General features: G+C 38.4%; 1 protein-coding gene across 2 annotated transcripts; it reads left to right on the top strand.

Moving 5' to 3' along the window:
- Window positions 1–32,938: 32,938 nt before the first annotated feature.
- Window positions 32,939–65,319, top strand: LOC131146839 (uncharacterized). 2 transcript variants are annotated; one of them, XM_058096643.1, is made up of 3 exons: window positions 32,939–33,210; window positions 33,413–33,785; window positions 64,348–65,319. In XM_058096643.1, the coding sequence occupies exons 2-3, from the start codon at window positions 33,458–33,460 to the stop codon at window positions 65,070–65,072; spliced, it is 1,053 nt and encodes a 350-aa protein (XP_057952626.1). In that variant the 5' UTR covers window positions 32,939–33,210; window positions 33,413–33,457; the 3' UTR covers window positions 65,073–65,319. The 2 variants fall into 2 exon arrangements, with proteins under 2 accessions (XP_057952626.1, XP_057952625.1); XM_058096642.1 differs by having other exon boundaries at window positions 32,979–33,785.
- The last annotated feature ends 6,770 nt before the right edge of the window (window positions 65,320–72,089 follow it).

Genomic DNA, 72,089 nt, shown 5'->3' with positions numbered 1-72,089 from the left:
TGGATTCAAATCTTGGTGGTTAGTGAATTATTTTTATATTGCTTTAACCCCTGAATGTAAACAGTTTGTCCAAATTATGTGCAATAGGGAGTTCTTCAGCAAGGAACCCGATGAGGCTCTATCATTCTTTGATTATTTAGCTGAAAGTTCCCAATAATAGAACACACGATATAATCGGGCACCAATGACAGCTCAACCTCTTAGAGCTATTAGTGGTGGTGGTAGATACAAGGTCAAAGAGGAAACTAGTTTACAGGCTCTTGTTGTTGCGTTTACAGGCTCTTGTTGTTGCGTTGTCTAAGAAATTAGAGGTTATGGAATTAGAGAAAGTGAAAGCTGCAAAATCAGTGGAGGAATTCTTTATCTGTGAGACCCCAGACCATAGAATTCAGGATTGTCCATTGCTGCCAGTATGGCAGGAGAGTAGATATGATCATGTGCAATCAACAAATTGGGTCAACAAATCCCAAAATCAACCATTCTCAAACACTTTTAATCTGGGATGAAGGAATCACCCGAACCTCTCATTGAGGAATGATCAATCTGGTCCATCTTCCTCATGGTATCAGCAAGTCCCTCAAACTTATGCACCACCTTCGCACCCGCTATATCATCTAGTTGCTGCCCTTCTACAATAGTTGCAGTATCAGGCGCAACAAATCTCTCAGAGCTACGCACCACCAGGATTTCAACCTACTTTAGCTCCTATTCCATCAAAGAAATCTTCTGATGATGGCATGGCACAAATAGCGAACATTCTTCAACAATTCATGTAGAACAACAATCAGACCATAAATGAGCTACGAGGCACTATTAATAAGTTGAGTATACAGGTGAAAGCTTTAGAAAAAGGAGAATTTTCAGCATAGCCTCAGCCTAATTCTCAAGTATATCAACAGCAACAGCAACCGGTGCATAATGTTTCTTTTGAGTCAGCTAAGGTCATCATTACTTTGAGGAGCGAAAAATAAGTTTCCCATCCTGAAATTCCCATTGATCAACAAACAGTTGCTCTAACACTTGAAGTGGCAACTGAGATAGATGAGGGAAAAGAAAAATCAGATGACGTGGGCTCAAATTCAAAGAAGTCATATAATAAGGAAGATGATATTGTTAAAGAGTATCAACTTGTGGTACCCTATCCTCAGAGGTTGACGTCTGGTCAGAAGAATAAGTATCACACTGAGATTCAGGAAATCTTCAAACAAGTGAAGATCAACATTCCACTTTTGGATGCCATGTAGCAAGTTCCTGTATATGCAAAATTTCTGAGAGACCCATGCACAGTGAAAAGAAAACTAAACATGAAGAAGAAGACTTTCTTGACTAAGCAAGTTAGGGCATTGATATCGAGGCAGACTCCTTAGAAACTCAGATACCCTGGTTCTCCCACTATTTCTATCATGATTGGTGAATCTCGTATCGAGAGAGCTTCACTTGATTTGGGCAATAGTGTGAACTTGCTCCCATATTCGATATATGAGCAGCTGGGTTTAGGTGAGCTGAAGAAAACATCTATGATGCTATAGTTGGCAGACAGATCCGTAAAAGCTCCATGAGGCATCATTGAGGATGTATTGGTTTAAGTTGAAGAATTTTACTACCTAGTAGACTTCGTTGTTCTGGACATGCAAAGGCCTGTCTCCACCATATATCAGGCCCCTGTTATTCTTAGGCGACCATTCCTTGTTACTTCTAATGCCTTGATTAATTGTTTAAGCAGAGTACTTAAGCTCACATTCGGAAATATGACAATGGAAATGAACGTGTTCAATGCTCACAATATGTCAAGTGGGTGCGATGACGCAGAAACACATGCAGTTGATGTAATAGATGATTTGGATATTTCAGATCTATTGTCAGTACTTGATGTTGATGGTGCGTTTGAGAATGATTCTTCTGAACAGCTTGAGGCATTTGATGAAAAATTGCTAGAATCAGAGGGGCAGTTCCTAGAGATAGATGGTTCCCCTCACTTGTTGGATGCGAGTTGCCCGAGTGGTAGGAGTAAGCCAACGTTTGAAGCTATGGACCTGCCCAAAGTTATGAAGTCATCAGAAGAAGAAATCCCGACACTTGAGCTGAAACCATTTCCTAAAGAGCTGAAGTATGTTTTCCTAGGTCCAGCAGAAGGCACATTCCCTGTGGTAATTTCTTCTCACCTTACTCTTAAACAAGAACCTGAGTTATTGCAGGTACTAAGGAAGCATCGAGGATCAATAGGATGGACCATTGCAGACATCAAGGGTATCGACCCTTCGATTTGTACTCACAACATCTTCCTAGAAGGAGATGGTAAACCAGTTCATGATGCGCAACGGAGGCTGAATCCAACCATGAAAGAGGTGATAAAGAACGAAGTGCTGAAATTATTAGCTGCCGACATCATCTATTCGATCTCCGACAGCAAATGGGTAAGCCCAACACATGTAGTTCCAAAAAAATCTGGTTTGACTGTCATTGGAAATGCAAATGAAGAGTTGATCCCATCTAGGAAGGTAACAGGTTGGAGAATGTGCATTGCTTATCGTGAATTGAATCTGGTTAGCCAAAAAGATCACTTCCCATTACCTTTCCTAGATCAGATACTCGAAAAAGTAGCTGGTAATTCCTTTGACTATTTTTTGGATGGATTTTCTGGTTATTATCAAATTGCTATGGCACCTGAGAATCAAGAGAAGACTACCTTCACTTGTCCCTTCGGTACTTTCACCTTTCGCCTTTCGCAGAATGCCATTCGGTCTATGCAATGCATTTGCTACATTCCAGCGTTGCATGATGAGTATTTTCTCTAATATGTTAGATGATATGTGTGAAATTTTCATGGATGATTTTTCTGTGTTTGGTAAGTCCTTTGACACTTGTTTGAAAAATTTGACTGCTATTTTGAAAAGATGTGAAGAAAAGAATCTGCCTTTGAATTGAGAAAAATGTCAATTTATGGTTAGTGGTTTAGTACTTGGTCATTTGGTTTCTGAGTGTGGCATAGAAGTTGACAAGGCCAAGGTAGAGCTGATTTCCCAATTACCTATCCCTAAGACAGTTAGGGATATACGTTCTTTCCTTGGTCATTCCAGCTTCTATAGGCATTTCATTTAAGGCTTTAGTAGTATTGTTAAACCATTTTGTACTTTATTGCAAAATAAGACTGAATTCTTATGGACTAATGAATGTCAACAGGCTTTTGACACGCTGAAGAAACATTTGACTATTGCACCTATTATGCAACCTCCTCGGTGGGACTTGCCATTTGAATCATGACTGATGCTAGTGACTTCGCCCTTGGTGCCATTCAGGGTCAAAGAATTGATAACAAGTTGTCTGTTATTTATTATGCGAGTCAAACTTTGAATGATGCTCAAAAAAATTATACCACCATTGAGAAGGAATTGTTAGCTATTGTATTTTCTTTAAAGAAATTTCATTCTTATGTCATTGGATCGCCTGTCATTATTTTTAATGATCACTCTACTTTGAAATATTTATTAGCAAAGAAGGATGCTAAACCCAGGTTGATCGGATGGATTTTACTTCTTCAAGAATTTGACATCACTATTCGAGATAAAAAGGGAGTTGAAAATGTTGTAGATGACCACCTCTCTCATTTGCAGCTACTTGATGTGTCTGTATCTCCTCCCCCCTTAAATGATGATTTTCCTGATGAGCGTCTTTTTCCAGTGTCACGCATTCCATGGTTTGCCGATATTGCGAACTACCTTGTCACTGACTTAATACCAGAACATTAGTTAACTCAGGATAAGCGTAAGTTACTTGCGGAGGTATGACATTATTATTTTGACAATCCTTCTCTGTTTAAATACTGCTCTAATTAGTTGGTTCGTAAATGTATGTTTGATGATCAATTCACTTCTGTATACATTTTTGTCATAGTGGAGCGTGTGGAGGCCACTTTGCTGCAAAGAAAAGTGTTTCAAAGATTTTGCAAAGTTGACTCTTCTGGCCTACTATGTTCAAAGATGTTGAGAATTTTTGTAAAACTTGTGAGGCATGTCAGAAACTAGGGAAAATCACAAGAAAGAATAAAATTTCTATGTCTCTTATTTTGACTCTTGAAATCTTTGATTGTTGGAGAATTGACTTTATGGGACCTTTCTCAAACTCTTTCATAAATTCTTATATTCTAGTAGCTGTGGATCATGTTTCGAATTGGGTGGAAGCTATACTTTGTAGGCCAAATGACCACAAGGTTGTCATTCGATTTCTCAAGGAGTTATTTGCACATTTTGGCATGCCTAGGGCAATCATTAGTGATGGCGGGATGCACTTTTGTAACAAACCGTTTGAAAAATTAATGCAAAAATATGGAGTTACTCATAAAGTCTCTGCCCCATACCATCCTCAAACTTATGGTCAAGCCGAGTTAGCCAATAGAGAAATCAATATCATACTTGAGAAAATGGTTCGTCCTAATTGAAAAGACTGGTCAAAAAAGCTGGTTGATGCACTCTAGGCCTACCGAACTGCTTTAAAGACGAATTTAGGGATGTCTCCCTACAAGTTAGTTTACGATAATGCATGTCATTTACTCGTTGAAATTCAACATCGTGCATTATAGGCTATTAAACAGATTAACTTTTCCCTTGATGATGCCAAAGGTTTGAGAAAGTTGCAGGCATGTGAGCTTGAAGAATTCAGAAGAGAAGCTTATGAGAATGTTCGCCTAGTGAAGGAACGCATGAAGTTGCTGCATGATAGGAAAATCAAGGACAAGCACCTTTTCCCGAATCACCAAGTTCTCGTCTATGACTCCAAGCTACATCTGTTTCCCGGGAAGTTGAAGTCCTGATGGGGTGGCTCGTACATCGTTAAACATGTTCATCCTCACGGCACAGTGGGAATTGTGGACCCAAAGAATGGCAAAAGTTTCACAGTCAATGGACAATGCCTCAAACCTTTCATGACTCCCTTCGATCCAAATGAAGAGGTCTTGCTTCTACAAGACTTCAAGGGAGTTTTCTAACCTTTCTCTATCATTACTTTTTTTTTTCTTTTTTTTATTTTATTTATTTTCTTTATTTGCATTTCGCTTTTCTTTTTCTGTTACATTAGTTGGTAGTGATTTTCTGTATTTTTTTATTAGTTTGTTCACCCGTGTACAGTTTTTCTATTTTCCTATGCTTTCACATTGAGGACAATGTTCCACTTGAGTTAAAGGGTGAGAATTTGCATGTGACTCTGTGCACATCAACTTGTTGATTTTTGTATATATTAAAAAAAGAAAAAGAAAGAAAGAAAGAGTATTGAGGATAGATGATTATGTCATGATTAACACTGATGTATACCTTTCACATACTTGCATATAACCTAAGAATTACACACTCAAGTCATTTATGTGTAGTTTCTCTTTATATGACTTTGTAACTCCATGAAAGTTGATTGGTAATTCATTCGTGTTAATTTGGTTATATAAACTCTTGTATTTACATGGTATCTCATGAGGCTGAATATACACATTCACGTTATTCGTAGCACTTAGGGTTCCTTGTGAGCACTAAGAGTGTAGTAAACCGAATAATTATAGGAATTTAAATAATTAAGAAAAGAGAGAGAAAAGAGAAATTTTTCAAGGGGGTTCAGCAGGGCCTCGTTGATGAATGCAAAACAGTCTTCTTGGACTCGTCGACGTGGGCGCGTGTCTCGTCGATGAGAGTTTACCGATGGGCTATTTCGGGGCCTGAAACTCGTCAACAAGGGTTAGGAGTTCATCGACAAACTCCTTTATTGGACTCATCGACGAGGCCACATGGACAACACTCTATTTATAGCCCAAAATCGATTTTCAGCGGAAGAAATTCATTTTACCCATTTTTCTCTCTCTCTGACTCAGTTTCTATGCCTTCTCTCTACGATTTCGGCTCTGATTCTCCCTAGTTCGACTATCAAAAGCCACCATGGTGATCCTAGGGAGATTCTCTAGAACATAACTGGAGTAGAAATTTGATTTGGAAAGTTTGAGAATCATCCCAAAATCAAGGTAAGTGAATTTCTAGGTAATTCTAGTATTACTAGCTTTATCTAAGCTTGGATTTTGTGTTGTGAAGGTATATACTAGTGTTTGGTGGAATAAAATTAAGGTGTTATATTTTCAGGGTTAGGGTGTTTTTGAGACCCTGCATGCATGGGTTAAGAAGCACAGCGGATATTTTTCCAATAGCCTAGGTATATTAAAATTTAAGAAATTGTGAATAGGCTAGTTCAAGAAATGTGAGTGGATAATTTTCTAGGGAAATTTAGTGATTCACTGAGGAATCTGTATAAATTATTGTAGGATTTTGATATTGGTACACCGAAGGCATGAGGGTAGAGTTGGAGACGAGCCTCCTAACTAGTTAGGTAAGAGAAATATGTTATGCTAGGAAATTCAGGAATTATATCAGTAAAATATGATATTTACTTAACAAAGTATGAGATACTATTTATATAGATTTATGGATTTCAGAACATGTATTTTTTTAGCTCTGTGGCCTGAGTAAATATTTGTACGGTATAGCGTTTATACAATTTTCAGAGTACCATGACTTATCAGAATTTATGCACAGAAATATGTATTATCAGACTTTTACAAAATTATAGATTTCAGTGTATATATATAGATAGATATTTTATAAACAGTTGTATTACATCATTTACGAAATTTCATGATTTCCAAAACCATAACACACAGACAATACAGATTATTTAGTCAGATATTTCAGTCAAATATTACAGTTATCTCAGTCAGATATTTCAGTATTTTAGATTAGATTTATAATGTTATGGTTATTTCGAAATCATGATGAAACAGTAAGATAATACATATATACAGTATTAAACCCTGATGAATTAGATCAGTTATCAGCAAGCACAGTACCGTTGCTATTTCAAATCAGTTTTCCAACTACCGTGCCATGGAGTTTGTGTCAGGGCCGGGCTGAGGAATTGGTGGAGTTTAGTTTTCTAGTTACCGTGCCACGAAGTTTGTGTCAGGGCCGGGACTGAGGCGTGGTAAAATTTTAATCAGAATATACAGTTTTTTCAGGGTATTATCACAGTTATTTTTTTAAATATATAGATTTACAGTAGAACAACAAATATATATTATATTCTTATCAGTATGGTTAAATAGAAAGCTCAGATAATGTAATTATATTTTAAGCCATATAGGTGTGTGTGTGTGTGTGTGTGTGTGTGTTACACAGTATTTACATTATACCTCAGTTAAATTATTTATCAGTAAATTGTTTATGTAGTAGCTCAGTTGCCACACACTAGTGATAGCATATTTCCTTTTACTGAGCGTTGTCTTATCCCAGTGGTTTAATATTTTTCAGGTAATCCAGTTAGGCGAGCGGATCAGGCTTGCAAATAGTGAAGGCGAGTACACTACCCTATCTATAGGGTAAGTTTTTAATAGGTGGTTGTATTTTTGGGTAGTAGTCAGGAGTATGGGTATTTGATACTAAGATGATGTGTAATTATGTGCTGGGGAACTAGATTCTGGTATTGTAAATATGGATGTATGTTTTTATGTTTTCCACTGCTTAGGTATGTAGATGAGCGAGGTTTTCTCAGTGCTCACTTAGGGCCTTGGGAGGTTATAGCAAATAAATTAGGGGTATCAGAGTAAAAAAAAAATGGTATAATTTTTGGGTCATTACAGAGAGAACACCCATGGCGACTATGTCACCTTGTGAGGCATTCTTGAGCTATTTATCTTCCTTTTGAGTGTTAACATCAAATCAGAGTTTATGAAACTTAGTTCTCTTTTCTTCTGGATGATTTTTGTACAATTGTCTCTGTTTTTGACTTGCTAGCCTAGAGGTGGCATCTAGTAGGGATATAGAAACTTAGGTCTTGTAGCCTATTCAAGATGTGAAGGTTGAACCACCCATAAAGATAGACTTAGTTCACAAACTACTGTTCGAGCTTAATTTACATGAGTGGTATGAAGACAACAAAATAAGTGTAATGATTATCCTAATTTACCAAGAAAATACAAAAATTGAAGAATGAACAGAAGAAAGAAAAAAAAAACAAAAGAAATAGAAATGCACATAAAGTGAAAGATTAATACCTACTCCACTCAAATACCACAAAGAGTCAAGGACACGGCACATGTTCTCCACATATGAAGATTCTTCAATCGCTTAATGCTTCAGATGTATTCATGACTGGTTTGTGAATAAGTTGATCTAGGGTGGCCTTGGTTGGACATGGCGAGTAGGTGAGAAGATGCTAGGGTGAAGGACCCGACACCTCGCAAATAGGTTGGATCCTTTTCAGACTAGTTGAATTGTTAATATTATTATTGCATACGTAGTTAAAATAGGTATCGTAATTATTTACTTAAGGGCGTCTTTAATATCCATATGTTTAGGGCTATTTAGGGTTTTCATCATTAATGTATGTCCAGTTTTAATTATTTAGGGTTTTCTTTATTATATATGTTATGTATACTCATATTAATATTTTAGGATAGTTAGTATTAGTATTCTAATATTTTATCATGTTTACATATAAAGGTATCAATCATTATGGCAAGTTTAAAGTTTTGGTATACGTTTTGCTACTATATTTAGTATGATATGGTATGGAATATTATGGTATAATTATTATTTAGTTTCACTTATTAAGACATTTTTTATAGATTGTATTACCTTGTATAGTATCTTGAGTGTTTTAATGTATATATATATATATGGTATTTTATTGCCTATTTTGACATTTGTAATCTTTTAACAGATGTGCTTATTATTATTATTATTATTATTATTATTATTATTATTATTATTATTATCATTACTATTTTTATATGCATTGTGATAATTTAATGTTTTAACTTATTATCTTATTAATATATATTAAAACCTCTCATAGTAGTATTTTTCTATAAAAATTTTATATACAATTTCAAAATTTGTATTTTCTTAAATATTTTCTTGATTTTTGTCCCTATGATTTGAATGCTGGGGTATGAGCCTTCAGGCTTCACGTACCTTAAGCTCTGAGGGAATATATATGTATATATTACATTTATTTATTTATTTTTCATGTGTATTTATAAATTCATAAAATGAGTAATTTAAAGACTTTTTAAATTAACTTAGGGATAATTCTAAATTAATTAGGTATCGTTCGTAAGAATGGGCGCGTAGGGGGTACTCGTACCTTCCCCTCGCGTAACCAAACTCCCGACCCTAGCTCTGGTAACGTAGGCCCATTCTACCCCTAACGGGGTAGTAATCATGTGTTCTAACCATACTAAAGGTTAGTAGCAACTCAAATAATCTTATTTTTAATTGAAAATTAAAATTGATTTTTATTTCGCCCCCCGGGGCACACGTGCTCCGAGACGTCGCGACAAACATGATAATAAAGTCTTCCATCAAATAAAGTCTTCTAATCACAAGAAGTAGACCATCTTCAATTAATCCCATGTGTTCTTACAAAATAGATACAAACAATAGTGGACATCTGGAGGTCATCCACAGGTCACCATGTCAGCAAAGGAGTGGACATTAGGAGGTCATCCACGTGTCACAAAATCAGCAAATGAAAGGGGTATGACATATTGATCCCCATCACTTGTAAAAGTCCCCATATCAAGTAGTTAATGTTAGACCAAGTCGCTAAGGGCTTTCTTCTAGCTTTTTTTTTTTTTTTTTTTTATGACAACAACCCATTGCAGTTCTTTAAGGTTACTGACACTTTTCCTCTAATCCAATGCAAATACACGGGACAGTTCAAAAGAAAGCATAAGGGTTAAACAAGTATCAAATCAGCAAAGAGAAAATGACCATCAACAAAGTCCAACATATGACATATTCGAAACTTAGCCACTCAACCAAAGCATTTATGAATCCTACATAGCAAGCACAAGCTTTGGGTTGTGTGTGTGTGTGAGTAAGGAAGGTTGATATTGTAATTCCTTGCGTATGGTGCTGTTCAAAAGTAACTATCAAGAGATGGGCAAATTGCATATGCATTTAGTTCATGATAGGCTAGAACATAGACACTGGGCTCACACATGCAATCAAGTTAAATAAACTGCACAAGATGTCTAAATAACTCTCAAACATATTTTATTAACCCAAGACATCTTAAAATAGATTAAACATTATTTATGAACAAGATGAAACCTTTACTTTAACATAAACCAAAGTATGAACTCTTTTCGAACCAATATAAGTAAAGGGTTTGTCAACGAATACAGGGGATTCGTCAACGAACGTAACAAGGCACCTCATCGACGTACATAGGGTACTCGTCGACGAAAATATGCTGAGACCACCTAAAAAGTTTAGAGCAAGTTCGTCGATGAATACAGGGGATTCAGCGACGAAGACAATGATGTGGCTCATCGACGTACACAGGGTACTCGTCAACAAAAAGATACCGAGACCACCTAAAAGTTCAAAGCAGGTTTGTTGACGAGTACAGGGGATTAGGCGACAAATACAATGTAGTGGTTCATCGACATACACAGGGTACTCGTCGACAAAAATAAACTGAGACCCATTTGAATTCAAAGCCGATGGTTCGTTAACGAACTCAGGGCATCATCGACGAAGTTACTTATGAGGCTCGTCAACGAAGTCATGACCTCGTTAACGAATGTCGGGCTGCAGACTGCATTAAATGTGTGTAAATAGCTAGTTCTCAATTTGTCTTATGTCAATTAATGTCCACCAGTTCTCCAGCACTCAGTTCATCCCTTTGGCCTTTAAAATGGGTCTTATGCATTTATTTTAAAGGAGTTAAGAAATATGGTTGTTGAGAACAATTAGTGTGCATTCATACTAGGGTTTCACTTTGTGCTCTCTTGCCCTCTTGCTCTTTACTCTTGTTTACACACCATTTGCAAGGAGGGAATAGTGTGAGGCTTATATTGGGATATTCAGCTAAAATAGGAGCATTCTACATTGTATCTACTTGCTTTCAAATTCATTGTATTGGAAGTTTCTTTGTGAGGCATTATAAGGTGACTCTAGGTTAGCACCATTGTTAAAGCTCTTTGTGAGCTGTTGGTTTGTAAAGGCTTCCCCGTCGGAAGGAGGATAGTGAATTTGGAAAATCCTTGAGTTGGTCTAAAGGTGTGGACGTAGGCTCGGTGCTGAACCACGTTAACATCGCTGTGTTAAGCCTCTTTTATTCCTTCTCTCTTGTGTTGCTAACTTATTGCTTTTATCTTTATATATACTGTGATATAATACCCTTGCTCTTGCCAAGAAAACTTTGTGATTGTAGAAAAACATGTATATCCGCGAAAGACGTCTATTCACCCCCCATCTAGATGCATATTCGGGCCAACAAGTGGTATCAGAGCGCCAGTCGCTAGACGTTCGGAGTAATTTCCAAGCGCAAAGATCAAATGGCAGACATGTTTGCCCAAGGTCAATCCGTGGGCCGTCCTCCCAAGTTCTGCGAAATTAACTATTCGGCATGGAAAGATCGGATGTCAATCTTCATCCAAGCTTATGACTACCGAATATGGAATGTCATCACCGAAGGAGACTACATTTTCAAGAATGAGGAAGGTGATGACATACTAATTGGGAAACTTCCCGAAGCTGATGCAAAGCTAGCATAACTAAATTTCAAGATGAAAAATTTCCTTTATTGTGCTGTAAATGATGAAGAATACAATCGGATCTACAGATGCAACACAGTGAAGGAGATGTGGGAGAAGCTTCGAGTAACATATAAAGGAACAACCCAGGTAAAGAAATCAAAAATTTATATGTTAGTTAAAGAATACAAAATGTTTAAAATGGAAGAGGGTGAGTCAATTACTACTATGTTTACTCGCTTTACACATATTACGAATGGATTGAAAGCCCTTGGTAAGGAATATTCTATGGAAGATAATGTACAGAAAGTCCTTCGCTCTCTACCAGAATCTTGGCATGCAAAGTCCACAACAATTGAGGAGGCAAAGGACCTATCAAAGGTCACTCTCGACGAGCTAATTGGGTCTCTCATGACCTATGAGATCAAAAATAAAAACACTACCACAGAAGCCGAGGCATTGAAAAAGGCAACTAGAACTACCCTAAAAGCCGAAAAACAAAAGAAGCTCGTGGAGGAAGAAGAAAATGACGACGATGATGAAGTTGCTCTCCTTACAAGAAGATTCAGAAATTTCTTGATGAACAAACGAGGTGGCAAACAAAAGGAGAAAGGAGAATCAAGCATAAGGTGCTATAACTGCAAAAAGATCGAGCACCGTATGGCTGACTGCCCACTCTTCAAAAACAAAGGCAACAATCAGCAAGGAGACGAAAAGAAGTTTAAAGCTATGAACGCAACCGGATGGGATGAGCTAGATGGAACCTCAGCTGATGAAGAAATCGAAGAAGAAGTTTCAAACTTCTGCTTTATGGCAGATGAACACAATGAGGTAAATTCTGACAATGAATACCTTCCATCATATGAAGAATTAGAAGAAAACTGTAGAAAGCTTTATATTGAGTTAATAACTGCTAAAAAGAAAAACAAACTTTTAGAAGAAACTCATGTAAGATGTAAGCAAAAGCAAATATGCTCATGTGATACTTTAAAAGAAGAAAATGCATCTCTTAGTTTTGAAAATGAAAAACTTATCAAGGAGTGTAAAAATGACAAGGAGTCTTTTCAAAAAGAGGTCGAAAATTTGAAAAACCAAATTATGGAAATTCTTCAAGAAAACTCAAATTTGAAAAATAAGGTTGAAGATCAAAATAATACAATTTACAAATTTACAAATGGAAAAGAGAATTTTGATAAGCTATTTGGAGTCCAAAGATTTGGAATTTTCAAAGAAGGATTAGGGTATGGCTTATCGTCATCCGAATTAATCGGTTTTGCAAACCTTTGTGCTAAAAGAAGCTCTTTTTCAAAGAAAATCCCTGCACTTAAACCAAACCCCCTACATACCAATAAAGTTTGCTTATATTGCGAAATAAAGGATCATGTACGCTTTACTTGCCCCTTTAGAGGAAATAAAGGAAAAGGGATGAAATATAAATGGGTGATTAAGAATACTAATCCCGTAGGACCCAAGACAATATGGGTACCAAAACAAATCACCTAGTGTTGTATGCAGGTATGCTTGAAGACCAACTCCACAAGAAACAAATGGTTCCTTGATAGCGGCTGCTCAATACACATAACGGAAGATACAAGCAAATTCATCTCACTCACCTACAAGAAGGAAGGATTGGTAACATTTGGAGACAATGCCAAAGGAAGAATCATCGGGAAAGGTAAAATAGGTAATTCATCCTTGGCTATCGAAAATGTTACTCTTGTAGATATACTTAAACATAACCTATTAAGTATTAGTCAATTGTGTGATAAAAGGTTAAATATTATATTCCAATCCACCAAATGCTTGATAAATGATTTAAATGGAAATACCATTCTAGTAGGCAAATGTGAATCTAACATCTACACAATTGACTTTGATGACATTACAACTTGTGACGTTAGGTGTTTGACTACAAAAAATAAAAATTGTTGGTTATGGCATAGGAGACTAGGTCATGCTATCATGAATTTACTACATAGGCTATCATTTGAGGAACTAGTGAATGGCTTACCAAAGGATAATTATGTAAAAGACAAAGTATGTGATGCATGTCAATATGGAAAATAAGTTAAATCATCTTTCAAAACCAAGAAAATGATATCCACCACAAGACCATTAGAATTGATCCATATTGATTTGTTCGAATCAAATGATATTGCAAGTATTAGTGGAAAACTGTATGCTTTTGTAATAGTTGATGATTTCTTTAGGTTTTCATGGGTAATCATTCTTGCAAATAAATGTGATACTTGCAATGCCTTCATTCATTTTTGTGGAAAAATTCAAAATGAAAAGGGAATGTCAATTGTTCACATTAGGAGTGATAGGGGAAGATAATTTAGAAACAAAGAATTAGAACACTTGTGTAACGAAAATGACTATTCACACAACTTCTCCGCACCAAAAACTCCACAAAAAAACGGAGTAGTTGAAAAAAAGAACCGAACACTCCAAGAAATTGCTAGGACAATGCTTAATGAACATAATCTTTCAAAATACTTTTGGGCCAAAGCCGTTAGCACAGCTTGCTATGTTAGTAATCGTGTCATCACTAGATCCAAAATAGGGAAAACCCCATACGAGATATGGAAGGGTAGAAAACCAAAGATCTCACACTTTAAGGTCTTTGGATGCAAATGTTTTATATTAAATGATAGAGATCACTTGGCAAAATTTGATTCAAAATCAATAAAGGAATCTTTCTAGGGTATGCAATGAACAACAAAGCTTATAGAATATTTAATAAAAGAACCCAAATTGTTCAAGAATCTACACACGTTATTTTTTATGAAACCAACCCATATACACCCAAAGCAACTGTTGACATAGAAGAAGATGATCAAGCTACCTCTTTTAGACTTAAAAAGGAACTTGAACAACTGAAGATAAATGAGGATGAAGATAAAGGTTCCCAAGACATAAAAAATGATCTCCAAAATCATCTCCTCAAGAAGAGTCTAAGAAAACGAAAGAAAGAAATGACGAACTCCCTAGAGCTTGGAAATTTGTTAAGAATCACCAAACTAATCTCATCATAGGTAATCCATCCCAAGGAGTCAACACTAGATCTCACTTAAGAAGTGGATGTAATCATATAGCTTTCATGTCCCATTTAGAGCCTAAGAACTTTGAAGAGGCTGAAAATGATGAGAACTAGATAAATGCCATGTAAGAGGAACTAGACCAATACAAAAGAAACAAAGTATGGGATTTAGTTCCTAAACCCAACAACACTACAATAATAGGCACAAAATGGGTATTTAGGAGTGAGAAAGATGAAGATGGCAACATCGTAAGAAACAAAGTTAGATTGGTCGCACAAGGGTATAGCCAACAAGAGGGTATTGACTATGATGAGACTTATGCCCCTATTGTGACGCCCCAATTTTTGTACTAATTTTTTTAAAACAAACAATAATAAATATTCACATATCATTAAAAATATTCATAAATCGGCCAAGTCAACAGCCCGGTTACTACCCATATGACCCAACTCGCATTGGGTACCGGGTAAATAGTCATTTCATTTATACAACCTAACAGCGGAAGATAGTATATACATAACAATCAGAATACAATACCCATAGTATCATCATACATATATATACATTACCATCACATACCCAAAAACAACACAACCCTAGGGAAATTACATCTCCCTAGTCCAATAACTCACCCTATGTATCAGAGTCTCAACTCCCTACGGTCTCGAAGCTCTATCACCTAACCTATCTCTATTCCCTGAAAAATTTAGATAATTTGGGTGAGACACATCTCAATAAGAAGGAATAAATTATTTACAGTGTGAGGCCATATGAGTTTAGTTATATCACACTTTACTTTTCAAATCATCATTTCATATGAGAAAATACATTGATATACATATTTTCATAGTTATACAGATATACAACACAAGCTTTTATAAGCTTTAAACCATTTCTCAAGTTCATTCATTTCCAACACATATTTACCCATGAAGTTCCTAAGAATAGGGAAGATTACCCGCCCATATAGGTAGCTTCCCTCTGTCCTAACACGTTATGCAGTCAGGTATGACCACATCTAATACCTATTAGGGCGCTCACCTTATTCAGTAATCCCTCAGGTGGAGAGTTTCACTTCGCCTCAATTATTTATATTATTAACTCACACGGATCCATTTCTCAAATTTATCATTCTCTATTTCTCATCTTCCTTTATTTCTTTCATTTTTCATTTTAGCCCATTTTTATCATTTTTTTTACTTTCCATTTCCATTTCACTATCCAGCTCATGAGTATCCTCGATATTTAGTACCAACATCACATCTGTCACTCATGGCTATCCTGAGGATCTTTCTTTCCATGCCATGCTTCCCCCCATGGTCAAGGTTGTGCAGTCCGAAGGTTGGATCCAATCGCGGTTGGCCAAACCGATTAGATCAAAATATCATATCACATATCTCGTGTCTGTAGTACGACTAGCCGACCTATAGCCCTGATCCGAACTCAGGAGGCACAACGACTCTACAAAACAACTCAGTCGACTATCACACCACATGCTCCAAGAGTTCGTGTGGTTGCACTACACCACTAGCAACGGTACCGTGCTCAATATTACAACCCATCATTATGGTTCTCCATAACCATCTATCAGGGTTATCATTAGTACATACTTGCAATCGTTATGCGGTATTGACATTTCATCAATCATATTTCAATGATCCCATTGCAGCTTTTGAACTTTGCAATGTTCACATTTCCTCAGTATTCACAATCAGTATTACGTTTTAGAATTCACGTTTTCATTTTCACGTTTCAATATTTTTATATCGATAGACACCATTAATCTCATATCAGTATATCTCAATTCATCTCAATAAAAATATTCTCATCATTTTCTATGCACATTTTATCACCTCATAATAGTATATATCGTGTTTCACGTATTTCAACATTTCTCAAAATACCCATATCAACAATTTATGCAATCTCATAGATATCATTTCTATTCACATATAAATACCACATTTCTTTATTTTCTACTAACATATCAATAATTCTCATTTTATTATTTTCTGAGAAATTACTCATCATTATATTTCACATTTTTTAATATGCGTCATATGCCACACAGTTTTCATCTAATATTCATAATATATTAGTTTCACAAGGAAAAATACCATAACTTTATTTTTCACATATTTATTTAATCAATAATATCAAAATACTACTATAATTTATTCTTCTTACTCGGCTTACTGAAAGTTTCTTTAAAACCCAAATCCTATGCCCCTAGCACTTGAAACTCAAATCCGGCAATTCGCGTTTCCCCAAATTAATTAACTCATTTTCCAAAATAATACCCATATAACCTTACCTAAGCTCCATATACTCCAAACTAACATTTAAAATAATATTTAACACCCTTACCTGGTTTCTTAAATTATGCTTGTAGGGTCCCAAAATTACACTCGCGGCGCTTACCTGAGCCCTGAATTCAATAACCCAAATTCAACCTCAGAATGCCCAATATTCTAGAATTTCTAAATCTACATTAATTAAATAATAATTAGCCCCTTAATAACCCTTTTATCCCAATTTTGGGATTATGCCTACGACGACCCCACGAGAAATTCGCTCCACTAGACTTGTAGAGAATAATCCCTAGATTCTCGTGGTGGTGTCTGAACGTTAATTAGGCTTAAGATTTACAAGAAATTGAGGTAAGAGTGAAAATTTATCTTACCCTAGGAGACACGCCTACGCCACTCCTACAACCAATCCACTCCGGTAGAATTGACGTCGGCGAAAAATGGAGTCCAGCGGTATTTTCTGATTTTCAATCGAGCGAGTATCCGTCGAGAAAATGAGGAGATAGGGAGAGAGAGAGAGAGAGAGAGAGAGAGAGAGAGAGAGAGAGAGAGAGAGAGAGAGAGAGTGCACGCAAGAGAAGCCTCCTGTGCGCAAAAGAAAATGGAAAAGAAGGGGGGGCTCAGTTGCTTCCTAAAGGATCTTGATCCTTCAAAAGGTTTAACATATATATATATATATATATATATATATATATATATAGATTATATTATATAATATTAATATATTATATTATCTAATTAATAATTATTATTTAAATTATTTATTTAATTAAATTAATTACTTATTTATTATTATTATTTTTATTTAATATTTTTTTTATTTTTTTATTTTTCTATTTTATTGTTATTTTTTTAGGATCCACTACATCCCCCTATAATAATTATTTTTGGTGCATTACATTCTTTCCTCCTTATAAAAAATTTCATCCTCGAAATTTGCTATTCACCACTTTTTCATTCTTAAAGAGAAACACCCTAATTTATTAATTACCCTCACTTATGGCGGAAGAACACCGTGGTTACAAAGAGAGTTCTGGAAGATTACAACTATTCAAAATTCTCCCAAAGCCATTCACATTCCAAAACTAAAAACTCTATATATCCTGCGTTACACTATACAAATCAAAATACACAGTATTATTCACTTTATTTTGACTAACTCAACTCTAAACTCCACTGGATAAGTGTGGATATCCCTGTCGCATCTGATCCTCTAATTTCCAAGAAGCCTCCTCAACGGCATGATTGCACCATAAAACTTTTACTAGTGGAATTTTCTTCATACGTAGCTCATGCTCATTCCAGTCTAAAATCTACACTGACACCTCTTCATAAGCTAAGGTATCACCCAACTTCAATGCTTCATAGCTGATCTCATGGGAGAGGTCTGGGACATATTTCCTCAGCATAGAAACATGGAATACATCATGAATCCTAGATAGGACCGATGGTAATGCCAACCAATGGGCAACTGGACTCACTGTTTTAAAAATCTCGAATGGTCCAATATACCTAGGGCTCATCTTACCCTTCCTCCCAAACCTCATAACTCCCTTCATCGGTGCCACCTTCAGGAATACGTGATCTCCTATGTCAAACTCCAATTCACGCCAGCAAGTATCTGCATAACTCTTCTGCCGACTCTGTGCTGCCCTGATCTTGTCTCTGATGAGTCTGACTTTATTCTGAGTCTGTTGTATCTGCTCTGACCACAATATTTGTCTTTCCCCAATCTCATCCCAATATAATGGTGATTAACACCTCCTGCTATATAGCGCTTCATACGGTGCCATCCCAATGCTGGCATAGTAGCTATTGTTATACGCAAACTCGATCAGTGGCAAATACTACATCTAATAACCTCCAAAGTCTAGCACACATACTCGCAGCATATCCTCTAGAATATGTATTGTCCTCTCTATCTGCCAATCTGTTTAAGGATGAAAAGTTGTGCTGAATGATAACTGAGGCCCATAGCCCCTTGCAGACTCTTCCAAAAATAAGATGTGAACTGTGGGTCTCTGTCTGAAACGATGGACACTGGGACACCATGGAGCCTAACTATCTTCCTGATATATAATTCAGCCAATCTATCCATAGAATAGTTAACTCTGATCGGAACAAAGTGGCCAGTCTTTGTCAGTCGATCCACCACTACCCAAATAGCGTCCTGTTTACGCAACGCCGGCTCTAATCTTGTGATGAAATCCATTGCTATATGCTCCCACTTCCACTCAGGAATGTGGAGTGGCTGCAATGATCTCATTAGTCTCTGATGCTCAGTTTTCACTTGCTGGAACATCAAACAATGATCCACATACTGGGCAAGAACACATAACCTGGTATGGAACCTCAAGGCTCCATCATTTGAGATGCTTAACTCTGTTTCCTAACCATCCTGTACCTTCCTCATAAGTTGTACTAGTTCTGCATCATTCCTCTGAGCTACTTTAATTCTCTCCTATAGAGTTGGCTACAAAACAGGTTAGCAATAAATGGTTGGTGATCGCCCTCTAGCAACTCCACACCGAGTCTCTCTAGATCCATCTAGATCGGATGCTGAATCTCCACTACAGATATAGATGAATCCACTAATTTTTGGCTCAAAGCATCAATGACTACATTAGCCTTTCCCGAGTGGTAGCTGATAGTGCAGCCGTAATCCTTTATTAGCTCCAGTCATCTCCTATGCCTCATATTTAATTCCTTCTATATGAAGAAATACTTTAAACTCTTATGGTCAGTAAATATCTCACACCTACCCCCATATAGATAGTGCCTCCAAATCTTCAACTTGTAAACAACCGCTGCCAATTCTAGATCATAGGTAGGGTAGTTCTTCTCATATTCTTTCAACTGTCATGAGAATAGGCTATCACTCTCCCTTACTGCATCAACACGCATCCGAGCCCTTTATGAGACGCATCACTGTAAATTACAAATCCCTTTTCTCCTGAAGGAATCATCAACACAGGCGCAGTGATGAGTCGCTACTTCAATCCCCAGAAGCTCTGTTCACATTCATCAAACCACTCAAACTTCACTCCCTTCCTGGTCAATCAGGTCAATGAGCAGGACAATTTAGAGAAGCCCTCAACAAACCTGCAGTAGTACCCAGCCAATCCCAAGAAACTCCTGATCTTGTGCACATTCTTTGGTCGTACCCAGTCTACTACCACCTCAATCTTACTCGGATCAATAGAAATACCACACCTAAATATAACGTGTCCAAGTAAGGTAACCTATTCCAGTCAAAACTCACATTTCTTGAGCTTCGCATATAGCTTCTTCTCTCATAACACTTGAAGCATTATACTCAGATGCTCCTCTAGGCTCTTCGAATACACCAGTATATCATTAATAAATACTACCACAAACTGATCCAAATACTAGTCAAAGACCTTATTCATCAAATCCATAAACACTGCAGGAGCATTCATCAAACAAAATGGCATAACCAGAAATTCATAGTGACCATACCGTGTTCTAAATGCCATCTTCAAAACATCTTCCGTCCTGACTTTCACCTGATGATACCCAGAGCGTAAGTCTATTTTCGAAAAATTTGTGTCCCCTGTAACTGATCAAATAAATCATCGATACGAGGGAGCGGGTATTTATTTTTTATAGTTACTTTATTTATTTCCCTATAGTTAATGCACGACCTCATCGACCCATCCTTCTTCCTTACAAACAAAACCGGCGCTTCCTAAGGTGATACACTGGGCCGAATAAACCCCTTATCTAACAGTTCCTACAACTGTTCTTTCAATTCTTCTAGCTCTGTCGGTGCCATTTTATATGGCGCCTTCGAAATCGGCTCTGTCCCTAGAACCAGATCAATAACAAACTCTACCTCACGATCAGGAGGTAGTCCCGACAAATCCTCGAGGAATACATCAAGGAAATCCCTCACTACTGGGATATCCTCCACCCTCAGCTTCCCTTCTGATACTACCTTCACACAAGCTAAATATCCCTGATGACCTTTTAATAACAATTTACATGCCTGAATAGCGGATAGTAACTGAGGTGGGGTGCGCACACATGATCCCATGAATCTATACACTTGTCTCTCTGGTGGTCTGAATACTACCTCTCTCTTATGGCAATCAATGCTGACAGAGTGGGCAGTTAGCCAGTCCATTCTCAATATTACCTCAAACCCATGCATATCCAAAACCACCAGATTAGCTAACAAAGACCTCCCCTGAATACCCACTGGACAGTCCTTAAGTACCTTTCTGCATATCCATACAGCCTCAATTGGCATAGCAACAGACAGACTAATATCTAACTGCTGAGGTTCAAGCCCACACAACTTAACATATTCCCGAGCGATAAAAGAATGAGTCACCCCTAAATCAAATAAGACAGTAGATTTAAATGACAGTATTGAAACAGTACTTGTCACCACATCTCTTGCTACCTCAGCATCTCCTAGCGTTAGTGCATAAACTCGCACTAAAACAGTATTCCTCTACTATCCACCTTGAGGTGTTGAATAGCCTCCTTTATATCGTGGAGGAGCAGCTGCTATCCCTAGCGGTGCATGACAGTTTCTCATGATTTGTCCAGGTTGGTGGCACTAATAGCAGATAATCTTCCTCACTCGGAACTCTCTGGGGTGCCTCCTGAAACATCTGGGACAAGGAAGGGGCAGTTGTCTGCCCTATACCACTCGATCTCCTCCTCCCTATCGTCGTCCCCCTCTACTATAATACCTCCTCCACAGCCCTTGACTAGACCCTACCTAAAAATCAAGAGGCACGGGCCTCTTCCTCTAGCTCTGTACTGCTGCGCCTCCCTGTAGGCCGCTCTTAATCACTACAGCCATGTCTACTATCTCTAAGAAGGTTAGAGCTTGGAAGCCCACCACCTGCTCATACAGGTTCTGCCTTAGGCCCTCCTCAAACTTCCTTGCCTTCCTCTCCTCATTTGGCACTAGATACGGGGTGAATTAGGAAAGTTCAATGAATTTCGTTGCATACTTTTGCACCGTCAAAGACCCCCGTGTGAGATACAGAAACTCTGATGCCTTTGCACTCCTGACCATAGTGGGAAAGTACTGTTCAAAGAAAATCTCCTTGAAGCGACTCCACGTCATCGCTATAGGGTCAGGCCTCTACTCCTGCAGTAATCTCACCAACCTCTACCAATGCTTTGCTTCCCCAGTCAATTTAAATGTGGCAAATAACACCCTCTGCTCGTTTATACATGTTAGAATTGTCAATATGTCCTCTATGTCCTGAACCCAGTTCTCTGCTACTAGTGGGTCCGCTCCTCCAGCAAATGACGAGGGTCACATATACGTGAATTTCTCGATCGTGCAGCTTTGCTCCCCCGAGCTTCCGGCCATCTCAGCCATCACCTGTTGAGTGACGCTATGCAACACTGTGTTAGGGTCTGCACCACCTATACTGGAAGGTCATACTCCATCACCTCCTGCACTCATGTTACTATTCCCCGGATCCATCCTGCAAAGGGAGCAACTAATTTTAGCATACAATTACTATCACACAACTAATACACTGCTATAATTCATAAATTACTCTTCTACAACCATTTATCTCCAAATCCTTGATCCTCATTTAAGATTCAGTCCTACCACTCAGAACAAGACCCAGCAAAAGTATCCATGGTTTTCCTAAAATCGTCACCCCAGGAAAAACACAGAAACAACTCCAGGACTCTTGTCTCTGGCCGCAAGATAGAATCCTAAATTCTCATCTCATCCTCTAACAATCACTAACTCATATTCCAATCTAACCGTGTCCTATTTTCCTCGAAATCCACTCCTATACTCTGGTATTGTATTCTGCTATCCACTAAACTCTACAGAACCTAGAAACCTAAGCTCTAATACCAAACTGTGACGCCCCAATTTTCGTACCAATTTTTTTAAAAAACAAACAATAATAAATATTCACACATCATCAAGAATATTCACAAATCGGCCACGCCAACAACCTGATTACTATCCATATGACCCGACCCGCATTGGGTACCAGGTAAATATTCATTTCATTTATACAACCTAACAACAGAAGACGGTATATACATAACAATCAGAATACAATACCTAGAGTATCATCATACATATATATACATTACCATCACATACCCAAAAACAACACAACCCTAGGGAAATTACACCTCCCTAGTCCAATAACTCACCATGTGTATCAGGGTCTCAGCTCCCTATGGTCTTAAAGCTCTATCACCTAGTCTATCTCTGTTCCCTGAAAAATTTAGATAATTTGGGTGAGACACATCTCAGTAAGAAGGAATAAATTATTTATAGTGTGTGGCCATATGAGTTTTGTCATATCACACTTTACTTTTCAAATCATCATTTTGCCTGAGAAAATACATTGATATACATATTCTTATAATTATATAGATATACAACACAAGCTTTCATAAGCTTTAAACCATTTCTCAAGTTAATTCATTTACAACACATATTTACTCATGAAGTTCCTGACAATAGGAAAGATTACTCGCCCATACAGGTAGCTTCCCTCTGCCCTAACACGTTATGCAGTTAGGTATGACTACATCTATACCTATTAAGGCACTCACCTTACTCAATAAGCCCTCAGGCAGAGAGTTTCACTTCACCTCAATTATTTGTATTATTAACTCACACAAATCCATTTCTCAATTCTATCATTCTCTGTTTCTCATCTTCTGTTATTTCTTTCATTTCTCATTTTAGCCCATTTTTATCATTCTTTTACTTTCCATTTCCATCTCACTATCCAACTTATGAGTATCCTTGGTATCTAGTACAAACATCGCATCTGTAACTCATGACTACCCTGAGGATCTTTCTTTCCCCGCCATGCTTCCCCCCATGGTCAAGGTTGTGTGGTCCGAAGGTTGGATCCAACCGCGGTTGGCCAACCCGGTTAGATCAAAATATCATATCACATATCTCGCGTCTGTAGTACAACTGGCTGGCCTATAGCGCTAATCCAAACTTAGGGGGCACAACAACTCTACTAAACAGCTCAGTCGACTATCACGCCACACGCTCTAAGAGTCTATGTGGTTACACTACACCACTAGCAATAGTACCGTGCTCAATATCACAACCCATCATTAGGGTTCTCCATAACCATCTATTAGGGTTATCATTACCACATACCCGCAATCGTTATGCGGTATTGGCATTCCATCAATCATATTTCAATGATTCCCATTGCAGTTTTTGAACTTTGCAATGTTCACATTTCCCCAGTATTCACAATCAGTATTACGTTTCAGAATTCATGTTTCCATTTTCACGTTTCAATATTTTCATATCAATATACACCACTAATCTCATATCAGTATATCTCAATTCATCTTATAAAAATATTCTCATCATTTTCTATTCACATTTCATCAACTCATAATAGTATATATTGTGTTTCACGTATTTCAACATTTCTCAAAATACCCATATCAGTAATTTACGCAATCTCATTTTCATAGAAATCATTTCTATTCACATATAAATACCACATTTCTTTATTGTCCACTAACATATCAATAATTCTTATTTTATTATTTTCTCAGAAATTACTCATCATTATATTTCACATTTTTCAATATGCGTCATATGCCACACAGTTTTTATCTAATATTCATAATATATTAATTTCACAAGGAAAAATACCATAACTTTATTTTCCACATATTTATTTAATCAATAATTTCAAAATACTATTATAATTTATTCCCCTTACCTGGCTTACTGAAAGTCTCATTAAAACCCATATCCTACGCCCCTAGCGCCCGAAACTCAAATCCTGCATTTCGTGTTTTCCCCAAATTAATTAACTCATTTCCTAAAATAATACCCATATAACCTTCCCTAGGCTCCATATACTCCAAATTAACATTTAAATTAATATTTAACACACTTACTTGGTTTCTTAAATTACACCTGTAGGGTCCTAAAATTACACTCGCGGCGCTTACCCGAGCCCTGAATTCAATAACCCAAATTCAACCTCAGAATGCCTAATATTCTAACATTTCTAAATCTGCATTAATTAAATAATAATTAGCCCATTAAAAACCCTCTTATCCCAATTTTGGGATTATGCCTACGACGACTCCACGAGAAATCTACTCCACTAGACTTGTAGAGAATTATCCCTAGATTCTCGTGGTGGTGTCCCAACATCAATTAGGCTTAAGATTTACAAGAAATTGAGGTAAAAGTGAAAATTTAGCTTACCCTAAGAGACACGTCTATGCCGCTCCTACAACCAATCCACTTTAGTAGAATTGACGGCGACGGAAAATGAAGTCCAGCGGTATTTTTGATTTTCGATCGAGCGAGTATTCGTCGAGAAAATGAGGAGAGAGGGAGAGAGAACGAGGAGAGAGAGAGAGAGAGTGCACGCAGGAGAAGCCTCCTGTGCGCAGAAGAAAATGGAAAAGAAAGTGGGGGGGCTAAGTTGCTTCCTAAAAGGAAGATCCTTCAAGAGGTTTAACATATATATAATATAATATAATATAATATTATATTAATATATTATATAATATTATTTAATTAATAATTATTATTTAAATTATTTATTTAATTAATTACTTTATTTATTTATTTATTTATTATTTATATATTTATTTATTTATTTTTTAATTTTTTCTAAGATCCACTACGTCCTCCTATAATAATTATTTTTTGGGCATTACACATGTAGCTAGACTAGAAGCCATTAGGATGTTACTAGCCTTTGCTTGCTACAAAAATTTCAAACTATTTCAAATGGACGTAAAAAGTGTCTTTCTAAATGGATATATAAATGAAGAAGTCTATGTCAAGCAATCTCTAGGATTTGAGAGTCATACACATCCTGAATACGTATACAAACTCTCAAAAGCCCTCTATGGACTGAAGCAAACACCAAGAGCTTGGTATAAACGTTTAATCAAGTTTCTCTTAGAAAATGGCTTCACAAGAGGAAAATTTGACACCACCTTATTCTTAAAACATAAGGAAAATGATATGATGGTCATATAGATTTACATAGATGATATCATTTTTGGTGCCACAAATGAAAATATGTGTAAAGAATTTGCCCAAACTATGCAGGAAACGTTTGAGATGAGTATGATGGGTGAATTAACCTTCTTCCTAGGGTTACAAATAAAACAAATGAAGCATGAAATTTTTATTAATCAAACAAAATACGTCAAGTACATGCTTAAGAAATTTGGTCTTGAAATGGGAAAATCTAAAGCAACCCCTATGAGCATCACAACGAAACTTGACACTGATGCAAATGGGAAGAGTGTTGACTAAAAGCTTTACTGAGGGATGATTGGCAGTCTATTGTATCTCACTTCTAGCAGACCTGATATCATGTTCAATGTCTGTTTATGCTCTAAATTCCAATCATGTCCCAAAGAGTCACATCTTTATGCCGCCAAGATAATTTTTAGGCACCTAACAGGAACACATGACTTAGGACTCTTTTACCTTAAGAATGCTCCCTTGGATCTCACCGGCTACTCGGATGTCGACTATGAAGGGTGCACAACCGATAGAAAAAAGCACTAGTGGAACATGTCACTTCCTAGGACATTCTCTTGTCTCATGGTTTTGCAAAAAGAAAACTTATGTTGCTTTCTCAACCACCAAGGTTGAATACATTGCAGTCGGTAGTTGCTGTTCTCAAGCCTAATACATGAAGCAACAACTTTAGGATTTTAAAGTATTAATTAAAGGTACTCCAATTCATTGTGATAACACTAGTACCATCAATATATCGAAAAACTCATGCCTGCACTCTAGGACCAAACATATTGAGATAAAACACCATTTTATCGAGATCATGTTCAAAAGGGGGACGTTGAGTTAGTCTACATTAATACTGAAAATCAACTAGCTAATATTTTAACAAAACCCCTAAATGAAGAATGGTTCGGTAAAATCAGGCATGCCCTGGGCATGTGTACTTCTAGGATCTATCTTAGGAACATCTAGTTGTCCTTCATTTGCTTTAAAAGTCCTAATAGGTCAAACGCAGCATTTCTCATTGGCCTCATCAATGAACACATAGGTTTCGTCGCAAAGAAATACATGGATCTTCGTCGACGAAGACAGGGGATTCGTCAACGAAAACTATCGGGATACTTAAAATCTTCAGCTATCTGAACGTGCTTTCTCTCAAACCCTAACCCTAACTTTGGAACCTCCACCCTCCTCTTGCCACTCTGAATCCTCCTTCTTCATCACTCACACCAGCTATCACCCGCCATCCTCCTTCATCACTCGCACAAGCCATCACCCACCGTCTCGCATGCCCTAACCAGCCATCTTCCTTCATCACTCGCTAGCCCCTTACAGCCTCCCTCTCTCCCGCCGTCTCTGCTTTCCTCTTGCCTCAATCCTATCTTCCTCTCCTCCAGATGGCTTCTCGCCCGAAAAAGAGGGCTTTCCAAACTAAGGTTGGTGAAGGGTCCTCTCACCGCCCTCCCACCAACCAATCTTGACAAGCCTCCACTGAAGTTGACCCGCGGTTTTTTTTTGCCGAGGCTGCTTACCAATATCAAAATGACATCTCCAAATGTCACATTGTGCATGTTAAGATCGTTCCATCAGCATTCCTCCAAACTCACTTCCCCGCATTATTATCCAAGATTCAAGTCGTTGGATGGGATTCTCTTTTTGATCTGGGGGAGCTCGTACGAGAGTTTTCACGCAAACTTTGTTCCATTACATCGTAGCGTTACGGCATACTCCATGGTAAAGGGGACCCTCATTCGCCTATCAGATGACACCTTTATTCAAGTCCTCGGCTGCCGGCTTTATCCTATCCAAAGCATCCCCAAGGCTTCCTAGCCCACGCGCTATGGTTGGTTTGAGTCTCACAAAGCTCTCAAAATGATCACTGGTGATCCTCGTATCCCTTTTGTGGCATGAACCAAATCCAAGGACATCACCTTTGAATCTTGGGTCTTACATTTCATGAGCACCTACAACTTCTGCCCAAGGATTGGTGGGCGCGATTGGGTAACCCTAGGCGAGATATCTTTTGCATGTATTGCCTCTAGGTCGGCAAAAGCATTTACTTGCCAATGGTAATTATTCAAAACATGGAGGAGAGTCTGAAATGGCAACGGGGTTGCCTGCCATACTATCGTCTGCTCACCATGTTTTTTTATCATTTCGATCTCATTCGCGCCGAGATGCCTTCTATTCGCCTTGCGTCGAATGACACATATATGGAGGCTACCCTGTGTCGTATGCACTTTGAGAAGGATGAAGATACAAACACATGGATAAAAGCCCACGAGCGGGGTTGGGCACCAGTAGATGAAGTCAAAGCTTCCATAGATGAGGACGAGGAGGCCGAGGAACCTACTGTTGACCCTATCCTCGAGAGTCTCAATGGTCTTCAGCTTGCCATGACTCAGTCCGATCTGCGCATCCGTGCCCACTTTGATTCGATAGATGCGGCCCTAGCACTCCACAAAAATCAAAATCGCCCACGATTCGTCTCTATGGATGATGCCTTAGCTGCTCTCCTCACCAAATTTGATCATCCACCAAAGTAGACGTCGGTGACACCCCCTATTTTTTATAATGGCAAGGGGGAGATGATGATAGGATGATATGTTCTGATGTAGTGATGGTTCCTGTTTGTGTTAGACATTCTGATGCCTTTGATATTTTTTGATGTAGTGATGATTCTTGTTTGTGTTAGCCATTCTGATGCCTTTGCATCACTTTTGATGTTCTGATGCAAATCGATGTACATCCTTTATTTTTCTAACATTATGCTCACTTCAGAATCATGAATGGACTTACGTTGAATGAACAATACTGAGATGCTTGTGTTGAATGGTAATACTAAACTGCTAATGTAGGATATTAAATTAATGCAGGCTTACAAACACGAAAATGCTTAATTTACAGATGGCATGCTGTCAAAAATTCACTTGAGTCCCTTTTTCCAAAACTAAATATGATTATCACATAGTGCATACATTAAGGGGGAGGAATTGTTAAAGTTTTAACATATATGCATACTTTAAGGGGGAGCCTTCTTTTTCTTTCAAAAGAACACTAATGGCTTGCCATTATAAAAAAGGGGGAGAATGTTAGACCTAGTGGCTAAGGCCTTTCATTCTAACTTTGTTTTGATGACAACAACCCATTAGCAATTCTTTAAGGTTACTGACACTTTTCCTCTAGTCCAGTTCAAATACACATGATAGTTCCAAAGCAAGCATAAGGGTTAAACAAGTATCAAACCAGCAAAGAGCAAATGACCATCAACAAAATCCAACATATGACATATCCGGAACTTAGCCACTCAACCAAATCATTTATGAATCCTACATAGCAAGCACAAGCTTTGGGTTGTGTGTGTGTGGGTGAGTAAGGAAGGTTGACATTACTTGCGTATGATGTTGTTCAAAAGTAACTGGCAAGAGATGGGAAAATTGCATATGCATTTAGTTCATGGTAAGCTAGAACATAGACACTGGGCTCACACATGCATATCAAGTTAAATAAACTGCACAAGATGTCTAAATAACTCTCAAACATATTTATTAACCCGAGAAATCTTAAAATAGATTAAACATTAATTCTGAACAAGATGAAACCTTTACTTTAACATAAACCAATGTCTTAACTCTTTTTGAACCAATATAAGTAAAGGGTTTGTCGACAAATACAGGGGATTCATCGATGAACGTAATAAGGCACCTCGTCGACGTACACAGGGTATTTGTTGACGAAAATATACTAAGACTACCTAAAAAGTTCAGAGTAGGTTTGTCGATGAATACAGGGGACTCGACGACGAAGACAATGTTGTGGCTCGTCGACGTACACAAGGTACTCATCGACAAAAATATTTCGAGACCACCTAAAAGTTCATAGCAGGTTCGTCGACGAATACAAGGGATTCGGCGATGAACACAATGTAGTGGTTCGTCGACGTACACAAGGTACTCGTCGACGAAAAGAAACTGAGACCCGTATGAATTCAGAACCGATGGTTCGTCGACGAACTCAAGGCATCGTCGACAAAGTTACTTATGAGACTCGTCGACGAAGTTGTGACCTCGTCGATGAATGTCGGGTTGCAGACTGCATTAAATGCGCTTAAACTGCTAGTTCTCAATTTGTCTTATGTCAATTAATGCCCAACGGTTCCCCTGTGCTCAGCTCGTCTCTTTGGCCTTTAAAATGGGTCTTATGCATTTATTTTAAAGGAGTTAAGTAATTTGGTTGTTGAGAACAATTAGTGAGCATTCATACTGGGGCTTCACTTTGTGCTCTCTTGCCCTCTTGCCCTCTTACTCTTTACTCTTGTTTACACACCATTTGCAAAGAGGGAATAGTGTGAGGCTTATATTGAGATATTCAGCTCAAAGAGGAGTATTCTACATTGTATCTACTTGCTTTCAAATTCATTGTATTGGAAGATTCTTTGTGAGCCATTATAAGGTGACTCTAGGTGAGCACCATTGTTAAAGCTCTTTGTGAGTAGCTGGTTTGTAAAGGCTTCTCCGTCGGAAGGAGGGTTACATAGTAGATTTGGAGAATCCTTGAGTTGGTCTCAAGGCATGGACGTAGGCTCGGTGCCGAAACACGTTGACATCGTTGCGTTAAGCCTCTTTTATCCCTTCTCTCTTGTGTTGCTCACTTATTGTTTTTTGCTTTATATATATATACATACCGTGATATAATACCTTTGCTCTTGCCAAGAAAACTTTGTGATTATAGAAAAACCTGTAAATCTGCGAAAGACGTCTATTCACCCCCCCTCTAAATGCATATCCGGACCAACAATTAATTTAATCTTAATTTATGTACTAGTTTATTAGTCTTCTCCTTTCTATACTAATTGGTCTATTTTCTTAACCTATGTGAATTTGGTAAGAATTTATGATAATAAGATTTGACAAAATTTTGTAAGAATTTATGATAATAAGATTTGACAAAATTTTACGCTAAATGTCAGTTACCTAACATAACCTTACTTCTTTATCTAAGTTTAAAACTGTTTGTATGTACAAAAATAATTTGTGTTATGCAAGTAAAGTACATATTTGAGTTTTTTTTTTTCTTTTTCATGCAAACTTATTTCACATAAACAATTTTCTAAATCACACCCTACAATCAATAGAAATCACACAACAATACAATGCATTAAAAAAAATATTTAAACATACAATTTTAGGTGTGTATTAATCTATCTAAATCCAAATAAATTCAAATCCAAAACCTTTTCCAAATATAGGAATAGAAAATTTAGAAAAATAACTTCGCATTATTTTTCTAAATTTCTAACTATTACTTTACGTATGGAGCATGTATTTCATATCTTGTACTTAAATTTGTATGAATTATGTACAAAGTTTCTTCTAAATTCACATAAATCCAATTTAGAATCCCAAAATTTATGATTTCTAAGCCTTATATAAATTTTTTAAAAATTAAAAAATAGGGTGTCTTTTTTGTGATTATTTTGAAACCTAGAAATAAAAAATAAAAAAATATTTTACATATTTAAACAAACTCTTTACTTTTTACCTTTTTAATACAAATTTTGAAAAATTTAAAAATAAGCTAAAATTTTTATAATTCTATAAAAAATAAAAAATAAAAAATTTCACAACTAAATGGGTTGTTAATATTTAAATTTAATTTTTAAAATATTTAAAAATTACTTTTTTTTTGGAAATATAATATTAAAATTGTGCTTTTTTTAGCTGCTAATTATCTATTTTAAACATGCATGTGTTTATTTTTTGTAATTATGATCATGGTCTAATTAACTTCAACTCCCATGCTCCTCTTCCTCCCTTGTTGATCGGTTTTATGAGATTTAATTCCTTTTTTTACTTTGATGGTGTGCCATTTTTTATATTTAAAAGCATATTTTTAATTTTAAATGTGAACTCATGTTTTCATGGAAAGAAGTTAATTTTAAACAAAAGTTTTATTTTTATTTTTATTTTTTTACTTGTGATTTTTCAGAAGGTCGATCGTGCTAATTTCTTGTTTCTAAAACACCCATTTTATTATAATTTAAAATTTACTGTTTAGAAATATAATTTCAATTTTTAAAATTGGTTAATGTTACTATAAAAGAATTTACTTTTATTTTACTTTCCTGATACTATAAAACCAATTTTTCTTTATTATAATTTCAGGTGTATTTGGATGAAAGATTTTGATTCTAGAGAAGAAAATAAAATAAAATAAAGAGAAAACTCACTTTTTACTATATTTTTTCTTTATCAAATATTACTAAAAAAAGAAATTTATTCTAATATGGTTAAAATTAAGAAAAATCAAGCATTAATAATGGGTAAAATCAAATTTTTATTCATTAATTTTGTATATGATTTGTTTCCCCTTTTAACTTTTTTTTGATAACCAAACATGAAAAAATAAATTCTTTTGTATTTTCCTTTTCTTTCTCTTGTACTTTCTATAACTACCAATAATTATCCATAAGTGTCCTTTTAACTATCCATAATTATCTCAAAAAATGTTAATTATTATGCCAAATTTATCCTTATAATTACTCATAATTTTTGTTAGATTCGGAGGAAGTCCATGGACAACCTTGATGTATATGAGTGAACACCAACCTGACCCAAAAGTTTAAACTTATTGAGTCTTGAGCTCAATTATCTATATAAGCATCCATCGTTTATTTTTTCAATATGAAACAAACTCCAAGTGAAATTCTCAATAATCTCTTAAGCAGAAGCTTAGATGTCTCGAATTACATTTCACGTACCTCCAAACCAATCATACATCTTATATCTTGATCCTATTTAGATCCATTTTTTAGGCCTAAAAGATCTTTATTGGTCTAGATTATATACTTAATATTCTAACTATTATAGCACATTAAGATTACTTTGACTTTATTATACTGTTCATTCAAAGTAAGAACCGTCAACTCTCATGTCACTTGTTAGATCTAAGAAAGTTCATGACAAACTTGATACATAAGCACAAAAAAAAATAGAAGTCTATTAGATGTTGTATCACTCTTTATATTTTTAACGTGAGAGTGAGAGAAACTCACAAGCCTAATTCTTAACAATTATCTCATGATACCCATGGCTAGATTATGGAACTTCAGCTATTAATGTACAAACTAAACAAACCAAATATTAACTTGAATTTTTTCTTTTATTCTTTATATCACGATCCTCCGACTACCGGCGCGGCGGCGCCTAGTGTTAAGAGACCTCTGTCTTAACTCTTAAAGCTTCCTGGTTTCAACTTTCAGCTAATATAACGGTAACGCCTTCATTTCTCCCCAAGATTCTTCGTAGTCTGCCCAAATTTGATTCAGTAGCTTTTAAATCAAATTAAATACTTCCATAGCTTTTGTTGATCATGTTCTTTTCCCCCAAATCCCTTGTTTGATCGTAGTATAGCTTGGGTCCATAAACTGTTCGACGAGATGCCCAAGTGGAATTTAGTTGAATTTATGTTGCAGGAATCTCAAGGTCTTCTTCTCAGCATATAGTGTGGGGCTGTGGGCATGGACGTGGCACATTGCTATCTGGATGGCAACGCTGACGCCGTGGAGTTTTGTCCGCACGATTCATTCCACCATGTTCTCGCTGCTTCGACGTATACGCTGCAAGAGGGTGCTCAGCCCAGTCGATCCGGAAGCATATCACTCTTCAATGTGGATGCTGACAATATGGATCGCCTTGAATTGTTTCATCGGGTGGAGACAGCAGGTATCTTTGATATAAAGTGGAACCCAGTTGGTGTTAATGGAGGCCCTGTGCTTGCTCAAGCTGATGCTGATGGTTACTTGAGACTTCATAGCCTAGAATGCACCGTCGGACAGGCTGCTGTTGGTATGTCTTGGATCCTTGGTAAACTTTAGTATTACAGTAAACGGTTGATGGTTGAATATACTTCATAATTAAGGTGTGGTGTTTTCTCATACTTCGGCGTACAATTTCGAAATTGGTTTAAATTGTTGGAATACACCATTTGTTGATTTGACTACAAACAACTTATCAACTTCATTTGTTGGTACCAGCCAACAATATCAATTGAATTTCTTGGATAGAGGAAATTCTAAAGTGCTTGTTAGGTTTATCAGTATGATTAATTCGTAAAACTTACTATTATTATTATTATTATTATTATTATTATTATTATTGTTCTTCCCCATTAATTAATAATTTCAGCTAATTAGGCAGATGGATCACGTCAAATGAGACAAACCCATTAAATGCAAACTAAAAGTAAAGCTTTTGTGACAACTCAGTACATTAGTTTGATACTATACTTTTAAGTGTAGTGCAGGTTTACATGGGGATGCATGGTGTAAAGTCTAGATTGTCAAACATTTATGCTGTCAGTGACTTTTTGTAACCTTTTAGTTCCAAGTTGTTGTCTTAGTTATAGGAATTTTAAGTTGCTCTAGTTTCACCAGCAGGTATCTTGCCCATGTCAGAACAACAAGGATTTTATCATCGCCCAAAACTTTAAGCTAACATGTTACCACAACAAGATTGTTCTTTTTGTTAGCATGACAAGAGCTGCACTTTTTCTTTTGCTTTTTTTTTTTCAATAGATATATTTAATTAAACCTTGTGGCATCATTTGCTTTGATTTATCTGGTGTCCTGTTCCTCTAGGAGCATGCTCTTATGATCACCTGAACCTATAGTCAATTTTTTTTGGATGCTGCAGTGATTTGATTGTTGAGGATCATGCTGAATATCTGCCATAATTTTAGGATATTAATTCTGTATATATTTTCCATTTTATTTGATCTTCAATTAGTATGTAATTAATTGTAAATATCCTCAATTCACTATAAATACATCATCCTCACCACTTTACAAGTGTGGTGGTTTTTCAAACCTTAACATTGTATCAGCCTAAACGATCCTTCCTAATTTCGTTTAGCGTCGCAGGCATTTTTTTACCCGCAGCCCTAATTCTTTCTCCTCCCTCCAGCGCTGTACCTCACCATTCAACTCTACGGTGAAGCAAGCTGGGAGAGACAGTGACAACGGAGACGGAGATAGAGTGAGATCTGAGAGTTTGAGGAAGAGCCAGAGAGCCAAAGTGGTGGCTGCCGGTGGGAACTTGCAGTAGTGGAGAGAATATAAGGTGGCTGCCGGCAGGAACTCGCAGTTGCGGAGAGAATATAAGGTGGCTTGCTGACTATGTGGAGGTGGAGCAGCAGTGAGGGAGGCGCTGGGGAAGAATGGTGGGAGCCAAAGTGGTGGCTGCCAGCAGGAACTCGCAGTCGCGGAGAGAATATAAGGTGGCCTGCTGACTACATAGAGGTGGAGCAGCAGTGAGGGAGGCGTTGGGGAAGAATGGTGAGGTGCAGTGCTGGAGGGAGGAGAAAGAATTAGGGCCGCGGAAGTATGGGTTCCATAAACTTGGAGATGTGAAGGGAGGACAGGTCGTGGGCCTGGGAAGTATGTTGGAACTTGGAATGGGAAGTGGTTTTCATCAAATTGGGCATGTTGAGTGATATAAAGTCTAGAAGTGACGAGATCAAGACAGCAAAACCCTTTGTAAGATGAACTGTAACCGATAGAATGCAAGGAAGACTACAGGGGGAAAATTTGTTAGACATGTAATCACTTAAGCAAGGATAAACACGACAACCAAAAGGATGAAAGTTGGCATAATTAGGAGAAGTACCATATAGAAACTCAAAGGGGGACTTACCTCCGAGAAGCGGTGTGGGCAAACGGTTGATGATGTAAGCAACAGTGCTAAAAGCATCAACCCAGAAGTGAGTAGGAGTATGAGAATGGAAAAGGAGGGTCAGGTCTGTCTCAGTCACATGATGGTGTTTCCTTTCGGTGCAACCGTTTTGGGCAGGTGTATGTGGACAAGAGAGTTGATGATGAATGCCAGATGTACGAAGGTGTGCTTGAAAGTAGTTACTAGTGAATTCTGTACCACCATTGCTTTGAAATATTTTATATGGGCAAAATATTGATTTCCCACAAATTTTTGAAATTGAAGAAAAATATCATAGAAGTCAGATTTCAATTTCAATGGAAAAAGCCAAGTGAAATGAGAAAAATCATCAACAAATAAAACATAGTAGGCAATACCCAATTTGGATTTTATAGGAGAAGGACCCCATATATCACAATGAATGAGATCTAATACTTTGGATGATCGATGTTCATTACAAGTATAAGCAATCAATGATTCTTCGCAATTTGACATGTACGACATAATAAAGGAGATGGCAATAAAGATGTAAGATAAAGCTGTCCTTTTTTATTCAAAAGAGAAATAACAGAATGATTCGCATGTCCAAGGCGAGCATGGCATAAATCATATGAAGCATGTAAAGATTTATTTTGAAGAATAGAAACAAAGGCGGAATTTCCGCATTCTAGCACATATACGCCACCATCTTGTTTAGCGGTTGCCACCACCCTTACCATTTGACGATTCTGAATAGTAAAAGAGTCATTAGTAACTGTAACAACTAATGGGAAATCAAACGTTAATTTACTAATGGACAACAAATTTTAAGTGAGATGAAGAACAACCAGAACATCTAACAGGTGAAAATTAGAGGAAGGGGAAATTTTACCAGTGTGGGTGATGGGTAGTGACGCACCATTCCCGACAATAACACAATCCTTTCCCGTATAAGAAGTGGACTGATCTAGATTGGATTGAGTTGGAGTCATGTGGACCGAAGCTCCGGTATCTAAGTACCAATTTGAAGCCTCATAATCGGAGATGGAACATGATGAGGTGAGAACTTCGGCAAGCTAAGCTTCAAAGGTATGACCTTGACAATCATATCGTTTGCTGCAGCAATCCGCATAGTGACCATCGATGCAACATATTTGACAACGCGGGGAACGGCGCCCAGAGGAGGAGCGCTTGTCCGCGTCCATAGCCACCAATTCGACCTTGCTGATATCGAGAGGAATTGGACCTTGGTTTGTCTTCGAAGGGTGGCAATGGGCAGCACTGAACGCTGCTGTGGGCGGGGCAGTAGTTTCCAATGATTTTTGAAAGAGTTCAAAGCTCTCGGCTTTGGGCACCAAGTCAGAAAAATAAGGTAACAGGGTGAGAACCATATGTGCTGTAACGCCCCGAACCCAAAACTAGGGTTCGGAGTGTTAATTGAAATATATCTTTGATACCACTTGGTGACGCCCCAAACCAGCCAAGTGGGGCCTAGGTGCCACGTGTTCCATTACCTATACTTGACTCTATATCAATTACGCAACAGAAATAATAATCATTCCTCTATAATATACCAGAGTTTCTACCTATATAATCCCAAAATTTTATACCAACATCCAGTATTCACAAATATTCACAACTCCGAAAACATAAATATATTACAACCCCAAAAATTATAACCAAAGTTTATACCCTCTCTCCTCTTTCAAAAATGCTATACCAGCCCAAGCTCACAAAGTTCGATCATGCGAAGGTCCTGAAAAAAATATAACTTATATCGGGTGAGACACATCTCAGTAAGGATGGAATACATTAAATTAGTGTGTGGCTATCATGAGGCTTGTGTACAACATATATATTCATTATTTTCAAATGAAACCACAATTATGAAATCATTTTCTGTTCCTATTCAAACACATGCAAGGTATTTTACCAACGAGAGTTCCCAAGGATTGGGGTGATTACCCGCCCATACATGTAGCACCCCTCTGGTCTGATACCTTAAGTAACCTACGGTCACAACTAAAGCATATCAGCGCACTTACCTTACTTAGTAAGCTCTCAGGTGGTTAGTTTATCTCGTACTCACACATTCACACAAAGGTTTATTGGCAGAAGTTCCCGAGAATAGGGAAGATTACCCGCCCATACAAGTAGCTTTCCTCTGCCCTAATACGTTATGCAGCCTAATACAGCTACATCTGATACCTATCAGGGCACTCACCTTTCTCAACAAGTCCTTGGGTGGAGTGTTTACTTCGCCTCAAACACATACTATAATACAATATATAATACATTTCTTTCTTTACTCTTTATCTGTTATTTTTGAATTATTCACTTCATATTTCACATTCATATTCTACATTTCTCATTTGTATATTCATGTCTGCTTTCACATATTTTGTTTTCATATCATTCTCATCTGCTGTTCTTATATCTGTTGTTCTCATATCTGCTATTCTCATATCTGTTGTTCTTATATTATCAATGGTTAAAATAACAATTATGCGTTTAGAACTCTCTATACGAATGGAAAAATCATAGTCATGCTTCTGCCCTATGACGGGTTGTGTGGTCCGAAGGCTGGACTTAACCCTGGTTGACCCTCCAGAGTTATATCAACCACATTCAATAGTTTGTAGGTCCGATTGGTTATTCCCTTACTGGTCTAGACTCCAGGGGGACCCTACCCTTCCCAGCACAATCGACCATCCCGTCTCCACACTCTCTCTAAGACGTGTAGGTGCACTAGCGCTACCAAAAATACCCGCAACAGTACTGTGTCTATTCTGGTCCACCGGAGTTCTCACACCATACATTGTAATTTAACATTCTCAAGCACATGAAAAATAAATCATATTATATTTTAATTCTCAATGCATTTCCAGTATTTCCTGCATCTTATACATATATCATAGTTCAACACAGAAACTTCATTTTACTCATGCCACACAATTGAACAACATATTTCATATGTTTACTGTAAAATAAGTCAACCCACATTCATCATTAATATACTGAAAATATATATTTAATTTCTTACATAATTATCCAAAAAATCCGTCGTTTTAACTTTCCATTTTCGCAAATAATATCTAGTAGCATAACCCTAGGTTCAGAAATTTATAATTCAACCGATCGGCTTTTTAGGACTCACGTGAAAATCATATACATATATACATAAAAATTTCATTTTTCACCAATTATTTCCTCAAAAATCCATATTTAATGTATTCCCCTTACCTGGTTTCCTAAACTACGCCAGTAGGGATCTCAAAACAATGCCTGCGGCACTCACTCGAATCCTGATTCAATAACCCTAATTTAATCAAATCAATCCTAAATAAAATACTATTTTAACATTTCCTAGGCCCATAAATTTCAAATAACAATTAAACTCCCGAAAATAACCAATTTCCTTAATTCCCTAAATCTCACTCTCGCCAAAATGGCGATGATCGAGATTAGGACCCCGTGGTGGTGCCTGATCGTCGATTTAACTAAAGATTTAAGGAGAAATTAAGGAAAAAGAGGGAGTATACCTTTCCCCAAGAGTGGTGCCTACGCCACTCCTACAACAAATTCGCTCCGGTAGGAATGTCGATGGCGGAGATAGGAACCCAGCGGTATTTTTGGTTTTCCGATCAGCTGAATATTGGCCGAGAACATGAGGAGAGAGAGACGAAGAGGCGGAGAAGAGACGTGAAGGGGGGGGGGGAACATCCTCTGTACTTTGCGTTCTCAGGAAGTTTCAAAACTTTCTGAGAGCATATATAGATATATATGTTTAGTTATAATATCATTACTTATATATATATATATATATATTAAGTTATTTACATATATATATATATCACTTATCATATATATCAATACATATATATACCTTTATTCCAATTAGTTTTTTTTTTCCTTTCATACTATTCCTTTTTATTTGTTTATTTAATTAATTAATTAATAATTACTCTTAACTTTTTGTTCGGGGTTACTACATTCTTCCCTCCTTAAAAGAATTTTGTCCTCGAAATTTGTTACTTGATCCTTTTTCACATTTCTAAAATTTATTAATTCACTATATCTCATAATATTTCAGTATACATATCATCATCTGAAAAAATTAAATAAAACTCTCATTATCTTAAACATAAACTCGTACCTGCCCCCTTGGCAATATCTGCCTCGGTCAGGGTCATCGTGTACACACGCGCTAGACCACTTCCACCTTGGTGTACTTACTGATTTCCCCTGATCTGGTTTGGTACAGGTGCAATAGGCAACGATTCATAACAGTTCCTCCTAATGTGCCCCGGTTTACTGCACTTATAGCAGTTAGGAGTCCCGATCCGACATTCACTCCTATGCCTTTTATTACATCTCTTACATAAAGAGTAAGATAGATTATCCTGATAACTAGAATAACCCCGATCTCCCGTCTCCTGCCTCGGGCCCACAGTATCCTTCTCTCTCTTCCACGATCCCTAACTACCCTCAACCTGAAAATTGGAAGGTGCAGGCCTCTTCCTTCGCTTTATCGGCTTTGTACTGCCCTGAAGGCTCTTCTCCAGCACTGAAGCCTTATCCACCAATCAGAGAAGTTTTAGACCTGGAACCCTACTACAAGCTCATAAACCCTTTGTCTCAAACCTTTTTCAAACTTTCTGGCCTTTCTTGCCTCGTCCGGGATCAGGAACAGAGTAAAACGCGATAGTTCAATGAACTTAGCCGCATATTCCCCGATAGTCATACTCCCTTATGTCAAGTTAGTAAATTCCTCAATCTTTTCTCCTCTGGTGGACAAGGGGAAATACTTGTCAAAGAACAGTTCCTTAAATCGTTCCCAAGTCAATGCCACTTTCACTAGCCTCTGTTCCTCTAGCAGCTTCGCAGAAAGCGATCAATGTTTCGCATCTCTAGTCATCTAAACGCGGCATAACGGACCTTCTGCTCGTCCGTGCAGCCAAGTATTCCATTATCTCTGCAATTTCTTGAACCTAGTTCTCTGCAGTCACTAGATCAGGTCCTCCCTCAAAAGTCGGAGGGTTCAACCTCATAAACGCCTTTATGCTACAACCCTAGTCTACTGATGGACAGTTCTGCTCTCTAGGATCCTTCCTCATTTCTGCCCTGACTTGTCGGGCTATACCCCGCATGTAACACCCCGGACCCCCACATGGCGTCCGGAGTGTTATGAGACCAACACGCGTCTCTGATACCATTCACACAGCAGAAATAATTTAAATAATCTCAAACATAATACCAGAGTTCTATAATTACATAAGCAAACCCAAAAACAAGTACATCCACATTCACCATATTACATGATCAGAATAATTAAACATAAAAATATACATATCTGTTCTTTTTATTTACTCACAAAACTACCTTGCCCTGAAGCTTTCTAAACTCGATCACCTGGTAAACCTGAAAAGATTGATAAATCGACAGGGTGAGACACCTCTCAGTAAGGAAGAAATAATTTACAACAATGTGTGGCTGAAGTGTTTAATATATAATTAAAGTATCTATACAATCGCATTTCACCACCAAGAGCAGCCAAGATAACTCATTCATATCATGCCATGGTCAACTTCTTTGTCATCCAATCACATGCCCACATACATAATTATTTCTTATACAGATAATTCCCGATAATAGGGAAGTCTACCTGCCTATACAAGTAGATTCCCTATACTCTAGTGCTAACACCAGGACACTCACCTTTCTCAGTAAGCCATCGGGTTATGTATTCAAGTAAAGTCTCCGAGAATAGAGAAAATTACCTGCCCATACAAGTGGCTTCCCTCTACCCTAGTATCCACAAATAATTACCAGAGTACTCACCTTCCTCAGCAAGCCCTCGGGTGGAGTAATTACTTTACCATAAATACTTAATTAATTAAAGTCACACGCAACCAATAATAATCGTTTCACAGAACTCCACACATATATGCATACCACAATCAATCCACACAGTCTTCAATCATACCCACATAGGGTCCATAACCATGCAGAATACAATGCCCACACAGGATTGGTCCACACAAGACTATCAAACATATAACATACATGTCCACATAGGACTGGTCCACACAGAACTATCAAACATATAGCATACATGTCCACACAGGACTATCAAACATATAGCATACATGTCCACATTGGACTGGTCCACACAGGACTATCAAACACACAAATTACAGCACAAACCACCCTATTCATGGTAAATAGGTAAACAAACTCCTCATACCACTGTCAATGTTTATCCCTAACATAATCGCCCATATAACGACCTCCTCATACCACTGCGAATGTTATATCGCAATTTACATGAACCACAACACAAATCAATAACAAATCTGACCATTCAAACACATCCACACAATTACCACAATATACACAACCAACCAGTATTTTCAACCAACCAGAATTCGCAACCCAACAATATTCGCAATCACAATGATTCATCATTCCACAATGCTCATAACCATTTAATTAGCAAAGTTTGTTTCATGCCATACGATTTTTCCCAATATAATATATTAATCAAAACCATATTTTCATTTCCTGCATCATTCAGAAAATTATACCAAAATATATAAAATTTTATACCCAAAAATTATCCAGTTAAAAATTAGTAAAAATCTGACATAAAGTATTTCCCCTTACCTGCTCCTCGGGATTCCTGCCTAAACCAAACAAAACGAGACCCTGTATTCCAAAAATCTCAACTTTCTCAAATCACAGAAAAATACCCATTTAATTCTTCCTAGTCTCCAAATACCTCAAAGTAATAATAAAACCTTAAATTATTTCACTTACCCTGGTTTTGGGATGTTTCCCAAACTTCTCAAATTGAAAATCCGCACCACCTATATTACAGAGAATCTTCCCAGGAGTCTCGTGGTAGCTTCCAATCGTCAAACCGAGTTAAATGCAACTCGGAAACAAAGAGAGAAGGCAGAGGAGCCATGGCTTAGAGAGAGAAACTGAAGAAAATAAAATTTCCTCCGCTGAAAATTGATTTCTCCCTATTTATAAGCAACTTGCCACGTGGCCTCGTCAATGAGATGTCTAGACTCGTCGACGAGTCTGAGAACACCACTCGTGGACGAGACTATGATCTCGTTGACGAAATTCAGAATGTGAGAACTTCTCTCGGTAAACCCTTGTCGACGAGACGTGCATGCTCGACGACGAGGCTTTGAAGACTGCTCGTCAACGAGAAAATCCAGCCCATTGACGAGCGCCTATTTATTATCCATTAAAATTTCTTTTCCCTTTCTTTCTATTTTCCCTTTTTCTTTTTACTTTCTACCTTATAATTTTAAATAGTTAAAATTTTTCCGAGTCGTTACATTCTCCCTTCCTTAAAAGAATTTCGTCCTTGAAATTCGTTAATCACCCATTTCTCACATCTGATAAGTTAGCTACTCACATCCACGAATTTCAAACAATTCAAACAAATGCAACATCAAATCATGCAAAGTCAAACAACATTAACACACATACTAACATAAACATATTACTTGGGCCTTTAGTATTTTCCTCCTCAGGTGTACCCAACATAAAGACATGTGCCAGGGCACCGCCACCGTGAGGCACCGGGTTGTTCCTCTGGTTCTGGTTTGGAGTTGGTGCATTTTTCGGCGGTTCTCGACATTCTCGGGCTATGTGACCATGTTTGCCGCATCTATAGCATACGACACCCTTACTCTGGCATTCTCCCCAATGCCGCTGATTACATCTAGGGCAGTGGGGGCGTGACAAATCGCCTTGTTGTCCCCGATCATTCCTTTCCGACCCCTAACTTGTAGCATCTCTGTCTCCCCTCCACGACCCTTGTCTAACATTTGCTTGGGAACGAGGAGACGCAGGCCTTTTCCTTTGTTCTGATGCCTCTGTACCTCTCTGCAAACTCGACTCAGCAACAATAGCTTTCTACACCAATTCCGCGAAATTCTGAATCTGCAAACACGCCATATGCTCGTGAATCCTCTGATTCAGGCTCCTTTCAAACCATCTCGCCTTTTGGTATTCATCTGGAACCATAGAAGGTGTAAAGCGAAATAGTTCAAGAAACCTAGCAGCATACTGCTAAACAGTGAGACGCCCCTGAGTCAAACTGAAAAATTCCTCCACCTTCGCATTTCTGGTGGTGGGGGGAAAATATCGGTCTTAGAAGACCTGTTTGAAACGACCCTAGGTCATCGCTATAGGTATCGCTTGCTGTTCCTCTAACAGCTTCATTGCATGCTACTACCGTTCAGCTTCTCCAGCCAGTTTGAAGGTGGCGAAAAGAACCTTCTGTTCCTCGGTGCGGTTCAACACTGCCAGCATCTTTTCCATTTCTTGCATCCACATCTCAGCCTTAATCGGATCAGTACCACCCTCAAAAGATGAAGGTTTAAGGCGGGTGAATTGATCAATCATGCAACCTGGTGCACTAGTGGGTAGCTTGATCCCTGAAGTCCCGTATCATTTCTTCCCTAACCTGACAAGCTATTCCTCGTTACAGTCGAGAGGTGTCAATCTCATCTCCGCTGGAAGCTCCCAACTCGCTTCCTCTTCCTTCATCCACGCCTTTTCCTCTAGGATCCATCCCTGATTATAAATATACAACAGAGGCAATTTAGAATCTCCACATCTTAATATATCTCTGACATAATCATAAAACATGAAACCAATTTGATATTCAAACCCTCAATTAAGTATCCAACATCCAATTATCTGCAATCATCTTAGCTTTCAAATTCAAATTCCAAATTCCAGTTTCTCTGCTCGAAAACATCACCGTCGATGGATTTATCGTGGTTTTTTGAAACCGTCGACTGATTCAGAAAATCACAGAAGTCCATGAAGGGATTTTTGCCTCCAAGCTACGAAACAAACTCATCCTCCTGTCAACACCCTAATCTACCCATTCCTACCCTTGTCCAACTCAAACCTATACTCTGCTATTTATCCTCCTAAAGTCCGCAAGACCGTTATGCTCTGATACCAACTGTAACGCCCCGAACCCCCACGTGGGGCCCGAAGTGTTATGAGACCAATACGCGTCTCTAATATCATTCACACAGCAAAAATAATTTAAATAACTTCAAACATAATACCAGAGTTCTATAATTACATAAGCAAACCCAAAAACAAGTACATCCACATTCACCATATTACATGACCGGAATAATTAAACATAAAACTATACATATCTGTTCTTTTTTACTCACAAAACTACCCCGCCCTGGAGCTTTCTAAGCTTAATCACCTAATAAACCTGAAAAGATTGATAAATCGACGGGGTGAGACACCTCTCAGTAAGGAAGAAATAATTTACAACAGTGTGTGGTTGAAGTGTTTAATATATAATTAAAATATATATACAATTGCATTTCACCACCAATAGCAGCCAAGATAACTCATTCATATCATGCCATGGTCAACTTCTCTGTCATCCAATCACATGCCCACATACATAATTATTTCTTATACTGATAATTCCCGATAATAGGGAAATCTATCCGCCTATACAAGCAGATTCCCTCTGCTCTAGTGCTAACACTAGGACACTCACCTTTCTCAGTAAGCCATCGGGTTATGTATCCAGGTAAAGTCTCCGAGAATAGAGAAGGTCACCCGCTCACAAGTGGCTTCCCTCTACCCTGGTATCCACAAATAATTACCAGAGTACTCGCCTTCCTCAGCAAACCCTCGCGTGGAGTAATCTACTTTACCATGAATACTTAATTAATTAAAGTCACACGCAACCAATAATAATCGTTTCACAGAACTCCACACATATATGCATACCACAATCAATCCACACAGTCTACAATCATACCCATATAGGGTCCATAACCATACAAAATACAATGTCCACACAAGATTGGTCCACATAGGACTATCAAACATATAACATACATGTCCACACAGGACTGGTCCACGCAGGACTATCAAACATATAGCATACATGTCCACACAGGACTGGTCCACATAGGACTATCAAACATATAGCATACTTGTCCACACAGGACTATCAAACATATAGCATACATGTCCACACAGGACTGGTCCATACAGGACTATCAAACACCCAGGTTACAGCACAAATCACCCTGTTCATGGTAAATAGGTAAACAAACTCCTCATACCACTGCCAATATTTACCCCCAATAGAAACGCCCGTATAATGACCTCCTCATACCACTGCCAACGTTATATCGCAATTTACATGAACCACAACAAAAATCAATAACAAATCCGACCATTCAAACACATCCACACAACTACCACAGTATACACAAACAACCAATATTTTCAACCAACCAAAATTCGCAACCCAACAATATTCGCAATCACAATGATTCATCATTCCACAGTACTTATAGCCATTTAATTAGCAAAATTTGTTTCATGCCACACGGTTTTCCTCAATATAATATATAATCAAATCCATATTTTCATTTCCTGCATCATTTAGAAAATTATACCAAAATATATAAAATTTTGTACCCAAAAATTATCCAATTAAAAATTAGTAAAAATCATCCATAAAGTATTTCCCCTTACCTGCTCCTCGGGATTCCTACCTAAACCGAACAAAACGAGGCCCTATATTCCTAAAATCCCAACTTTTTCAACTCTCATAAAAATACCCATTTAATATTTCCTAGTTTCCAAATATTTCAAAATAATAATAAAACCTTAAATTATTTCACTTGCCTTGGTTTTGGGATGTTTCCCAAACTTCTCAAATCGAAAATCCGCTCCGCCTATATTGCAGAGAATCTTCCCAGGAGTCTTGTGGTAGCTTCCAATCGTCGAACCGAGCTAAATACGGCTCAGAAATGAAGAGAGAAGGCAGAGGAGCTGTGGCTTAGAGAGAGAAACTGAAGAAAATAAAATTTCCTCCGCTGAAAATTGATTTCTCCCTATTTATAAGCAACTTGCCATGTGGCCTCGTCAACGAGACGTCTGGACTTGTCGACGAGCTCGAGAACACTACTCGTGGACGAGATCGTGATCTCGTGGACGAAATTCAAAATGTGAGAACCTCTCTCGGTAAACCCTCGTTGACGAGACGTGCATGCTCGACGATAAGGCTTTGAAGACTGCTCCTCGACGAGAAAATCCAACCCATCGATGAGCGCCTGCTTATTGTCCTTTAAAATTTCTTTTCCCCTTCTTTCTATTTTCCCTTTTTCTTTTTACTTTCTACCTTATAATTTTAAATAGTTAAAATTTTTCTGGGTCATTACACCGCAGCATCGGAGAGGTATCAAAATCCTCCTCACTAGAAGTATCTGAGTCATCTCTTCCTTCACCCTCTACATCCTCATCCCTAGGATCCATCTTGAAAATTGGACAGAAAGAGTTAAGAATTCTATTATCATAACCTACTCAACATAATCATTAAACTAAAATCCAAAATATGTCAAAATCTCTAAGTTAAGGACCAGTCCCACAGCTCAGAAACAGAATCATCTAAGGTTTACCATGACTGTTCTGAGGCTGTCGACTGCTTCAGAAAAATGACAGGAAATCGTCGACGTATTTTTGTCTCCAAGCTACAAGACAAAATCCTGTACTTCTCAATCCCTAGTCTGCCCATCTCCTACCCTCCCCATTATCTGTTCCTATACTCTGGTACTAATCATCCCTAAGCCTGTAGAACCTAAAACCCTATGCTCTGATACCAAAATGTAATGCCCCAAACCCGAAACTAGGGTCCGGAGTATTATTTGAAATATATCTCTGATACCACTTGGTGACGCCCTGAACCCGCCAAGTGGGGCCCATGTGCCACGTGTTTCATTACCTATACTTGACTCTATATCAATTACGCAGCAGAAATAATAATCATTCCTCTATAATATACCAGAGTTTCTACCTATATAATCCCAAAATTTTATACCAACATCCAGTATTCACAAATATTCACAACTCCGAAAACATAAATATATTACAACCCCAAAAATTATAACCAAAGTTTATACCTTCTCTTTCTTTCAAAAATGCTATACTAGCTTGAGCTCACTAAGTTCGATCACGCGAAGGTCCTGAAAAAATAGAACTTATATCGGGTGAGACACATCTCAGTAAGGATGGAATACATTAAATCAGTGTGTGGCTATCATGAGGTTTGTGTACAACATATATATTCATTATTTTCAAATGAAACCACAATTATGAAATCATTCCCTGTTCCTATTCAAACACATGCAAGGTATTTTACCAACGAGAGTTCCCAAGGATTAGGGTGATTCCAGCTCATACAAGTAGCACCCCTTTGCTCTGATACCTTAAGCAACCTATGGTCACAACTGAAGCATATCAGGGTACTTACCTTACTCAGTAAGCCCTCAGGTGGTTAGTTTATCTCGCACTCACACATTCACACAAAGGTTTACTGGTAGAAGTTCCCGAGAATAGGGAAGATTACCCGCCCATACAAGTAGCTTCCCTCTGCCCCAATACGTTATGTAGCCCAGTATGGCTACATCCGATACCTATCAGGGCACTCACCTTTCTCAGCAAGCCCTCGAGCGGAGTGTTTACTTCGCCTCAAACACATACTATAATATAATATATAATACATTTCTTTCTTTACTCTTTATTTGTAATTTCTATATTATTCACTTCACATTTCACATTCATATTCTACATTTCTCATTTGTATATTCATGTCTGCTTTCGCATATTTTGTTTTCTTATCATTCTCGTCTGCTGTTCTTATATCTGTTGTTCTCATATCTGCTATTCTCATATCTGCTGTTCTTATATTATCAATGGTTGAAATAACAATTATGCGTTTAGAACTCTCTATACCGATGGAAAAATCATAGTCATGCTTCCGCCCCATGACAGGTTGTGCGGCCCGAAGGCTGAACTTAATCCTAGTCGGCCCTTCAGAGTTAAATCAACCACGTTCTATAGTCTGTAGGTCTGATTGGCTATTCCCATACTGGTCTAAACTCCAAGGGGACAAACTCCAAGGGGACCCTACCCTTCCCAGCACAATCGACCATTCCGTCTCCACACTCTCTATAAGATGTGTAGGTGCACTAGCACTACCAAAAATACCCGCAACAGTACTGTTCCTATTCTGGTCCACTGGAGTTCTCAAACCATACATTGTAATTTAACATTCTCAAACACATGCAGAATAAATCATATCACATTTTAATTCTCAATGCATTTCTAATATTTCCTGCATCTCATACATATATCATAGTTCAACACAAAAACTTCATTTTACTCATGCCACACAATTTAACAACATATTTCATACGTTTACTATAAAATAAATCAACCCGCATTCATCATTAATATACTGAAAATATACATTTAATTTCTTACACAATTATCCAGAAAATCTATCGTTTTAACTTTCCATTTTCACAAATAATATCTAGTAGCACAGTCCTAGGCTGAGAAATTTATAATTCAACCGGTCAACTTTTCAGAACTCACGTGAAAATCATATACATATATACATATAATTTCCATTTTTCACCGATTATTTCCTCAAAAATCCTGATTTAATATATTCCCCTTACCTGGTTTCCTGAACTACGCTAGCAAGGACCCCAAAATGATGTCTGCGGCGCTCACCCAAACCCTGATTCAATAACCCTAATTTAATCAAATCAACCCTAAATAAAATACTATTTTAACATTTCCTGAGCCCATAAATTTCAAATAATAATTAAACTCCGGAAAATAACCAATTTCCTTAATTCCATAAATCTCACGTTTGCTTTGGAGTGGTGCCTAGGACCCACAAATTGAAAATTTGCTCCGGCCAAAATGACAATGATCGAGACTAGGACCCCATGGTGGTACCCAATCGTTGATTTAGCTGAAGATTTAAGGAGAAATTAAGGAAAGAGAGGGAGTATACCTTTCCCCAGGAGTGGTGCCAGTTAGAATTTGTGTATTCCCAAGAGGGGGGGTGAATTGGAATTTTAAACTTTTTCTCCTAGGTTAATGTATTCAACAACAGTATATGCACAACCTAGGGCCTGTCTATGCAATTTCCAAATGCGTAGATAAATATAATATGAAAATTAAGTCATACGCATCATTCACCCATAACATACATGTGCGGTAAATGTAAAGTGCGGAAATGTAAGCAAACACACGATATGTTATCGGGGTTCGGCCAACTGTGCCTACGTCCCCGCCTCAAGCTCGCAAGCTTGAGGATTCCACTAGTAGCTCACTTAAGGGTGGAGCGACACTGTTTACAACCAGGTCAAATTAACACAGGGCTGACCTCAACCTTAACCAGGTCAATTAGCGGGGCTGACCTCAACCTACACGCCTTAACAGGACGACGCACCTAGCTTTCCTAACCGGGTCTAAGCCAATCCGGGACTATTCCAGGGCTAGTCTCCCTCTTCAGGCCCGTGCCTGGAAATACAACCAAAGTGTATTATAATGAAATGGTACAGTGATTGTGCTTTCAAGTAATGCAGATATGTACTGAAATTCGCGCAATAATATACACCACAAATATGAAATAATTTGTAAGCTCAATGTGGTCTAGATGATTCAACTCTCAAAGGTATTTTCTATCGGTGTAAAGAGTACGTGAAAGTGTCAAACAAACAATCTTTGTATCACAAGATATTCAACAAATAGGTTCACACAAATATGTCAAGTCTTATGTATTTCAATCATTAAGATATCTCAAGCATGTAAGTATTAAACGATGTATATGCTTGGTTTGCAAAAGACATGTAATCTTTGTATTTAGCAAATAATATATGAGTGAAAGAATATTGCAACAAAGATCACAATCACACAAGCAAATATCTGTTCAAAGTATTTTGCAATATAAAAGTACAATAGATATTTGGAAGTGTTTGAAAAGTTTTTGCAAACAAAAACAAATACACTCTTCTCAAGATCTTGCAATGAAAGTGCAAGCTTAGAAGATCTAACAAGGTTTTCTTAGGAAATGCTTATTAGCAAAATCCTCCTAAGAATCCTTAGATTTGGCTCTCAAGAAAATCGTGTCAAACAAGTAGCATAAGGAGAGCAAACCTTTTAAACAAAACACTCAATCAACTTACAAAATATGTAGGCAATGATAGAAGGCAAGTATGAGTGGTTTGAGTAATAAAATGAGTATTATAGGGTTTTAGTTTTTCAAAGAATTTTCCCTAATCAAAGTGGCTAATCTATTCTTAATTTTCTCAAATGAACTTATATATATAGGCAAGGGAGAAAATATGACCGTTGGGGACCTATTGGGTATTATTAGAAAAGTTTAGTGACGTTTAAGGCATTTTAACCCTGTTTAGAAAAATATTAACCACGGTAAAAATGGGAGCAACCCGAGAGGTCCGGTCGACCAGAAGTGGTTCGGTCGACCAGGGCTCAAATGGCTCGGTCGACCGAGGAAGGCGATTTTCCAAAATTCTGAGGTTCGGTCGACCGGGGCTATTTTGAACTGAAGGGCTCGGTCGACCAGACCGTTGGGAGTTCTCCCAAGACCCTTCGGTCGACCAGGTAGTTGGAGTACAAAAGTGCTCGGTCGACCGGGAGGTCAAAAAGTTGACTTCCAGGTGGTTCGGTCGACCGGGGTCAAATGAACTACATGGTCTCGGTCGACCGGGCCTTGGTCAAATTGTTGACCCAGGGCCAATTCAGTCGACCGGGCCAAATTGAACTGAATTGGCCGGTCGACCGAAAGTGCACCAAGTGTGCATTTCAGTCCTGTATCGACCCAAATAAGTCTTATTCAAGTGCCTAATAAATATATGTGAAATATGTGCGTGTCCTAAGGTCACTTGGGGTCCAATTTGAAATCACCGAAAAAGTCCGGTGTCGGTCTATTGGTCGACCTTCGGTCGACCGACGGTGCACCCTAAGGTCCTATCTCATTCTTGGTTCGGTTTGAGCTTACGTAGTAAATCATACATGTGATGTGTGTGAGCTTATTACAAACCAAATGCCCTAATTACTATTGCAGACCAATATAGATATATTACAAAGAATATGATTTGGCCTTCAAGCTTTTCTTGCTTTGTGCACATCTTGATCTTATCATTCTTGATTCTTGCACAAAAACTCAAACACTCATTAGATACAATGAGTATGTGCTATAATCAAAACTGGGCATGACCAATAAGGTCAATAGTGCTTACGCCGCTCGCACGCCAAATCCGCTCCGGTAGGAATGTCAGTGGCGGAGATAGGAACCCAGCGGTATCTTTGGTTTTTCGATCGGCTGAATATTAGCCGAGAAAATGAGGAGAGAGAGACGAAGAGGCGGAGGAGAGACATGAGGGGGGGGGGAACGTCCTCTGTACTTTGCTTTCTCAGGAAGTTTTAAAACTTCCCGAGAGCATATATAGATATGTATGTTTAGTTATAATATCATTACTTATATATATATATTAAATTATTGACATATATATATATATATATATATATATCACTTATCATATATATCAATACATATACCTTTATTCCAATTAGTTTTTTTTTTTTCTTTCATACTGTTCCTTTTTATTTGTTTATTTAATTAATTAATTTAATAATATTTAATTAATTAATTAATTTAATAATATTTAATTAATTAATTAATTAATAATTACTCTTAAATTTTTTTTTTCCGGTTTACAACATGTGCTGTAGAAAAACTCAAGAATTCCGCGCCAAGACCTCAGAGGAGCCAGTGTACCTTGTCTGTGTCATCAACAAAGCGGCCAATGGCATGAAGTTGAGCACAGACGACTTTGAAGGATCGGGCGTACTCCAAAACGGACCTGGTGCCACGTTTCATTTGTTGCAAATCATCCTTTAAACGGATTTCAAGAGCCTTGCAGCAATGGCTAAAAGTGTTCTCCAAGGTAACCCAAACCTCGTGTGAAGTGGAGAGGCCCACGACTTCAGCCATGGCCTCCTATTGTAGCTGCCCCATTGGGCTCTCATCCTATGCTCACATGAGCCAAAGTTGGTATTTTTAAGACTCGCCACCCTGCGAATCTCGGCCTTGTGAAATCTTCTGGCCTTTTTTCTGCTCTTCTCACTTCAACTGAGCCAAAAGGATTCAAATTAGCTGCTAAGAATCCTTCTTGGCTTGCTGCCATGGACGACGAAGTTAAAGCTTTGCAAACTAATTGTACCTAGATTTTGGTTCCTCGACCAGCCAACACCAACATCGTGGGTTACAAATGGGTGATTCGGACCAAATACTTACTTGATGGATCTATCGAGCGTCTTCAAGCCCGTCTCGTTGCCAAGGGCTACACTCAGGTACTTGGTCTTGACTACAGTGACACCTTTAGTCCTGTAATCAAGGCCACCATTGTTCGAGTTGTTCTTTCTCTTGCTATAACCAACAAATGGCCTCTTCGCCAACTTGATGTCAAAAATTTATTATTCAATGGCCTTGTCATTGAACATGTTTATATGGAACAGCCCCTTGGGTATATTGACCCTTGTTTTCCCATTCATGTCTATTAGTTGAAGAAAGCTCTCTATGGCCTTAAGCAAGCCTTTTGCGCCTGGATTCAACGTTTCACCTCCTTTCTCATTCACCTTGGTTTCTACTGCAGTCGTGCAGACACATCTCTCTTTGTTTTTCTTAAGCAGTCTGACATAGTATACTTGCTTCTCTATGTTGATGACATCATTATTACAGGCAACAACACCAAGCTTCTTGAGAATTTTACTAGCAAGCTCAATTTTGAGTTCGCTACCAAAGATTTGGGTTCCTTTAGTTACTTCCTTGGTCTTGAAGCTACCCCCACCACTGATGGTCTTATTATCAGTCAGCTGAAATATGCACGGGACATTCTTACATGTGCTCAGCTACTTGACAGCAAACCCGTCCACACCCCAATGGTTGTTTCCCAACACATGTCCGCTAATGGTCCTCTGTTTTCGGATCCCACGATTTACATATCTCTTGTTGGCGCTCTTCAATATCAGACTATCACACGTCCTGACATTGCTCATGCTTTCAACTCTGTCTGTCAATTTCTCCACTCTCTGGCTGAAGATCATTTCCTTGCTGTTAAACATATTCTTCGCTATATTAAGGGCACACTACAATTTGGCCTCATATTTCATCCATCTGCTATAAGACCAGCTATGCTATTGACTTTTTGAGTCCGATCTCTATTTTGATGTTGACAAACCACTAGTGTCTTATGTGTGTATTTAGTGCTTGAACAGGTAACATTTCAAAACACACACATAAGGAGACTGAAAATGGAAAGTAGAAGAAACTCGAAGAACATGTACATCATCTGGCGCATTCCAAGGAAGTCATAAAAATAAAGAAGATTGAAGATATTTAAATTTCATTTGTATTGCATTTAGTTTTTCTATTTGGTGTGTAATAATGCATCGCATGCATGGTATGAATGAAAGCTCGGTAATGACCGTAGACAGTAGGGAACCAAACCTGACTTCGGTCGACCGACGCCAGATTTTTGGGCTTAATGTAAAAGCCTAGGTCATAGATTGACCTTAGGTACCCAAGCATCTCATGACAAATCCCCTATATCTTAAAAGTTATACTTATATGGATAAGGGTGACTTCAAATAAAAATCAAGACCTAAAATGACCATTGAAAAGGTCTCGATCAACCGAACTAGTCTAGTTATACTATGCTGGGTCGACCGAACCACTATTGGCTGAGGAGATTAAACCTCGGTCGACTGAACTTGTGTAGTATGAATGCTACGGTCGACTGAACCATACAAAAGTCAACATTTTGACTTCACATGGTCGGCCGTCTAGTCTTTGAACACAGTGTCCTCGGTTGACCGAACCGCCACGTGCCTGACACCCCGTACACTCGGTCGACCAAATTCTTAGCTCTCTTTTGCCATAGTCAACCGAACTGTATGAGTAGCCGACTGTCCTCTTTGTTGGTTGATCGAATCTCGAACGGTTCAAAAACGCTCAAATACACTTGACCATATTCTTAGTTGAAAAACACCACGGTCGACCGAAGCTCCTAGAGTGGTCGACCAAACCCTCAGTACAGTCGACCGAAACTCTCGAGTTGCCCAATTTTTATCAAGGTAAAACAAGGGTTATTTTTTATTAACCATACTTAAACTTTTTCAAAAATACCGAATGAGTCCCGAACGGTTATATTTTTTGGAGTGTCTATATATACTCCTTCATTTGGTTTGATTAGCACTGATTGGAAAATATCCTTAGCCAAAAATTCTCTGAATTTCCAAATCCTTATTTTCTCATATACAAACCAAATATCCTATTCTTACTAATTCTTCTTGCTAAAATCCTTTGGTAAGAATATTTTGGAGATTGTTCATATTAGCTTACACTCTCAAATTGCTTGATTTATAATTTATTTTATTAAGAGTAAGCTTGAGTGTTCCCTTGTGATTTAATTCATAAGTCCTCATTGGGAATAACTCTCAAAGGCTTGTGAGTCTTGCATTTGTGTTGCAAGATTCTTGAGCTTGTTTTTGTGCGTTTGTGAAATACTTTTCAAACAAGCTTGATTTCAAATATCTCCTATATTTTATACTTGATATTTGTCCTAGAGATATTTGAGTGTGCTCTTAAGATCTTTGAGGTTATTGCTTGTGATTGACATGCATATTTTTTTAACTTAAAGATATATTCACACTACTCTCACATATAAATTGTTATTGTTGCATGTAACTGAGAGTTGGCATTTAGACTTCACTGAGCTTTTACATCCATATCATACTGAAGTGTAATTGATTGTGCGTATTGGTACATATCTGCTTGTTGGAGCAGCACGTATATTGTACACGAAATTTAAATTGAATATATGTTGTATTTCAGGCGTGGCCTGAGGGGGTGTTAATCTAGCCCGTAAGGATTGATTGTAAAGGTTGAGGTCAGCCCTGGTAATTTGACCTAGTATTGTATACGGTGACGCTCCACCCTTTAAGTGAGCAATATTGGAATCCTCGGCCTTGCGAGCTAGAGGCGGGGACAAAGGCAGTATTGGCCGAACCCCGATAACATATCTTATGTCTGCTCTTAAATTCCTGCACTTTAATTTCCTGCACATGTTTGCTTATATCTAATTTATTATGAATGTGTGCATGATTTAAATATTGTGAATGTTGCGCATGATATAATTTTCGCACATTATATTTATCTGCACATTTAGGACTGCATAGACAAACCCTAGGTTGTGAAATACTGCTAATATCTAGTTAAACTTAGGAATAAGTTTAAATACCCAATTCATCCCCCCCCCCCCTCTTGGGAATACACCAATTCCAACATATGTTATATGGATCGGAATGTTGGGCGACGAAGAAACATAATATCCAAAAAGTAAAAGTTGTCGAGATGAGAATGCTTAGATGGATGAGTGGTATAACATTGAAAGATAAATTAAGGAATGAATATATTCGCGATAAGTTAGGTGTAGCTCCCATAGAAGATAAGATGAGGGAGGGACGATTCAGATGGCATGGACACTTGTAACGTAGGCCACATAGTGCACCTATAAGGAAGAGTGAGTTAATTACTGTGGGGGTAGTAGAAGGGATAGGGGTTGACCTAAAATAACTTGGGAGGAGATAGTGAGTAAGGATTTAATATCCCTGAATCTATCAAAAGAAATGGTCTATGATCGCATAAATTGGCGAAAAATGATTAATATAGCCAACCCCACCTAGTGGGACTAAGGCATGGTTTTGTTGTATTTCATCCATCTGCTGCTCCTGGTGCTTTAGTTGCTTACTCTGATGCAGACTAGGCAGGTTTTCCCAATACTCGTCGTTCTACCTCTGGTTATTGTATTTATCTTGGCAACAATTTGGTGTCTTGGAGTGCAAAGAAACAACCTACTGTTTCTCACTCCAGTTGTAAATCTAAGTATCGTGCCTTGGCTCTCACTGCTGCCGAAATTTTTTAGCTCATGCATCTCCTTCGTGATCTCAAAGTCCTTCTTTCGCAGCAACCTCTTCTACTTTGTGACATAAGAGTGCGATCTTCTTGAGCTCTAATCCCGTTTCTCAAAAGCGGTCCAAGGATGTTGAGCTAGACTACCACTTTCTTTGTGAACTTGTTTTCATTGGCAAAATTTGTACCTAATATGTGCCCTCTCATTTGCAAGTTGCCGACATCTTCACCAAAAGTATGTCAAGACCTCTCATTGAATTCTTTTGATCCAAGCTTCATGTCCGATCAAATCCGACGCTTAGCTTGTGGGGAGGTGTTGAGGATCGTGCTGAAGATGTGCCATAATTTTAGGATATTAATTCTGTCTATATTTTCCATTTTATTTGATCTTCAATTAGTATGTAATTAATTGTAATTATCCTCAATTCACTATAAATACATCATCCTCACCACTTTACAAGTGTGGTGGTTTTTCACACCTTAACATGGTATCAGAGCCGACAATTCGTAATTCTGGGTGAGCAATAGGCCTGGAAGATGGACTCAAATAGGGTCCAGACGTGGGAGGTAGGATTGGTTCGGAGGCCCACATGGAATACAATCCGAGACACGTAAGGTGTGGCGGTAAGGCTCTCACTGCTGCCGAAATTCTTTGGCTCACACATCTCCTTCATGATCTCACAGTCTCTCATCCGCAACGACCTCTTCTACTTTGTGACAACAAGAGTGCGATCTTCTTGAGCTCTAATCCTGTTTCTCACAAGTGGTCCAAGCATGTTGAGCTAGACTACCATTTTCTTCGTGAACTTGTTCTTCTTGGCAAACTTTGTACCCAATATGTGTCCTCTCATTTGCAAGTTGCCGACATCTCAACCAAAAGTGTGTCAAGACCTCTCTTTGAATTCTTCCGATCCAAGCTTCACGTCCAATCAAATCCGACGCTTAGCTTACCTCGAGGGGGGGGGGGTGTTGAGGATCATGCTGAAGATGTGCCATAATTTTAGGATATTAATTCTTTATATATTTTCCATTTTATTTTATCTTCAATTAGTATGTAATTCATTGTAATTATCCTCAATTCACTATAAATACATCATCCTCACCACTTTACAAGTGTGGTGGTTTTTCAAACCTTAACATTGATCAATAGTTTGGATCATTTCAAACCACTTATGAAAAAGTACTTTACTGAAAAGTACTAAGTAGTGCTTGGATAAGTACTCACTTTTATTAGATAATATATAACAAATAGTACATGATTATTATGTTAATATTATTAAATAAGGTACATTTTAGTTAATATTTCCAATTAATATTTTAACTAACATTATTAATATTTTCTAATTAACAATTTGTTTAATATATATGTCAATTGACATTTTCAATTACAATTTTTAATATTTATTATTGAATAAAAAATATATGATTATTTTGGATTATGTGGTGGAGGAGAGGCAATGGTAGTGCAATTAGGGTCGGTGATGGAGCAATGGAGGGCGGTAGAGTTCACATGGGAGGGGTGTCAAAGAGTGGCAGCTATGCACAAGCTCGAGAGAGAGAGGGGGGATGGTAGATAATAACAAGAGGGCTAGCTGCAACATCCGACAGACAATGTCAAGAGGGCAAAAGAGAGGAGAGTAGAGGGAAGATAGTGGAGAACTTGTACGACCATAGGGAGAGAGAAGAGAGGAAATAACCAATCAGACTAGCAAGTGATTATAATTACAAATTTGCCACCACCTATGAACAACAACTGTTTATAAGTAGCCAAAAGCAATACCTCATTAGTTTTGAAATAGTATTTACCCTTTGTTCGGGTTTGGGGAATAGAATTTAGGCAGGAAAGGAATCGAGTCGAGCATGGAATAAAGGCAGGAATGGAATGAATGTTGGAATGACATTATTGTGTTTGGTTAGTCATACATGTTGTTGTTCATTCAACTTAAACACGCGCAACAGAAGCACACAATCAATCACGAAACAATCAACAACTACTAATGCAATCACTCAATGATGAAATATACTCAAGAAGCAATCAAACAGTAATAAGAAGAATAAAAAACACAACTAGAACACACAAGATTTACGTGGTTCGGCAATAGCCCATGTCCATGGGAGCAGCAATTAGGTTTTCACTATGACCAATATGAAAGCTACAATCTTTGAAGCTTACTTGAAGCTTAATCCCATCTAGGGTTACATAATGATGTTTATATAACAATATAATGTGTATAGAAGTGTTCTAGTATAACTAAACTACATCTGTAGCAATCCCTCGGAGGAAATCCCTCCAATAAGCCCAATCTACAAGCCCCCGATTTGAAAACACGTAATCTGCGTCGACGGCAACCGTCGATGGTTTCGAGTAGAAGAAAACTCTTTGCAACTACTGCTTGAAACCATCAACAATTAGGCCCCAAACTGTCAACGGTTTGCCCTTCTTAGCTGCACCTTGCTTCTGTCCCTTTGTCCCTCGCGTCACATAGCTTTCTCCGATACATGTGATCCACTCTCAATATGAGCCACATCCCTAACAATCTCCACTTTGGCGAATATTCACCACCTTGGAAATTTGAAAGCATAACCATTGCTCCACCCGGGCCTATAGATTGGGACCCGCCTCCCCTCTAACACTTGGAGACGTAAACCAAGTCCAAGTCACGCTTGAACTTGACCATGGTAACAGGAACTCCACCTAGTTGAACACTCAACTCCTTGGACGATCCTCTAAACCACAATACTACCTTGGCAGCCTTAGCCTCTGCTAAGAACTCTGATCCAGTTGTAACTAGCGCACCCTGAGACTGCACCGCGGACTTCCAACAATTAGGCCTTTCCACAATGCACCCTATTGTGAGCCTCCTGTCTTCCAAGCCCCTTATGTGGTCTCCATCTGCGAACCTCACAACTGATGGAACCCTTTGTTGCCCGCCAAAGTACCAAACTGCACTGGCGGAGGAACCCTTTGACACAACCCGAACATCACTGTTCATCCTTGAGTATTGAGCGGTAGACTGTTTACTTAGATTTTCCAATGGTGTATCGGTGACCGGTTTAACACTAGCCATGCTAAACCTCACCAACACCTGATCCCCAAAATTACCATGAGATAACCACAATCTCCATATAGTTTTGTCCACACAGCCACCCTGAGATAACACTAATCTCCCTGCAGTTACAAAGTCACCCTGAGATAATCTCAATCTCCCTGTAACTTTACTCTTGCGAATCTCCAACCCAAGAATAATCTTGGTGGCACTCAAAACCGTCATGTCAACTTCCTTTCTCAACAGAGTCCCTAACTGATTTACCTCAGACGGAACCTTTCCAGTAATCGGCATGTTACTCACATAAAACCACAAAATACTTGCCCACTTGCAGCCTATCTCTCTCTCCCCTTCTAGGAGCTCCACCAACCCTCCTGTATGATTCTTATATAATACCTCCATCTCCTCCACCATAGCACCTATCTACCTACCCTTCTCCTGGCCGTGCTCTACCTCCTGAAAGGTAATAGGATCCTTCTTGGTAGTAATGGTTGCATAAGACGTCAGATCACACCTGGGCGGTGGCCTGATAGTGCCTCTAAGCCCATTGTGATTTTGATGGTCTCCCAAGCTTGAACTCCCTGCATCATGACCAGCGTCATCTTTGCCCTGAGTCTGAAACTCCACTTGCATCACATTCTCCATTCTGCTTCAATTTATCCTTTGATACTGTAAGTCTCCCGAGTTAGAACTCCCTGCACTCCTGCCCTAAGTCTCCAACTCCACCTGCACAACATGCTCATTGCTGCTATTGTAGCTTTCTGGCACCCATTTCTCTTCATCTACCTCAGTACGCTGTCCCATGGCTTTAACACCTAAAGCCATGTCTCCACCAATCGTCACCCTGTTTGTCATTGGATCACTCAGTTTGAACCCATATTTCTTATATACTAGAAAGATGCACCGTCTAGACATCACACCAAGCCTCTATCCCACCTCACTAGAAACATGCATGGCTGGACCTCTAAAGTCTACCGCATAACTAGTCCAAGCCTCTCCTGCAACTCTCCCATCTAGTGATTCCTTTGGCGATCAATTGACTGAGAAACACGCCATACTCGCTAACTTTACCAAGAAGTCCCTTGCAAACCTTGCATACACAATGTCCCACTCACAAACTCCTTGAACATCAGCGTACTCAGCAACCATATCTGACTTGAGGAACTCTCTCCCGGTCTGGTACTCCACCTCAGCCACAAGTTATACCTGGCAAACAACTCCAACTTGTGTCACATGAGATACCCCCAGACCTTTCGTGATAACCTCACGAAAGACCCATGTCCAACCCGTGATGCTGCCCTCACCGGTCCCCAAACATCCATACCAATGTAGTTAAGAATACTCACCGTTTTGTGTGTGGTTACATTATACAAAACAGTATTTCCTAACTCAAAACTCTCAGTTGTAGCTCCACCTACAACTGTATTACCTTGCAGTGCATAGATATTCCCTGCTATCCTATGTCCCTTCATCACCATCAATACGCCATCACACACCATCATCGTCCCACCTTTGGACTTGTAACTATACCCGTCACAATTCAAAGCACCCAATGATATCACGTTCTTCCGTAGATCGGGTACATGCCTTACTCCACACAACGTCCTTACCATACCGTCATACATCTTGATTTTGATATCCCTCGTTCCGATAACTTTGCAAACCACACCGTTTCCCATTTGAACGGAATCAGGACTCACCAATCTGTAAGTGGTGAACCAGGCTTTGTTGGGTGTTATGTGAAAATAGCATTTTGTGTCTAGGATCCAAGAACATGTGAGGCGTTCTGAACTTGATGAAACAGAAAGCATCTCACAATCACTGCTCCCCGAGTTCCTTTCTTCAACTACATTCAAGGATTTTGACAAACCCTCTTGAGCTTTTGCCTTTCCCTTCTCCTACTCTGGATATTCCGGTTTTATGTGTCCTAGTTTCCCACACTTAAAACAACAAACATCCTTTTTCCTCTTGCGCTGAGTTTTATTACCACTCAGTCCACTCCAAGATTTGCCTCTCCCACGATCCAAATTACTCTTCTGCATGAGCCCTTCGCCATGTGAACTCTCATCGCTGGCCTTCTGCCTTTTATGGAACCCCAACAATGCGCTTGTGATGTCCTCCAAAGTTAGGGTTTCTTTCTCCCAAGTCAGTGTTGTAATCAGATTCTCGTATGTAGGCGACGTAGGTAGGTAATTTAGTAGCATTAACGCTTTGTCCTCCTCCTAGAACTTCACATCAATTCGCCCTAGATCACTAATAATCTAATTAAATGTGTTGATATGTTGAGTCAAGTCTAAAGCCTTCGCCATCTTAAGCCAATAAAGCTTTTTCTTAAGATACAGCTTGTTCAAAATCGACTTGGACATGTATCGGCACTCCAGTTTCAGCCAAACCACCGCCTGCAAGTTCTCATCCATGACGTGACACAATACATCATCGACTAGACATAACTTGATCGCAGAAACCGCCTTTGCCTCAAGCTCCTTCCAACTTGCGTCGTTCATTTCGTTCGGCTTCTTTCTGTATAACGCCTTCACCATCCCTTGTTGCACTAGTAGATCTTTCACCCTTCGTTGCCAAAGCTCAAAAGTACCACCCCGTCAAACTTGTTCACATTGAACTTAATCGAAGAGATCCCAGCCATTATAGAACCAATAGTTATGATACCACTTGTTGTTGTTTGTTCAACTTGAGCACAGCACACAATCAATCATGAAACAATCAACAACCACTAATGCGGTCACTTAATGATGAAATATACTCAAGAAACAATCAAACAATAACAAGAAGAATAAAAAACACAACTAGAATGCACAAGATTTATGTGGTTCGATAATAGCCTACGTCCACGGGAGCAACACTTAGGTTTTCACTATGATCAATGTCAAAGCTACAATCTTTGAAGCTTACTTGAAGCTTAATCCCATCTAAGAGTACATAATGATGTTTATATAACAATCTAATGCGTACAGAAGTGTTCTAGTATAACTAAATTACATCTGTAGCAATCCCTCCGATAAGCCCAATCTACAAGCCCCCGATTTAAAAATACGTAATCTGCGCTGATGGAAATCGTCGACAATTTGGAGTAGAAGAAAACTCTTTGCAGCTACTTCATGAAACCATCGACGGTTTGCCCTCCTTAGCTACACCTTGCTTCTTTCCCTTTGTCCCTTGCGTCACGTAGCTTTCTCCGATACATGTGATCCGCTCTGAATATGAACCACATCCCCAACAATACAAAATGACTTTTAGGATCGCAATATGAATTTCATGCTCATGTTTGATATTCTTGAATGATCACTATAGTGAAATGAAAATAAGTCACTTTCCAAAAACACACCTGCTGCAAAATTGTTTATTTCTATAAATCTTCATCATTTACACAATTGTAGTTTAACTTTACCTTTTTACGTGTATTTTGTCATAAAATAAATAGTGGGTCTGGCATCAGAGCTACAACCAATGGGTAGCTTTCTAGTTCTGACACAAGGATGGTTGGGGTGAATGAGGATGGGGGTAGCAATAGGCTTATGGGGAGAGGCTTTTAAGATGTTTGTGTTGAAGGAGAGGAGAGCTATGGATGGATTTGGATGGTCATCCTTCTTGGAGTCGAGACTTGGGATATGCATTGCCTTGGCAACAACTGAGATGAGAAGAGAAGCAATACCCATTCAAAGAGGGAGGGTTGTGATGGGTGCTACTAGTTTTTATTTGTTTAGTTTGGAGTAGAATAGAATGATTAGTGGTGGGTTTGCTGAGATTGTTGAGAGGTTGTTGTGAGGAAAGGGGAGGTGGACTTGGTGGTGCTGGTGGAGGTGGAGGTGGAGGTGAGGTGGGAGTGGGAGTGGACATCTTGGTGGAGGTGAAGCTAAATATGGTGGTGCAGATGATGTGGGCCACAGGAGCAGTGAGATGATGGATGTGAGTTTTTGGTATTGATATGTTTGCTTAGGGGTATAATGGTCCTCTAAGAAATAAGGCAGGACAAAATGGTGACTCCCATGGGTGAGAGGCAGAATCACCATGCCTTCAAGCTGTGGATTAGTATTTCGGCTAGAATACAATTCATCTTCTAATCTGTGGACCAAACACATGAATTGAAATGACAGCCTCAAATTTGATTCCATTCGAAGCCTGATCTTGCAAACGAACAGGTGGTTACTATTTCCCAAAATTTTGGTTTTGAAAAAATATTTTTTGAAGTACTTGTTTTTGTTCAAGATAAAGAGCTCTTTTTTCACATTTACTTTTTTAAAATGATATTACTACAAGTACTTTTTTTAAGTGGTTCCAAATGGGGGCTTAGTTTGTATGTCACAGTCACAGGATATTATTCACCCCCTTGTAGGCAGCAAAATTTAAATGGCTAGAAGTATTTTGTTCAGTGGAAGGGGCTGTTATATCATCCTGTCACATTAGAGGTTATTGAGCTCTTTTTAGTTGTTAAGTCTGTCTAGACAGTCAGGTGGACAACATTGATCTTTGTGCCTAAAATAGCCCAATACACAGCCCTTCTGTGGGAGGAATTCTCAACTCTGAGAGGGATAGTATTATTCTGCTTGCATTTGTCATACAAATTATTGAATGAATTGACTAATCTATGGCTTCATTTAATGACTTCCTTAGTAAGATTTTGTGAAACATGAAAGTTTCGGCTACTGATTGCTTACATGAACTTGATTTGCAAAGAAACATTATTTAGAAATAATTCAATAATTCAGTTAATCTGTACCTTTTTGTTTCCCTTTTATATTCTTGTCCTCTATCTCATGAATTGTTGGTGTAGGGGGATTCTTGAAAGAGATCAATGCTCAAAAGGTTAGTTCCTCTATGTGCCTTTGCCTGGACTGGGACCCCTCAGCCACATCAATCTCAGTGGGGCATTCAGATGGTTCTATCTCAATCATCTCCATGACAGAGTCGCAGCTATCTACACTGCAAGAATGGAAAGCACATGAATTTGAGCTTTGGGCTACTTCTTTTGATATCCACCAACCACAACTGGTGTACACTGGCTCAGATGACTGCAAATTCAGTTGTTGGGATTTGCGGGATAGTCCTTGGAAGTTGGCATTTCAAAATATGAGGGTTCACAAGATGGGTGTCTGTTGCATTGCAAAGAGCCCCAATGACCCGAATAACATAATGACAGGTAGCTATGATGAATATCTTAGGGTGTGGGATGTAAGATCAATCTCAAAGCCTGTAAATGAAACTTCAATTTGCTTAGGGGGAGGTGTTTGGAGAATTAAGCACCATCCAGTTTTACAAGAGCTTGTTCTGGCGGCTTGCATGCACAATGGTTTTGCTCTGGTCAGCTTCAAAGGGGAGAAAGCTGAGGTGATTGAAACTTACACAAAGCATGATTCACTTGCATATGGAGCAGATTGGAAGAGGCAGGGCCAGAGAGACAAAAGAAATAGTCCAGTGATCGCTACTTGCTCCTTCTATGACCGGCTGGTTCAGATATGGATGCCAGAAAGTGATACCCTACATGATTTGGTGTGTTGAGTACATTTCTGGGACTGAGATGGGGATACATTTATGTTGATTGGGAAACCTCCATCCATACTTTTTTGGGTATGTATTTGCCATTGTTCATGCTTTCACTTTCTTTGTCAATAACGAGCCTTCTTGAACTGGTTGTGTCATTTTTAGATAATTGAGCTTAGGACCACTATTTAAATTAGAGCTCATGTGGCCCATTTAAAACAAAAAACATGAAATACCATACTTCTAGGGTTTGCTTTTTTGTGTATACATTGTGTGAATACTGCTCTGGCTGTCTTTCTTGATCTAGTATAATTTTTTCAAACAAAAAAAATCTAAGAAAACTATTATGCTATAGTTTGTTTTTACCCCCTGCTGAACTTCAATTTTGACATTTGTGATGAACAATGGGTTGTAAATGTCATGGCAAAAAAATTGTTTTAAAAATAATATGGCAACTTTTGTTGATGGTTGTCAACTTTCTGATAGATATTTCCAACAAGGTCATAATGTTGTTATTTTTTCCAGAACAAAGTTAGACACATATTTCTCCCACCCCAAACTTATAGATCATATGCCCTAATGCCAATGAGTTGATGTAACCTGAACAATGGACCAAAGATTTTTTTGACATATTACTATCTATATGTTTTCCTAATGCAGAACATGATGGTATAGTCCAGTAAAAGGACAATTGCTTTCCCATTCTAAGAGCTTTTTTATTTTTTTTTATTTTAATTATCTACGGTTATGGTCCCCATATTTTTCAATCACCAGCTCCTCAAAGCCATAAGCTGATTCTTCTGGAATCTGAAAGAGTGAAAAAGCTTTCTGGGTGAACCATAATTGGGTTTAGGGTACCCTGCACGTGAACCATATGACCTTTGGGAACCCTAACCCCCATTTCTTCCGGCAGTTTTGTTTGCCTGTGCTTCTCTTCTGGTCTGTGATTCTTTGCTCTTGTAGGCTACTTTAGGGATGAATTCTCATGGTTAAACTAACTCTGAAAAACATAGAAATCACATGTTTTTACTTCTCCATCAAAGGAAGTCACTTGCCTTCAAGAAAAACAGAAGTAACATGTTTTTTTTACTTCCCCATCGAAGGAAGCAGGACAGAAATCAAGTGTCACTTTCCTTCTCTAGTGTATTTACCTGCTGCCTGTTTTCAAATTTAGAATGCCGCTAAATTTTTTAAAGAAACAAGCAAAAGTGTCAAGGACAGGAAAAGAGAAGTTGTTAGGTTATGCTGTCATGTCTCAAAGATTCAATCAAGTCTTAAATGTTATTTGTAAGAGTTTATTGTGGCCAATACACCAAAACCTTACAAATTATATAGACATTTACCTTATGTTTAGGAGCTTTGATTTCAGGAATTTGGACAAACTGATTTTGTCCAAATAATGTAAATTCAAAATTCGAAATTTATGTTTCCAAAAACAGCCTCAAAAAGATGGGCAAACAACTGTAATAAAATGGCCATGCACAGGGGATAGGACAATTATAAGTTACCAATATATGTATGTATTTAACATTTCATATATCATTCAAACTCACAAAAGTCTGATACAGAATCTGTTCTGAAGTTCTTGCACCAAATTTAAGTAATAATTACGTGATTATTTCTTTAAAAAAAAAAAAAGCATGTGTCTTAAATATCATAATCAATTATGAGTTATCAAGTTATCAAATTATCAAAGTTATCGCGCTCTCTCTCTTATAGAAGAACAAGACTATCTAGCAAAACTAACTCCAATAAAAACTTGGAAGGATATTGGACGTGTCAAACATGTTTGAGATTTACTAAAAATTTTGCTAGAAAGTTTGCATGTTCATGATCTTTAGGAGTATTGTGACTAAGATGAAGAGTTGTTATTGCTAAAATGTTTATCACAACCTCTTGTCGACTTTATCATAATCTCGTTTCCCTGAAAAAGAGAATATAAAGGGTTTGAAGGATCCGAGATACTTTGGGGGACGACTCCAATGCTTAAGTCAAGAACTAAAAGGATAAGGAGAAAATAGTAACAGTATAAGGGTTGTGTGTTTGCAAGATACCCTATGTTTTTCTCAAGGTCCCCTTCTATAGTAGTTAGAGCCCTCCCCCTAATTAGTATTCAATACTATAGTGTAGGAAGGGGTTACAAAAGAAATATGGGCTTTTACTCCTACTTCTTATTGAGGGAATATGAATCTTTTATTGACGCAATTTAAATACTTGAATCATGTGCATTTGATTTTGTAAAGCCTCATTAATGCACATTGACCTTGCAAAGAAGCCTCATTGGTGTCCCCTAATCTGGCTAGTATTTTATGCCTTATCAGGTATTAATTTGATTTTTCTACTAAAGACCAAGATTTGTGGTTAACTTGTTGATAATACATTAATTATGTGAGTTGAAACCCATATTTTATGCCACTTAGTTCCGCTATAATGTTGTTAATATACCATTGAACTTGAGAATTCAAACTTCCTCTCACCTTTGTTGTTGCAAATAATTCCTCCAATCCTAGGATTTCTTGGAAATCCTCGTGGGCAGCTTAATATACATAGATGATTACCAACATGATCTAAAAGTTTAAGTCATTAGGTTTTGACCTAATCATATATATAAACATCCATCATCCACTCAATGTTTTCATAGGACAAACTCAAAAGTGAAACTCTCGATAATCTCCCCTTCACTTTTGAGTTCCAACAACTCCCTTTTTTGAGTGAAAATCGTCTCCCCTATGGGAGCAAGATCAATTCTCTAACTGGATCCAAAAGTTTAATTATTAGGTCTTGGGTCCAACCATTTTTATAGGTACTCATCATTTACTTAACTAATTAAGATATAACTTAATTAATTATTAATGATATATACACACACATATAAGAGTGGAGGAAATTGGGAAAGCGAGTAGCAAGCGGGTATAGGAAACCCTAGCTCTCGCAACGACGATGACGGCAAGACCGCCAGCCCTCGTTACGATGGTGACTTGGTGCCGTTCGGGGTTTTGCAGAGGAGACTTAGACAGTAGTTTGTGCCATCTTCCGGGATTTGCAAAGGAGAATCTCTCACGACGACGGTGTCGAGACGACGGCAAGTTTGGGAAGTGAGGGAGCCGCTTTGAGGATTTGCAGAGGAGAATCAGATGGCGGTCTGTGGCGTTTTCGGGACTTGCAAAGGAAAGTTTCTCGCGACGACGGTGGCGAGATGACGGTGAGTTTGGGAACTCTAGATCTCGCGACGATGATGGAGGGACCCCCAACCCTTGCGATGACGGTGACTCGGTGCTGTTCGGGGTTTCGCAGAGGAGATTCAGAACACAGTCTATGCCATTTACGGGATTTGCAGGGGAGAAGCTCTCCCGACGACGGTGTTGAGACGACAGCGAGTTCGGGAACGTGAAGGAAGTTTGACACCCACGAGGACTTCGAACTCTACCTCTCCCCCGCTCCACATCCCCAGCCTCCTCTTGCTGAGTGCGTTTCACTAGAGAGAAGAGTCACCAGCCACAACCACGGTTGCCCACTTCGCCGCCTGCCGAGTTTCTAGGACATTGAATTTCGGCAAGCTTTCTTCTACCAGTACTCTGAAACATCCTTAATTAGGTATGTCTCTCTTCAATTTTCATTGAAGTAAGACGCCTGCGGTCTAGGATTCAATGGCGGCGCTTGCCTGCCCTCTAGGGGATCCTTCACCAGTGGGGCCTCTTTCGAAAGGTGGTTTAGGGCCTTTGTCGTATGCCCATGTAGTATCACATTCTCATGTTGTTAACCCGTCATCTTCCTCTTTCAAACTAGCCATGAGATATCCTGTTGATGCAGATGGAGATATAGGTTTCATATTCTCTGAGGCTGAGATGAACAAAGTGGCGGAAGATTTCCGGTTTGCGTTGGTTTTGAAATTTTTGCGCTCTAGACCACCCATTGATGTTATCCGTTTGAATATCATAAAGTCGTGGGGCCTTTCGAAGATCCCTTATGTTAGTTTCATGGATGATTTTCACGTACTGGTTCAGATAAAGAATGAACGAGACTTTCTTCATGGATGGTCTTATGAAGGAAGGATTTTGGCTGGGTTTCCATTTCGTCTCTTTCAATGGACAAAGGATTTTAATCTGAAGCAGGAACCATCCTTAGCCCCTCAATGGTTATTTCTCCCTAGTCTTTCGATGCACATGTACATGCCTGATTGTTTACAGATTCTAGCCATGAGGTTTGGTCGATACCTGGGAATTGACAATGCTACGCTTAACCAAACTAGGGCTATGGGTGCGAGGATGTGCGTGGAGGTGGATTTATTGGCAGATCAACTGGATGCTTTTCCGATTGTTGTTTCTGCAAATCAGAAAATTTGGCAGGAAGTGAGGTGTGAGAAATGTCATAGACAGGGGCATTCAAAGGGGTATGTTGAGGGGGTGAAAGGAAATAGAAAATTAGAGATAGAAGTAAGGATATGAAAAATGGTAGACAATAAAATCGACAAGAAGTTTGGTGTGTGAAGAAATTGGATAAAGGAAAGGAAGTTTAGAGAGAATTGATAGATCCATGCATTGTTGAAGAACCTTTAGAGGGGGCTCATGTTCAAAAGGGTGCAACGACATCACAAATTTTGCCAGTGGTTGAGACAGTTCCGCAAAGTGAAATGGAAGATGGGGAGTTTGTTCCTGAAGATCTAAGGCCTGAAGTGGAGACTTTGCAGATGAACACAAAACAGTATGAGATTGTGCAGAGGGAGGAGATTGTTGAACCAGTCTTGGGTGCTCCCGATGCTGATATTCTAATAGTGGAAGATGGTATAGTAGTGCGTGATCAGTTGATGACGTCTAGTAATATGGTTACAGAAATTTTAGAACAAGAGTGTACAATCATGACCAGGTATGTCCCACATAATTGTGAATCGGATAGGGAGGTGGAGACAAATACTTTAGAAAAACTCCCATTGGAAAAAAGGCTTTTGTTCGGATGATGATTCACATGTTCCACTTGTTAAGTTGAAGGATATTAATGGGCAAAGTGAGAAGAAATCTCAACAGGTTATTACCCATCCAAAGAAACTTGATTTATGATTAATACAATTATAGTGTGGAACGTACGGGGTTTAAGCACGTTGAAAAATCGTTTACAAAAGTTAATGAGGAAATTTTCGCCTTCTATTTTGGTTCTTTCAGAGGCATTTTCTGATGAAAGTCTGATGTCGCAATGGATTGACTTTCTAAATTTTCTGAATTTTTGTGCAAATGCATTAGTGGGGGGTAAACGCTCATGTATCGGGTACGTTCATGTCTCAGGTAGATCGAGGGTAGTTATGACGGAATGGACTGTGGTGGTTCTGGTACGTACAATATACTACTGGATGCTCCATAGGATTGTGAGACACCTACATAGAGGAATATGACCTCTACAATTGTAAATTCGAAGCCTCGGCATGCTAGGGGGAGGTATATGGCCTCTACGAATGCGAATTAGACGCCTCAATATGCCAAAGGGAGGTATATGCCATTATAAATTGCTTCGTTGCCTGTACTGTATAATTGTCAATCCCCTTAACGAATTGTGACGGCTGGCCAGTGCTCCCCCATGCCCTCGAGCGCGACCCCCACAAGCCTCCAACGAGGCCAGCAGGATGTCTCCTATACGATGTCTGGTCAGCAGCTACAACGTCATTGTTGAATGTAACCTCATCTACACCATCATCTTTGGTAGGGGCAACTATGTGAATTGACTGGTGGGCCTCCTCCATTACGAACTGTATACAAGTTGCTACCCTTGGTGTAGCCGAACAGTCTGGGATGCAATCAAATAGTTGAATGCCCCCCAGTATCTGCTCCTTGAGTTATTAGAAAGAGTTGTATGTTAATCACATGCATTGAGTATTTTTTTCACTCACCACTATCATATGTAGAACAACAATCCTATTAATGTAGCGAATAACGATTGACTAATACCATCAACTATAACCATTCTCGGCCCATAGAAGGCTAGGTGCTGACTTTACTGTAATCCCAATAGGGGGGAGAATTGGATATTTAAAAATTTCTTTCCTATGTCAACTAACCAGCAACAATATTTCACAAACCTATGGTCAATCTAGAACGTGTGAGAAGTAAGCCAATAAATGCAATTGTAATTAAATTGCTTTAAATGAATCAAACAACCATGCATAGTATAGTAAAGCAAATGAAATAAGGATGACACCAGATGTGTTATCGAGGTTTGGCAAAAGTGCCTATGTCCCCGCCTCTAGCTCGCAAGCCCAAGGATTCCACTAGAGCTCACTTAACGGGTGGAGCAACTCCGTATACAATTAGGTCAAATTATCGGGACTGACCTCAACCTTTACATACAATCCTTTCGAGCTAGATTTTTGCCCCTTCAAGCCACGCCTAGAATACAACAGATTCACAATATAAATTTTATGTACAAAATATGTGCTTCTCCAACAAGTAGATTTGTACCAGTATTAACCAATACACATCAACCAGATAACAACTATAAGCTCAGTGCAAATATGTGTAACAATACTCAAAGTGATATCGATAAGCAATCAAGCATGCGAGTGTATTGTCAATCTATCTTTGAAACAATAAATAAATATATATCAATCTCAAGTAGGGTTTCAAAGATTTTCAAAGAGTGTAATCTAAATATCTCAAAATGATTTTCTCAAAATTTTAGCACAAGAGATACTAGAGCATAAGCTTGTCAAAAAAATTTTTGCTTCACAATCACAAAACAAGCTTAAGAGTCTTGCAATACAAATGCAAAGACTTACAAGCTAATAAGTTTCCCCACACACTAAATTTATTAATTAAATCATAGGGGAAAACTTTTGGCTTAATTCTCAATCAAAAATCAACAAGCAATCAAAAGCAATGAGAGTTTGAGCAATAATCGGAAGTGTAGGATCACTTGGAATACTCTCACTCAATATTATTTTTCAAGAGAGTGATCAAAGGAGGAGTATTCTGGCTTGTATTTGAGGAACGAACTCTCAAAAATTCAGAGGATATTTTCTTAATCAAAATCACTAATCTCTGCTTAATCTTT

The sequence above is a fragment of the Malania oleifera genome, chromosome 13 (genome assembly GCF_029873635.1).
Source record: "Malania oleifera isolate guangnan ecotype guangnan chromosome 13, ASM2987363v1, whole genome shotgun sequence".
In the NCBI taxonomy this organism is placed as follows: domain Eukaryota; kingdom Viridiplantae; phylum Streptophyta; class Magnoliopsida; order Santalales; family Ximeniaceae; genus Malania; species Malania oleifera.
Note: the sequence above shows the minus strand (reverse complement) of the source record. Positions and strands in the feature narration are given on the sequence as shown.

Bases quoted from the DNA above. Each gene is read 5' to 3' on its own strand.
- LOC131146839 (XM_058096643.1), top strand. From the start codon at position 33,458: ATGGACGTGGCACATTGCTATCTGGATGGCAACGCTGACGCCGTGGAG. The intron at 33,786-64,347 runs GTATGTCTTGGA...TTGTTGGTGTAG, and splicing joins CGTCGGACAGGCTGCTGTTG to GGGGATTCTTGAAAGAGATC.